Source organism: Xenopus laevis, chromosome 2L, assembly GCF_017654675.1.
Source record: "Xenopus laevis strain J_2021 chromosome 2L, Xenopus_laevis_v10.1, whole genome shotgun sequence".
NCBI lineage: Eukaryota > Metazoa > Chordata > Amphibia > Anura > Pipidae > Xenopus > Xenopus laevis.
This window is the reverse complement of record NC_054373.1, coordinates 164,324,890-164,385,837: the sequence shown is the minus strand read 5'-3', so window position 1 is coordinate 164,385,837 and position 60,948 is coordinate 164,324,890. Positions and strand designations below refer to the sequence as shown.

The 60,948-nt window shown below is 39.5% G+C and overlaps 1 protein-coding gene across 1 annotated transcript; it reads right to left on the bottom strand.

The window, feature by feature from the left end:
• Positions 1-1,261: 1,261 nt before the first annotated feature.
• Positions 1,262-48,248, bottom strand: flt1.L (fms-related tyrosine kinase 1 L homeolog). The gene is given in 13 exon segments (NM_001085721.1): positions 1,262-2,753; positions 7,337-7,445; positions 12,243-12,369; positions 17,988-18,144; positions 18,231-18,403; positions 25,363-25,480; positions 26,424-26,601; positions 27,761-27,897; positions 28,000-28,165; positions 30,212-30,333; positions 34,818-35,032; positions 36,582-36,678; positions 48,000-48,248. Coding segments are annotated over 13 exon segments (2,064 nt in total). The 5' UTR covers positions 48,061-48,248; the 3' UTR covers positions 1,262-2,349.
• Between the last annotated feature and the right edge of the window lie 12,700 nt (positions 48,249-60,948).

Genomic DNA, 60,948 nt, shown 5'->3' with positions numbered 1-60,948 from the left:
AGGGGATAATCCCCGACTGCACTAATCGGTGTGTGTGCGGATCCGTTTCTTTTAAACGTTGGTTGCTAAGGGACCCGGCCGGGTCAACGGAAGGAACGCACCACCAGCTTGCAGGATTGGTGAACTACAGGTGTGCGGTAGGAGAATTACATTGTTTCTTTACACTAGGCCACTGACTGAAACTAAAATTCTGAATTTGTCAGCGTTCAATAAAGTCACTTTACCAATACTCTGTCTGTAATAGTGAAATTGTGTCACCCTAGTGGTGACTGTAGGGTAGCCCTCACTTTTCTCAAGCCACCAGTCTCATACACATTTGTAGCATGCAAAACAAAATGGCTTGTGTTAAGAAAATCAAGATACCTCAATTTTTGTGACGATACTGAGATACTGAGAGCTAGAGAACTTCAGAATGGCTATCCCAGCCCTAAATTATGCCTTTCTTTTTCTCAATTTACTTTTATGTCCACTACTTCAGAGATTCTGCAGATCACCTTGTGATCCAAGAGCTATAATGGAAGATGAAGCTATTGCACTTTGATAAATAGACCCCTCCAACAACACAAACAGTATGATTTGGGCCAGATTCAATTCAGTGAGAAAAGGGTTCATCATGTGAAAACTCATGGACGAGATTCAGTGAGTGTTTGAGTGATAAACCATGAGATAACTTTTTCTCACTCAATTGATTTTCGCCTTTTAGCTGCACAATGAAAGGGGTGGTTCACCTTTAACTTTCATTATGTTAAAGAATGGCCAATTCTAAGCAACTTTTCAATTTCTCCTTATTATTTATTTGTTATAGTTTTGGAATTATTTGCCTACTACTTCTGACTCTTTCCAGTATTCAAATGGGGCTCACTGAACCCATCTAAAAACGAAATGCTCTGCAAGGCTACAGATTTATTGTTGTTACTATTTTTTATTACTCCTCTTTCTATTCAGGCCTTTCCTATTCATATTCCAGTCTATTATTCAAATCAATGCAGGTTTGCTAAGATTGTTGATATTGCAAACTGGAGATCTGCAAAATAAAAAGCTAAATAACGCAAAAGACACAAATAATAAAGAATTAAAACCAATTGCAAATCATCTCAGAATATCCCTTCGCACATCATACTAACATTTCATTCGAAGGTGAACAACCCCTTTAAGAAAGCAAAAGAAATTGAGTGAATCTGAGATATAGGTCTCGACAGAGCTCACCCAGTAAAATGCCTGGCGTCTACAAGAAGTTACAGAATGGAAAAAGAGAGATCAGTGCATCACAATCATTTTAATTCAAATATTATCACAAAATATTCTTATTTAAATTATATATTAATACTGCCTTTACCCTTTGGGTGACAATGAGGACGTGGCTCGACCGCACATCCTAAAGGGCTCAATGTGCTTTTCTATGGGATGGAATGGTTTGGTCAGTTTCAGCACATGGACTGAAGGAAATATATAGCAGCTATACCAGTAAGGTGCATTATAGATACAAAGCAAATGAATGCATGGACACAAAAATGTTAATTGACATGGAAACGGAATGTGATGTCAGATATGTGTAATGTGAATTATATTCATTTTCCTTGACAGATGCTCGGCGTTATACTTAAACATATTTGGACTTTTATGCAGATAAGGAATTTAAGTTATTTCTTTGCAAACCTGAGAGTGACCAAATCAACATATCAAAATATCAACGTATGAGCCTGGCTTAGATTCATTTATGAATGTATTTCTTAAGCCTGCCAATAATACCATGATGGGCATCTTAAATACAAAGATTTTTTAGGACTACCAACAAAGACTTCCAACAGTGATCATTATTCTCTAACGTGGAGATACTGAGCGAGTGACTTATTCACACTGATTCATCTGTGACAATGAATGATATAACCGCTTGCACTCAAGTCGAGTTTATATATAGAATAATAACAGTCGCACCCATGGGCAGTTACTGGAGCACATTTGACTCCCTATCGATGACGTAGGACTACATTGTTTTTATCAATCTCTTACATTTCTCACTGATGTTTATGATGGACAAGGTTCTTTCTCCTTCTTAGAGATGGAAATAATTTATGGGAATACCATATTGTCAGGATTATCTGCAGGTAAATCCTAGTAGAGTTTTCATACAGGATCCTTGCAATAATCCCTGCATTTTGGTTGGTTGCCGTATCTCTGGAGAAAAAATGGTTGCTTGTAATAAATAGGACAAGTCTGCAGTGTGATATATTCTGGCCCATACTCATGGTTCCACATATTCACTGTCAATCTCCAGTGATTCCAGGAGGCATATTAAGTACCTTCAATAATTAATGACAATCATTCAGACCTCTGTAATGTTGGAGTCCTTTAATGGGTCACCAGGCTTTGTGTTGTGGAATTTCTCTTCCTCCTTTTGAGTTTAGAGGTCCGTGAAACAACTGTCTTTTTGCTGTTGTGCCCTCCAGTGATGTTGATCTCTTTTCTCTGCAGATGAAATTTCCCTGTGTAAAGGTTTTTGGCCCGGCAAGCGTAAACACCTGAGTCGGCCATATTGGCATTTCTGATGACAGCAGTTAGAGTAAGAGAGTGCGCTGTCATAGTGGAGTTTCTCTGTTTGCTGATGCTGTGATGAATTGTTCGGTTCCCAACTGTTCGGAATAAAATCCATGTAATGTCTGTGTACATGAACTTGCTCACGGAACATGTTAACATGAAGTTGTCTCCTTCAGCAGGCACTTTGTTTAAGGAGATTTGAAATCCATTTGGTATATCTGCAATGAACCAAAGGGATTCTGATTTCACATCAAATGTAAAAAAGCATTTTTATTTAAAGCACTATAAACTGCACTTCCTAGGTTGTTTTATACCTACGCAAAGAGAGACCATTAAACTAGCCATACAAGGTCACCAAATGAGCAGATTTCGCTCATTGGCGGGGCGTTTGGCAATTGGTCAAGAGAGGACTGTATCAATGCTAGATATTGGTCAAACAGGCCAATTGACAGACACCATACATGGGTCAATAAGCTTCCTACTCGATCTGGATGGGCCAAGTCAGCAGTTTTTATTGTCCCATGTACGACCAACTATAGATTTTCCTCCTGGCACAGGTATTCTCCTGTAGAGTGTTGGATGGGGATGCCGGAGGCCCACTGGAAAACCTTAAAGAGATACTGTCATGGGGAAAAAATTTTTTTTCAAAATGAATCAGTTAATAGTGCTGCTCCAGCAGCATTCTGCACTGAAATCCATTTCTCAAAAGAGCAAACAGATTTTTTTATATTCAAATTTTTAAATCTGACATGTGGCTAGACATATTGTCAATTTCCCAGCTGCCCCTGGTCATGTGACTTGTACTCTGATAAACTTCAATCACTCTTTACTGCTGTACTGCAAGTTAGAGTGATATCACCCCCCTCCCTTTTTCCCTCCAGCAGCCAAAGAAAAGAACAATGGGAAGGTAACCAGATAACAGCTCCCTAACACAAGATAACAGCTGCCTGGTAGATCTAAGAACAGCACTCAATAGTAAAAACCCATGTCTCACTGAGACACATTCAGTTTCATTGAGAAGGAAAAACAGCAGCCTGCCAGAAAGCATTTCTCTCGTAAAGTGCAGGCACAAGTCACATGACCAGGGGCAGCTGGGATATTGACAAAATGTCTAGCCCCATGTCAGATTTCAAAATTGAATATAAAAAAATCTGGATTTCAGTGCAGAATTCTGCTGGAGTAGCACTATTAACTGATAGAGATGTCGCGAACTGTTCGCCGGCGAACTTGTTCGCGCGAACATCGGGTGTTCGCGCTCGCCGGAAGTTCGCGAACGTCGCGCGACGTTCGCCATTTTGGGTTCGCCATTGTTGGCGCTTTTTTTTGCCCTCTCACCCCAGACCAGCAGGTACATGGCAGCCAATCAGGAAGCTCTCCCCTGGACCACTCCCCTTCCCTATAAAAACCGAAGCCCTGCAGCGTTTTTTCACTCTGCCTGTGTGTGCTGAAGAGATAGTGTAGGGAGAGAGCTGCTGCCTGTTAGTGATTTCAGGGACAGTTGAAAGTTTGCTGGCTAGTAATCGTTTTGATACTGCTCTGTTATTGGAGGGACAGAAGTCTGCAGGGGTTTGAGGGACATTTTAGCTTAGGTAGCTTTGCTGGCTAGTAATCTACCTTGTACTGCAGTGCTCTGTATGTAGCTGCAGTGGGCAGCTGTCCTGCTTCTGATCTCATCTGCTGACTGCTGCAATAACAGTAGTCCTTGTAAGGACTGCTTTTATTTATTTTTTTGTTGTTTTACTACTACTGCTACTACTACTACTATAAGAGCCCAGTGCTATTAGTCTAGCAGTGTTGGGGAGTGGGACTGGTGTGCTAATCTGCTGCTCCTAGTAGTTCAGCAGCACCAACTTTAATTTTTTTTTTTAATATTCATTTTTTTTTTATTTTACTTTTTTTTATTTTACTACCGCTGTAGTAGTGTATAAGTTGACCTTTTAGGCATTATTTGCCCTGTAGGCATTATTTGCACACTGTTTTCTTCAACCCGCCATCGAGCTGTGTGACCTTGTTCCCATTCTGTCTAAATATCCATAATATTACCGTCTCCAGAAAAAACACCGGAGTCACTTTTTTTGGCAAAAAATGACTATTTTCAGCATTTATGTGGCATATTTTTTCTGGCAACTGTGCTTCAGTGGCTGCGTCCAAAAAAACTGGGCAAACAATGCCTACAAGGTCAACGTATGGCAGTTGTTTAAAGAGAACAGTAGATTACTAGCCAGCAAAGCTACCTAAGCTAAAATGTCCCTCAAATCCCTGCAGACTTCTGTCCCTCCAATACAGAGCAGTATCAAGCAGATTACTAGCCAGCAAACTTACTATCATCTGTCCCTGAAATCACTAACAGCTCTCCCCCTACACTATCTCTTCCAAGCACACACAGGCAGATTTTTCAGATACATTTTTGCCCTTGATCCCCCTCTGGCATGCCACTGTCCAGGTCGTTGCACCCTTTAAACAACTTTAAAATCATTTTTCTGGCCAGAAATGTCTTTTCTAGATGTTAAAGTTCGCCTTCCCATTGAAGTCTATGGGGTTCGCGAACCGTTCGCGAACCGCTCGCATTTTTGCGCAAGTTCGCGAATATGTTCGCGAACTTTTTTTCCGACGTTCGCTACATCCCTATTAACTGATGAGTTTTGAAAAAAACATGTTTTCTGATGACAGGATCCCTTTAAACCGTAGCCCACTCTTCCACTATTTTTCCTTCTCTCCTCACTTAACCTCATGATGCTCCTAGTCTCTTATCTGTACAAACTATAACATATTCTTTCATCTATTTAGCCTCTTTATTTAGGCCAAATGGTTAAAAGCAGGAGGTCCCACTGACACCTTGTCCCGCTGGGAGTTTTTCTGGTATCCCAGTGTTCCAGTCTGACACTGCTCCTGCAGTAAGCACGTTTCTACAGGGTAATACACGGGTACAGATGACTTTTAAATCATACATTTCACTACCATTTTATATTATAGATTATAATATAGATTATATTTATATAATTACAGCAAAAAAAGATAACTTGCAGTCTAACTAATGACTACAAAAAATACTTCAAAAAAAGAAAATAAACATGGACTGTAATCTTTATGGGGCAGGGACCTCATTCCTGTTGCGTATCTTAACGCATTATATAAAAATATACATAAACACACATACAATTTGGATGTAGATGATAGAGAATCCATATCACATAAAGAGCATTTCTAATTAAAGGAAGGGCCGTGTCATCTTAAGAAAACCCCTGTTGAAGCTGATTAAACATCCCCTGCCAGACACGTATGGTTGACATCATTGTTGATTCATATTTAATTCTAAGGAAAGACAAAAAAAATGTTCTTCTGGACTCCTGTCAAATAAAGTCATTCCAATAGCCGATTACACCTAGCAGCAGTCGTTCGAATTGTTGTGATGCTTAAGCGCACGGCTTCAATTATGTAAAAGAGTTCTATTTACTTAAGTGATTTGAGACTTCCTGTGGAAATAGCTCCAGGTTTCCTGATGGAAGATTCTGTTTATCTTTGCCAAGCACCACCAGGAATCTCAAAATAAAATGAGTTTAGTGACATTGGGAAGCCAAGGAGATAAGGTTACGCTGTTCCTGTTTCACCCTGGGTAATTACAAACACACCCACAGTCATGCTGGGTGCCAGCAAAGGAACAAAAAAGACTTTCACGTACGTTTATTCAGTTTGAGGTAAGAAGGCCACCATTTTTTAGTAATACAGTTGGTATCTAGGAAATTAGGGAATTAGGGAACTGTGCATTATATCTTTCTTGTAAGACTAATAAGGGAAGCAGCCCACAGGACATTGTGATGACGACTACTTTCCGTGGCAGAACAAACTGTGCTCTATACCTTTCCTGTATGGCTAATAAGGGCAAAGGCCCAAAGGCCATTGATCACTGCTACCATTTTTGGAAGAACTGTAACATTCAAAACATCCTCACCTGTAAGATGCCATATCCCAAGCTTCTGAATGGAAAATATGTGGCCTATGGTACAATTAGAAGTTATCTTGACCAAGTGCTGGAGTTGCTCACTCACTGGAACTATAGTGGGTCATAGGAATGAGTTTCCAATGCAGCAGAACATGAAGTAGCCGCTGGGCTACTAAGGAGTTCTGAGCCGATTACTGGCTTCTGATGTTGAGCAGACAAACTACTTTAAAGGGGTTGTTCACCCCTTTGTTTTTCAGTTCAGTTGTTTCCCAGAAATAAAGACTTTTTTCGATTACTTTCCATTATTTATATTTTACCGTTTTTCCAAAATCTAAGTTTAAAGTTTAATGTCCCTGTCTCTGGTGTTGGAGTCTGGCAGCTCAGTAATTCGGGTGCAGATTCTAAACTGTTTAAATTTTGCGACATTTCTCAGTAGCATCTCTGGAATATTAGCTATTGTATCAATTCTAACAGCTGCCTTTAATGAAACTCAGAGATTCTGCTCAGCAGGGACAAACAAAAGAAACGTATCAACTAAATGTTTCAATTTCGATCAGTTTACAGGGTCGGCGACCCCCCGCTCCCACAGCTGCTTTAGAAGGTGAAAAATTACACTTTGCACTTCAATATTAGAAATACGGTGACACATAGAAAATAGAAAGTAATTGAAAAAAGTCATTATTTCTGGTGATCTATCTGAAAACAAATAGTTGTTTGAAGGTGAACAACCCCTTTATAGATGTGTATCTCCCAACATTCTCTTCTAATATGTATAGTGAGGGAGCATGAAGACCCTATTTTTGTGATCACCTATTTATCCTTGATAGTATTGGTGCTCAATTTTTATTTAATAATGCTTACCTGTTACATAGTACATTATTTCTCTTCTTTCACTCCCCAGCTTGTTAGCAGCCATACAAGTGTAGACTCCAGAAGCCTTGGAATTATCTACGATGATTGTCCCTACAGTCTGGAAGCAGACAAAACATAGTTGTGAACAGAGTTAAATTCAAGCCATGGCATGAATGCAAAGCAACACATATTCCCCAAATACCAGACAAATGCTAAATATTATCTAAGGAACAGATTTACTGTCATTTACAATGAGAAGTTTTAAAACAGAATCAGCTGTTTTACAGATTTATTTCTGAAAATGTTTAACACATTGATATATTCACCAAACGGATAAATTTGTCTTGCTTTAAGCTTTCGAACACCATTATGTTGTAAGAAAAGTTGTTACTCCTTAGGTGGCAGCACCCTGGGCATGAGTTTGATTTATAGAGCGAGTTCTAGAATTCTGATTGAAACCCATTGTCACCTGTAATGTAGGTTCTGGAGCGATACACACCCCGAGGACCAAAGTTTTGTGGTGATCCAGACCTTTCACCCTACTATTTTACTGTGAGTTTATTTATAGTATGGGGGGGGATCTAGTAACAGAGTAATCTTTGTTAGACAACTGAGCTAGTGTTTAAGAGATGGGCATCTGTGACAATAGCCTGATCTTGCTCCATCTTGGAGTCAGGAAGGAATTTTTTTGCCTTCGGATGGATCAGCTAGCAGTTAGGCAAGTTATATATAGACATTAAGGGGCAGATTCACTAAGGGTCGAATTTCGAAGTAAAAAATACTTCGAAATTCGACCCTCGAATTGAAATCCTTCGACTTCGAATATCGAAGTCGAAGGATTTAGCGCTAAACGTTCGTTCGATCGATCGAACGATTCGAAGGATTTTAATCCAACGATCGAAGGAAAATCCTTCGATCAAAAAAAGGTTAGCAAACCTATGGGGACCTTCCCCATAGGCTAACATTGACTTCGGTAGGTTTTATCTGCCAAAGTAGGGGGTCAAGTTTTTTTTAAAGGGAAAGTACTTCGACTATCGAATGGTCGAATAGTCGAACGATTTTTCGTTCGAAACGTTCGAATCGAAGTCGAAGGTCGTAGTCGAAGGTCGAAGTAGCCCATTCGATGGTCGAAGTACCCAAAAATACTTCGAAATTCGAAGTATTTTTCATTCGAATCCTTCACTCGAGCTTAGTGAATCGGCCCCCAAAGGTCGAACTTGATGGACGTGTGTCTTTTTCAACCTCACTTACTATATTGTTTAAAGGCACAGGTCAGAACCTAAATTATATACAGTAGTAGAGTAGCAGCAAAATCACTAATAAAGCAAGTCTGAATCAGTGGTTTGGGTGTCTGCTGTTATGTAGACCCAGGGTGCCAAAGGAAGCAATTGGGAAGGTCTCCACTGTTACAAGTCTCAATGGCCCCCAGAAATGTCTCTAAGTTCATTGGGGCTTAATTACTAAGGCATGTGCTGTATTGAACCACTGCAATTACCCATAACAACCCATCGTATCTTTGCTTGCGTGTTTTAACTGATTGGTTGCTACAGGAAACTACATTAGGTTATTCTAGCTCCTCTCAGTTATTCTTTCAGCTCCCTTGCCAAAGTGTATGACAGTTTGTTGAAGGGATAAACAGACTTTGGGACATGTTTACTAACATTGAAGATGAACATTACCAGTGATGTTATCCATAGCACACTGCCAGATATTTGCTTTAGTTTTCAACCTTGCTGTTGCCTGTTATCGCGTTGTTGATTGGTTAATATAGGAAACACCAATGGTGATATTTATCTCCAATATTAGCAAACGCACTCTTTGATGATACTCATGGATCAGCTCCCCAACCACTAACAACTCTTGTTACCCTCTTATTTGTGACTGCAAGTTGCACACCCACTTTGACTGTAAGCTCTACACCTCAGTGTTGCACTTGCTCTTGTATGCACAAAGCTATGTATTCCCATTAAATATATTTATATGAAACCTATTGCAGGGCCACCAGTCTAAATGTCTCCCTCAACAGCAGAGTGACTTCTGTCAGCAGGAATACGAGTCTAAATGGCTCTTTGCACAATGTATAACTTCCTCCTGTATGTGTGACATTTCACTGTATGTTTTTCTGCCGCTCTGTGTGATTGTATATAGAGGGCAGTTACTAAGAGCACGGGTCAAGTTGAACTTGCAGCTGGAGGACTTAAAAAGGGAAACTCAGACAATATACGTTCAGTCACGTATGAAATGTGCACTAAAATTAGCTTTCGCAAAAACTGAGAAGCCTGATACAGAACGTGAGAATGGGCTGTGGGAAATGAATCATTAAAAAAAAGTGGAAGTTGATATATATGTATTAGTCGACTAAGTACGAGCACTTGTGTCATTGGCTGTCACACTCCCGCCTCTCAGAGCTTCTCCTTGCACGTTTTTTAGAGAATAAAGAGGAAGGGTTGCTATAGAACTATAGATGTCTTTCTGGGTTCAATGAGGGTAATAATGGGACGTGTATCCTGTACTGCAAATTTCATCAATTCAACAGCCTCCCTGTTAGAGTGGTTATAAAAGTAAACAACATGAAGGTCACAACTATTGAAAACAAGCACTTATATGTTTATATTTTAAAGCAGGATGTTACACTTAGAAGGAGCTTGAGGTACAGAACAATATCCATGCCAATCCGAGTACATGCAATACAATACAAGCCCCTGATATATCCTCTATTGCTCTATATACTGTAGGTACTATTCATACACTAATGTTTTTTTGACTTAAGTTAAAGGTGTCCATCAAGTTTAACCCTTTCGTTGAACTTGATGTGCCGACTGTGTTCCTCTCTCTCTCTCTGTATACATATATATATATATATAATACACAAGAGCCATGAATATCCTGTAAATGATATCCTTATAAACGGTGCTTAGTGATGTCATCGGTTATAATCGGAGCTTAGTGATGTCATTTCTATGACATGACTCACTGAACCTTGTGTATTATAATAAATAAAGTGCGAGGATATTAGAAGTCACCTCGGAGTTCCATGACCTGTACAAAAACAGCTTTTGGCCTTGTGCTTTTATATGGTCATGGAACTCCTCGGTAACTTATAATATCCTTATATTTTACAAGAGGGGGTACTTTATTCACTTTGCAGGCACATAAATATATACATAGACTTTATATAGATTCACAGACATACACAAAACTAACTGTAGCCTGGATATTTTGCATGTGTTATCAATGCTGAACTAACACCAACGATAGGAACATGGGTCAACACAGACAAAGAAGATGCAAGGCTTATAGCCACATTTATCATAGAAAAGGGAAAGTGCACAACGTTTCTGGTGGTAACCCTTCCTGAGGCTAAAGTGAAATAAAGTGAAACAATGGACACACAGAATTTAAAGGAACAATGGCCAATCATGTTATAGCACCTGTAATAAATGTAACAAACAATATATAGGACAGACCAGACATAGGTTTAAAAAAGAGAATTAGAGAACACATTCTAAATATTACTGAGATAAGTGTAAAACAACAGTTGCAAGACATGTTCTAGAATGTTTAAATACTGTAGGTGCCTGTATAACTGAACACAGGTATAGATAAAGTCAGTCTAGGAGTGAGGGGAGATCTAAACTCTCAACTTATCAAAAACGAGACCAGCTGGATTTTCAACTTAGGTACAAGACAACCTGATGGACTAAATCTTGAATATGATTTCTCATGTTATGTGTGTGATTTAATTGCCAATATGTTTTAGTTTATAAACACTTACTTGATCAGTTTTCTCTTCTTTTCTCTGTACAAAGTTTTTTGAATTGTGTAATTGAAGATAACCAATTGGAAAAGAGTACTATAGCCCTGATTGGTTAATGAGTGTTATAACGTGATTGGCCATTGTTCCTTTAAATTCTATGTGTCCATTGCTTCACCTCAGCCAATGATTAAGTGCCCCCCTGGGAAACGCGTAAGGCATATTTATGTATATACGGAATAAAATAAACTAGAATATTTTTACTCTCAATTGTGCTGCTGTGACTTTACTACTTTTTTTGTGGTCTGGAGAATGCCAGCCCATTTTACTTGTATGTTTACCTGAAGGTCTGGGGCTTGAGGATCTGGACCCAATGTACCAAGCAGTAAGTAAAACACACAACCGGTCTCTTTAATTTGTTTGTGTTATCCATGTGGTTGGAGCAGGAGAGTATTTTGGCACAAGCAACTAAAGGAGAACTAAAGCTTAATTAAAGAAGTAGCTAGAAATGTTGTACATTATGTTTTGGACTTCTGTACCAGCCTAAGGCAGCTACAACCCTTTATCAGTAAAGAGCTGTGCCTCCAAAGATGCCCCAGTAGCTCCCCATCTTCTTTTCTGCTGATTCACTGCACATGCTCTGTGCTGCTGTCACTTACTGAGCTTAGGGACCCACTCACAATATACAGTACACATAGAATAGAAATGTCACAATATACAGGTAAGGCTGATTAGTAATTAATACAGATAATTACTACATGGCAGCACAGAAGCTGAAACTTTAGGCTGGTGCAATGAATTTAGTATATAAAATATGGCATTTTTATCTTAATTTTTAGGGGTTAGTTTTCCTTTAATGAACTGCATCAATACGCGCTCATTATGTTGATTTTGGATCATAATTTACCAGCCGTTGTAATTATAAATTGGAAAATTGATGAGCAATAGAAGCAGTGTAATATTTATATGGTGCAGCCAATTTGTCTCCAGACATATGGCCATATTGGACAAAGATCAGTTTGTTTGTTTGTTTGAAAACCTGACCAATTGGTTTGGATTGAAAATTCACACACCCCAGCACTTTGAATCAGCTGTCAGCCTTGAGTCTAGCACCTCTAATACCCTAATGCAGTCACATCATTTTCTTTTCGGCTCTTTTACCTTAATCTTTCCTTCAATCATTTGTGTGCGCTCTCTGATGCTTTGTATTGTATTTCCAAGGCTGCTGCTATTATGTCCAACCAACAGTGGAACCGAATGTCTGCCGCTGTCAATGTGAAAGTCACATCTGTACAAGAGAAAGGAGATTGTGATTGAAAGGTTATTGGAAAAACATATTTCATTGTTGCATTTTAGTTGGCAGGCTAGTATTATAATCAACAAAATGCACAAGAATTTTTATTCTTCCCTAAATAACCAGATGATTTTAGGTTGAAGATGAAGATATAGCTCTCTCTATACCCTCTCCTCATATTTACATTTATACCCAGGAGTGGGGGCAGATATCCTGTGGGATGAAGGCTGAATGATTGAATTACAATGAGGAGAAATGGGCTCCGACGGGTCGATCGCCTGAAAAATTGAACCTTACTGATCGATTTCGTGGCCAGATATCGATCGGGAGGACCAGTCGGAAGCCCCCCATACACGGGCAGATAAACGGCATATTGGTCTAAAGGACAGATATCGACAGCTTTAACCTGCCCATGTATGGCCACCTTTAGTCAATGCTTTCTTTTGAACCAACGCAATCTATGTAGGACCACTAGGCGGGTCACAAAGTTTGCCCAACTTTGCCCAACTTTGTAAAGAAAACAGATTACAAGGAATCCAGACACACTCCTAATGATTATAGGAATAAGTCTGTATTAGTGATGTCTGCCCGAAGCCTGCCCTCAGTGCCGTAACTACTGGGGGGAGCAGGGGGTGCGATTGGGCCAGGGCCCGCACCTATTCAGGCCCCCCCGGCAGCTTGCGCGCCACTGACTTTGGATTCTGGGCGTACAGAGGGGGGCCTGGTTGCACGTCCCGCATCAGGGCCCGCCGCCCTCTAGTTGCGTTGCTGCCTGCCCTCTCTCCGCACCCGCCTACCGGCTTCCTTTTATAGACCCTCCCCACCGTCGACATCACAAAAGGGGCGGGCAGGCAAGCGCAGCGTCTATCAAAGAAGAACCCGGAAGTTGGAAGCAGTGCCGGGCCAAGTTGGCCAGGCGCCCCAGGCAACCCAGCCGACTACGTCACCTCCCCACTGTTCCTGCCAAGGATGCACTCGTGCGCATGCGCAAAAGACCTGAGGGAAGGTAAATGCGCATGTGCGAAAGAGCCGAGGACCCGTGAGTGCGCATGCGTTGAAGAACGGGATCGCGCATTCGCACACTCACTGTTCAGTACCGCTGCAGATTAAGGAAACAGAAATGCTGCAGGTTAAGGGAACAAGGTCCGAGAAGGGCATGGCTGCTCTTCTGTCTACCCCAGTTCCGGCCCTGGTTGGAAGCCAGCACTGCAACGTGGCGGGTGGGGAGAGCAGGAGAAGAGCTCAACTAGCACCGCCCGCCACCCGAGAAGAGGAGTGCAAGGTCAGCCCGAACCCGCCCTACCCACAGGTCCCACGAGTCTGTATCACTTTAACAAGGCCATTAATCTTTGTGGACACCTAACTATAAGAAAGACACACTAACACGCTTTTGATGGGGAGCTTAGAGAGACATATTTCCTGCCCAAAATGTGACGTAAACAGTAGTTTTAACTTCTGTTTGGGGATTCTTCTGTCTGTATTGTCTGACCTTTTGGTTGCTAAATGTACCAAGTCAGCACAAAGGATCAATGAAATATGTGGAAGTGGAAGCTATGTGGAAATTCCCCAACAATGCCTCCGGGACTCAGGTGGAAGCGCAAGCAATGCACCAGGAAGGGCTTGTCTTGTCTGGATCCACGTATGAATGGAACGAGTGCTTCTTTTCGGCGCATCTCAACATATGAGTCAGCAGGAAGGAACAACAAAACGCGCTGGCTTTCACAAACTGACAAAATCTCCACTTTGTTCCCACTAATGGGGCAGTTTGACATTAAACACGTATTGTTTTAAAATAGTTTGCTATGATTAACGGCTTCTTTCAATACATTTCACAAGTGACACTGGAAATAATGAACACCCTGATGTAAAAATAAAAGGTTATGAAATGCAACAAGGAACAACACCACTGGCGGAAGGCTTTTATACAGTACAGGTCATGGAACTCCAAGGTGGTTTCTAATATCCTTATATTGTGTAACTGGGGTTCAATTATTTCTTATAATACACAGTGAGTCATGGGACACAAATTATATCACTAAATACTGATGACATCACTAAGTGCCGTTTATAAAGAGATAACTATTCATAGCTCTTGTGTTTTATGTATGGTAGTACAGATATAGGACCTGTTATCCAGAATACTCGGGATCTGGGGTTTTCAGGATAAAGGATCTTTCTGTGATTTGGATCTTCATACCTTAAGTCTACTAGAAAATTATGTAAACTTTAAACAAACCCAATAGGCTGGGTTGGACTAATGATATCTTCGTTGGGATCAAGGAAAAAGGTACTGTTTTATGATTACAGAGAAAAAGAAAATTGGATAAAATGGAATCTATGGGAGATGGTTTTCTGTAATTCGTAGCTTTCTGGGAAATGGGTTTCCAGATAACAGATACCATACCTGTGTTATCTACTTAACCTTTGTTGCTCAGCTGATCCTCGCTATTTGACAGTATTAACCTTTACATTGTAGTTTTCCACCGGCATTAAATGTCACTGAAGCTATTCATAACAGCCAGAGCTCCATCCTAGTGCTGCTTAGACTTCAACCAGGTTAAAGGGGAAACTAAAGAAAATAACTTGAGACTGGAAGATACTGTATAAACATTCCTGGCTTCCTAACAGGTTGTCCTTGACTATAGACTTATGTTTTCCTTCTATTAACAAATAGTTGAGGAATAGTCTTTTAACACAAGTCATCATTTCTATTTTAATATTATACACCAAGAAGGAAGGGGGGGGGAGGAAGGCAGCCGTAAATCTGGCAGTGCACGCTGGCAGGAAGCAGGGAGATCCAGCAATTTTATTATTTTCTTAGAGCAGCTCCACTCTTCAGGCGGCCCTTTAAATTCTTTAACCTCTTAATTGCCAGACACGATGAGTTGTGCTTTTGTTTTCCTACGTGAGAACTCCATTGTGTTTTTTTTATTCCTTAAAATAATTGTCAAACTTTACATAATATGCCAATTTCCAGGGTGTAACTATAGAGGAAGCAGACCCTGCAGCTGCAGGAGGCCCATGAGGTATAGGGGCCCCAGGAGACCCTAATTAATGAGCAATTTCAAAATATCTTGGTAAAAAAGTACAACTTCTGGATGTGTTGGGGGCCTTAAAAATTTATTTGCGGTGGGGCCCAGTAACATCTACTTATGCCACTGCCAGTTTCCCTAGCCAAGGTCAGCGGTCCTTCATAAACATCCCATGCCCTGCTGAATGAGTTAAGCTAGTCTTCACTAGAGATAGGACTATAGTCTGGCCCTTAAGAATACATCAAGTTTTTAAGGAAGTAAATTGTGCCATGTTTGAAGATGCAAAGATAACAGTAGTGCTGGGAACGATCTTGTGCAGAGGAGGAAGCCAAACAACAAGAGGAAAACAGCATACGCTTCTGATTTCGCACAGGAAACTGAAAACACCTCCTGCCAAAAGGAGATAAGAAAGCTCCCATGGCCTATTCTGGACAAGGCCACTGTTATCAACCTTTTGCTGTAAGGCCGTCCTCGGGGTACTTTGCTCCATCTACTCCCTAGGTTTTTAGTGGGTTTTTTCTTTTTTCCACCCATACTGCCATTGGCAGCCAGCGTGCCAAACACAATAGAGTGTTATAATTATAACTACTGAATGGAAAAATGTTTCCTGGGCAAGTGTGTTCTACATGACATGTGTATACAGTGCTCGTGCAGGATTATAAATGACACTTGGGACCGAGCTGGGGCACTCTGTAAACATTATAGCCGCAATGAATACAATGAATTGGTTTCCTTCCGACGAGGCACCGTTCTGATTACTTATCTGATGTGAACACCAGCAAGGCCAATAAGTGCTGACATTGTATTATCAGAGTGCATAATTACTATAAGTATTAATGAAGATGCTTTATTAAAAAATCTAATTATTATAATTTACAATGTTATATGATTCATTTTATATTCTTTTTTGTTTTAATCAGAGGCTATAAGTCAACCAGGATTCAAAGAAGAGCATTCTCAGTTTCTATTAGTTGTTGTTGGATGTTGTATAATCTTAGTTGAAGCAGTAGTTGAAGGAGCCCCAACATTGCTGCATCCCTTATGGCTTTGAGTGTGGAAGTCTGTAGACTCACAAATACATTGATGAAAAAAATTCTACTGAAACCTTAGTAACTGAGTGAGGGATCATCTGTCAAGTTATTCCAGCATTGAAAAGATTAGATTTTTGCCTTACTCTAGGACAGATGTGCATTTTAAAAATCACAAGCCTTAGAATAAATCTTAATCCAAAAAAAACCCATAATGATATGGATTTAATTCACCCTAGTGTCCAGTTGATTTTTCTACTTATAGCTTAATCCTATTCCCCTTTGGGTATATGTGTTTGTACAGGTTTGTAATTGAAGTAGGGTTTATACAGAAATGCTGAATAGAGAAGTGGATCCCTTTCAGCACCTTAGACAGCCGCCTGCTCTATCATAATTCACTTTAGTGTGTTAGTGGGAGAGTTTGGTGCATCTGCTGATTCACCGATTTATGAAGCAGTACGGCAGGGTTAATTTTAGGCAAATGTGAAGAGAATATTTACTGGTTAGAAAGGGACTGAGCCAGAAAATATAATTTTCCATCAGACAAAACAGCACTACTTAAATGTTCTTGCAAATACATAAAGGTACAGGGCTGTAGGCTGAGTATGGAGAATTCTCAGTGCCACTTATTATGAGGAATAGTATATCTTTACTCTAAACTGAAATATAGTTTAAGGGTTACATACCATATTAATGTACTGGACAAGGACAAAAGGTTGAATTATCTTGGACATGAATGTGCCATTCATATATCACAAGAGATAATATACATCCTATTCTAAATTATAAGTATACTGGAAGTCCATTCATATATTACAATATATAATATACATCCTACTCTAAGGGGCAGAGATTTCCTACCCTTCGATTTTTAAGATTTATCAAACTCTGGCCCTTAAAGAATTCAAATTCAGCTATTCGCCGCCTAAAACCTGCCAAATTCATGTATAGGTCAATGGGAGAGGTCCAGTGACCAATCTGAAGATTTAGTAGCCTTCCTGACATTTTTTTCGGAGAAAAAACTTGATTGAGTTTGGTCGAATTGTAACTGAATTCGATTTGAGTTTTCAGGCCAATAAAATTTGTCCAAGTTTTAGGTATTCGATGTTTTTAATATATAACCCCCCAATCGAATTTCGAGTTAAATCGAATTTATTAGAATTCGAAATTCGACCCTTGATAAATCTGCCTCTAAATAATAAGGCTACTGTAATTATCTCCATGACTATGTAAAGGCCCATAGACCGTGGAGGAGTGCCTCTACAGGTTATAGAACTCAAAAGTTACAACCATGAAACTTTCAGTACTTATACTGTATATATATCGCACATTAAAAATATTTCAAATTTTGAGAAAATTATTTTATGACCCTCGCAGTTTTAAAAAGAAACCCTGGATTATAGCATTGATTCCGCTCACCAGACTAGTCTGATGACAACTGAGCAATATCAAATCATTTGTTGATTGTGACTTTTCCACAAGTTTCTCTGACTTTGCTTTTAAATATTTCTATAGTTACTTTGACATTTTCTTTAGAAAAAAAAGTATTTACCTTGTCTTTAGTTTCTTGTCTGGACACGGCCGCCAATGCCAAGTTATGGTAGGAGGTGGGATACCAAAAACTGTACACGTTAAAGACTGCTTGCTGCCCAATGGGTACAGGACAGGTTCTTGCATAGACACAGCGTTTTCATAAATTTGTGGCCTCACTGCAAGAAACAAATAAACATCAGTAATGTCTGAACAAATCAGCATGCAGCAATATAAAAGCTAAAAAAGCCCAGTTGCTCCTTACCATTAACAACAAGGGGCAGTGTCAGATTTTTGGTCAGATTCCATTGCTTCAGCTTTAGCACAATTGTATATTTTCCTGCATCTTCTTCAGTGACATCTTTGATAGTCAGGGAATATTTGTCAGAATTTCTGTACCGAGTACACTCTTCTAAAGCTGGAAAGCCATCTTTTAACCTGTTATTCAACAGAAACACAAGGGACATTCATTTTAACATCATTATATTCTATTTAGTTTCTTGCTAATGCAGAGGAAATGACATTGTTGATGAGCAATGCATAGGTCTACTGTATGCACTTTACAAATTCTGCAAGTCTCCCAGCTCTGTCATGTAACTTTTGGCTTGTACTAAATACAATGAGTTAATTGAGTCAATGAGCATTCTAGTTAATCCCAGATCTAGAAGTGGCTGCTTGAGAACAGATAAAAACAGCCCTTGGCAAATTGCTAGGCCAGCTTTGGGTAAGACCAGACGAGGAGATTTTGTCGCCTGGCGACTTATCACCACGTCTTTTGCGCAACTATCTCCCCAAACTGCCTGAGCGTCTTTTCCCCATAGGCTACAGCGCAAAATCGCCTGCGCTAATGCACACGCGGCGATGCGTTGCCTTGGAAACTTTGGGCCTCGGCAACTTTGGGCGACTTTGGGCGACTATTGAAAACGCATCGATTTTGCGCTGTAGCCTATGGGGAAAAAACGATGAGGCAGTTCGGGGAAAAGACGTGGCGATAAGTTGCCAGGCGACAAAATCTCCCCGAATCTCCTCGTCTGGCCTTACCCTTATTAGGGCAGAGACACACGCTTAGATTCAGGGAGATTTAGTTGCCAGCAATAAATCAGCTCTTCCTTGGGGCAACTAATCTCATCGAACTACCTCCCGCCAGCTACAATGTAAATCGCCGGTGGGATGGCCCTGGGAATAGTTTGATTTCCGAAAACGCCTGAAGTTTCCTTGTGAGGCAACTTTAGATGACTTCATAAAACCAAGCACACCATCCCACCGGCGATTTACATTCTAGCTGGCGGGAGGCCGTTCGGGTAGATTAATCGCCCCAAAGAAAAATCGGACCGTGTGTCTCTGCCCTTATCCTATACAAATACACAGTAGCCAATATATAATGGTGAACATAGCTATGGTTTGCTAATTATGGTGATTTTGGTGACTTTTTCTTGCAAGAAGTAACTTAATAAGGGGGTTATCTTTTGAAAACTACTCTGACCAAATACTCACAAATTTTTCCCCCTTATTTATTAATACATTTTTCTGAAAATTTCCAGTGCGGGAAAAAAACAAAAAAAATCGTGAAAAAATCAAATCGTACTAATTTTTCTGATTAAACGTCGAAAAACGAATTGTTTTGCCCGAAAACCACAAAATCTTCAGATTATTGCACGAAACCCAGTGCAGATCAGGATATCTTTGGGACTTTTCCCATTGACTTCTACATGAACTCGGCAGGTCTGAGTTGGAGTACTTTTTTATTCGAACTTTTACCACCCTCTGGTTTTAATAAATTCCCGAAAAATGTGAGGGTTTTTTTCCACAAAAAATTTGGGTTTTATAGTAAAAAAAACTAAAATTGTTTGAGTTTTTGGCATTCGGACTTTAATAAATAACCCCCTTAATGTTGATCATATGTTACAGACAAATGGCAGGATAGCAGAGCATTCACTCTACACAAGCCTATCTACTTGAATTGGTGGGGTACCAATCTTTCTGCTCTTCTTGGCTGCTCCCCAAGCTGCCATAAGGCTGTCAAACTTAGGGGTATCCATGCCCACGCAATAACTAACCCTACCTAAAATTCCTTACATCTTCCACTAAGGACTCCTCTTGCCTCGGGCTCCAGGCAATACACATAGGAAGAATGTTCAGTTCATGCAATGATTTACTCCTTATTACTAAATTAAACAAGGGAAAGATAAACCCTTTAAACATCTATGGGGAGTATACTCTCCCTTAGAAAAATATTCTTCATAGATATCATCATTTTTTCCCCAAAGACATATTTCACTGGAAATACATGTATTCCTAGAATGATTCTTGTTGGACTATTTATAAAGAAGATTCTGATGATTGAACTTATGTACTCCCTGGATATATAAAAATAATGTGGGATATTTTTAGAGGATGGAATTCAGAACATTTGCGGAAACATTTTTTTTTCTTTAACCAAAGATCTTCTTCCTAACCCTTATTAATCTAACCTCCCGTGTACTGCATGGGAAAGTACATGCTGGCTTATTATATGACAATAATAATTCTATTTACTTACATATTCGTGGAAAGTACATTTAACTACTGATAGTGTGGTAAAAAGCTGCAGGGATATAGCTTTGCAGCTGCTACAAAAGGTACATAATCATGGCCACTTGTGATTGACATTTGGTGGATTCTTATTCATTCCACCACCTCAACCCATGTTCAGTTTGTTTCCCACAGGGGAAATTAGAATCACTTAAAGGGGCTGTTCACCATTGCATTAACTTTTTGTGTAATATAGAAAGTGATATTCTGAGACATTTTGCAATCGGTTTTCATGTTTTATTAGTTGTGGATTTTGAGTTATTTAGCTTTTTATTCAGCAGCTCTCTGATTTGCAATATCAGCAATATGGTTGCTAGGGTCCGAATTACCCTAGCAACCATGCATTGATTTGAATAAGATTGGAATTTGAATAGGAGAGGGCCTGAATAGAAAGATGTGTAATAAAAAGTAGCAACAACAATACATTTGTAGCATTTGTTTATTAGATGGGGTTAGTGACCCCTATTTAAAAGTGGTTAAGAGTCAGAAAAAAAGGCTAATAATACAAAAACTATAACTAAGAAAAAAATGAAGGCCAAATGAAAAATTGTTAGAGATATGCTTTTCTATAATGTAGTAAACGTTAACTTAAAGGTGAACCACACCTTTAAGTCTTGTATTGTCCAACAGTGGAATTTTATGAGTTCCCCCCACAAAGCAACATATTAACTTCTACTATGATTACATACCCTTACACTTGACATTAATCATTATGCTATACATTATAATATGTTTTATTAGTCTTTGGGGGGAAAGATATTCAGCATTCGGCCCTCCATCTGTTGCTGAATTACTATTACCAGCATTCCCTGACAGGTATAGCAATCTTCCATCTGTTACACACCATATAAACTTGAAAAATACTAGCTTAGCAAAAGGGTTGGTAGTTACTTTTAGCTTTTCATAAATCAGATTGGTTCATCAGAGCAGCTTCTTTCCGCATAAGTATTTGCACCTTGTCATTAAAGTAAATTGGAGGTAATCCCTACATATAAACAGGGTATAGAGTATTTTTAAGTCTAACATACAACTGGTCAGCTTTCCAGTGGTCGTTGCCATTGAATGCAATACTCAGTGATTGAGAGCATCCCTAGTTATAATGGAAATGTCATGAAAACATTTGACAGAATCGGATTACTTAAACTGATATTGACACAATACTAAAAAAGATAGGAATGCCACTGTGTAACTAGCAGGGAGTAGACCCCATAGATGTGGGAGAAAATAGAGGCACTGGGAGTCGGTATAGAACCCTAATGTCTGTTCTTTCTTATGTTATGATCTCTGTTCTGTTTACCTGTGACTCCTTATGGACCTATCCTCCTACCAGGTCCGGACTGAGAATTAAAATAGGCCCTGTCATTTCAGGTACACTGAGGCCCAATCAGCCCACATAGAGGCCCGAACAGCCCCCACCAGCCCACTAAATACTGACTTTCTATGGGACCTTATAGCAGCCCCTCTGGCATTTGCCAGAACCCACAGATTGCCAGTCTGAGCCTGCCTCCTACATTATGGCACTGTAGGAATGCATCAGTATTACTAGGTAAGAATGCTTAAAAACTTCTTTAGTACAAAAGTGTTTCCAAGCAGCTCTGCGACATTTATATTTATATTCCAGTTTATAGAAGGATTGCACAGACATACAGGAAAAAAAATACCGCTGCAGCACCACAAAAAGTGAAAACTTGAATTTATTAGGTCAAACAACCAGGCAATGTTTTGGGCTTACTCTTACCCCTTTCTCAAGCCTTGCAGCTAGGGTTGCCACCTTTTCTGGAAAAAAATACTGTCCTTCCTATATATTTATCTTTTTTCCCTATTAATAACATTGGGATCAACCTTCATTTTTACCGGCCAGGCCGGTAAAATACCGGCCAGGCCGGTAAAATACCGGCCAGGTGGCAATCCTACTTGCAGCGGTATTTTTTTCTGTATGTCTATGCAAACCCCTAGCGAGGGTTTCCGGACTGCTTTGCACCCAACCTACAAAGTAAATAAGTCAACTCAATATTGTCTATAGAAGGATTGCACAGCCTCTAAGTCAGCGTGATGGCTCCTGAAGTTCTCTGTCCTGGTCATGTCTACAGGTAACTCTGAGCTTAAGGAGGCTTGGCACCTTTTTACCAAATGTAGGTTGTAGCTGCTACAGCAGAATTCTGCACTGAAATCCGTTTCTCAAAAGAGCAAACATTTTTTTATATTTAGATATATACAAGATAACAGCTGCCTGGTAGATCTAAAGGTGGCCATACACAAAGAGATCAACTCGTTTGGCGATGTCACCAAACGAGCGGATCTCTTCCTGATATGCCCACATTGAGGTGGACTATATTGGGCTGATCCCTAGGGCCCAACAATTGGATCAGAATAGAGGCAATACGGTCAGTCGGATCATGGGACCGCACCAATGAACAGATGCGGCCGCGATCCTACAGGATTTTTTACCCTGCCCGATCAACATCTGGCCGCCGTTTGGCCAGATATAGATCGAGGAAGCCCGTCGGATGGCCCCACACACGGGCAAATAAGCTGCTTTTCTGTCGCAAGCTTTTATCGTCCCTTGTATGGGGGCCTTAAGAACAGCACTCAATAGTAAAAATCCAGCTCCCACTAAGATAAATTCTAGTAGGAGAAACAACAGGCTGCCAGAAAGCAGTTCCATATTAGTGCTGACTCTTTCTGAAAGCACATGACCAGGCAAAATTACCTGAAACGGCTCATACACACCAATATTACAACTAAAAAAAATTACACTTGTTGGTTCAGGAATGAAATTGTATATGTTAGAGTGAATTATTTTCAGTGAAAACAGTGTAATTTAGAAATAAAAACTACACCATAAAAATCATGACAGAATCATGGATAGACAGAAAAAAGTCAATACGCTTTTTCTATTATTGACAATATTATTCCAAACTATTGTGAGACAGGTCTGACCTGGGGAACAAAGTTCATTGAAGTCTTCATGAAAAGGGATGTCATTTTTCTCAATAAGTAAGGAGAAATGAGAAAAACAGATGTGTTGGAAATTATTATTTTTTTTTATCTAGCTAAGATTTTTATATATTGTCAGTATTAAGTAGCAAATATTTGAGAATGTGGCCAACTTTGAACTTATTTTCATATTTTATTGATTTATAAATAGGCCCTGATTTGTAAAAGTTATAAGATCCTTTTATGTAACTTCTTATTGGCAACATAACAGAAATAGTGTCCAGCGTACAAAGCTGAGCAATCTAATAGTCTTTCCTTCCGATGTTGGAAAATGAAAGTATAGACCCCTTTAGCTGCCACTATTCTTGTTATCCTAATGGGAGCTAATGTCACGCAAACCTTTGACGTGAATACGTGAATACCAGTTAAGAGATTTTAGATCAGCTCTAGATATCATTGTTTACTAAAGGTGTTCAAAGCCTGAATTTTTAATTTTAGAACGCGTGCATTAGTGCCAAGAATCAATGACAATAGTTCATTTGGATCAACCAGAGAACCAGTTCACAATGCAAATGACGAGGTTCGCTCTAGTCTATAATTAGAACTTTTGTATTTGTTGAACATCTTTCATGTCTATTAAATAAATTACATTTTATAAGGAAAGCTTGGTGGTTTCTAATCAGCATTGAAGCATACAGTTGTGCATCTAAAGGATAAGAGTAGCACATATTCCTTTGTGATTTTAATAACATAAGTGTATAATAAGGGGGCCATTCACTAAGTTCGAGTGAAGGAATAGAAGAAAAAAAACTTTGAATTTCGAAGTGTTTTTTTGGCTACTTCGACCATCGAATGGGCTACTTCGACCTTCGGCTACGACTTCGAATCTAACGATTCGAACTAAAAATCGTTCGACTATTCGACCATTCGATAGTCGAAGTACTGTCTCTTTAAGAAAAAACTTCGACCCCCTAGTTCGCCACCTAAAAGCTACCGAAGTCCATGTTAGCCTATGGGGAAGGTCCCCATAGGCTTTCCAAGTTTTTTCTGATCTAAGGATAATCCTTCGATCGATGGATTAAAATCCTTCGAATCGTTCGATTCAAAAGATTTAATCGTTCGATCGAACGAATTGCTCAAAATCCTTCGACTTCGATATTCGAAGACGAAGGATTTTAATTCGCCAGTCGAATATCGAAGGTTAATTAACCCTCGATATTCGACCCTTAATACATCTGCCCCTAAGTGTTCAGTTCAGACATGTTAAAAAAGTACAAGGAATCTTAGAAAAACATTGATGTCCAGACCTACTACGGTTCCAATGCTGACTCCAAGGGAATGGATGACAGTGGATTAAGTCTCGCCTAAAAGCCATACAAGGCTAATATATAAACAACAAGATCATTTGGTCCTCAAGAATTATGTTTGTGATAACTGAGATGGGTAAGTTCTTTATTGACTTGGCGTATAAGAATTCATGGGGCATAGCTGCTCTTCTGATGGAAAGGGTCACATGGGTAGAGCTGGAGCCTGGTTAAATGATGCTCTGTATAATCAGCACCTAATTAAAGTATATGCCTAGTGTTCAGCTCTGGCAATCCCGATTCCATGAACCGCAGAAAGAGCAACTGATTGCCTGATACCCATAAGAGTTGTCAGTCTAAAAAAGATGAAGGGGCAAAAGTTGCCTATCCATGTCCATATATTGGGCATATACTGTATATACACATATCAATTCAATTTATTATATATCTTAAATCAATTGCAGGTTTTCCCAAAGATATCAATGGTGTTAACTATGAGTTTCTCTTGAATCTCTATTAAACTGAATCTGGGCCTTTATGAACTATGTTAGTTATTGTGAAGAATTTTTTTACGTCAATACTCACCATATAACCTCCGGGTCAGGGAAAGCTCTCACTTTCACTAAAATATGATAAGATTTCTGACCAGCAGAAGCTTCCAAGACACCTTGTGTTCTAGGTTTAACGTTGATAAATGGCTTGGCTGAAGAAGAAAAAAGTATTAATTTAGAAGGCGGTGGTAAATTTAGAAGGTGGTAAACTGTGCAGTGATTGGGCGGCTGATTTGTACTTGTTCATATCTTTAATGTTAATGCAGATGGCAAGAAATGGACTAAGATAAGGCAAACAATATGGCATTTTACACTGATTTGTAATAAGGCAAATCATTAGAGACGGAGTGCTCTGTGCATAGTGATGGGCGAATTTATTCGCCAGGCGCAAATTCCTGCGATTCGCAGCCGGCAAATAAATCTGCTAAACTGCCGCGAAAATTCGGCGGCGTCATATAAAATTGCGAATTTCACTATCTGTGCATTAGAAAAGCTTACCCTCTCATCACAGTGAATATTCAAGAGATGAAACAGCAAACCCCTTTAATTTGAATGTATCAGTATTTATTGGCTCATTAGTTGTTTTGTAAATTATAAGGATATTAAAAGTCACCGAGGAGTTTCATGACCATATAAAAACACGAGGCCGAAGGCCTTTTATACAGCTCATGGAACTTCGAGGTAACTTCTAATATCCTCATATTTCGCAACTGGGGGTACTTTATTTATTATAATACACAAGATTCAGTGAGTCATGTGACAGAAATGACATCAGAACTCACCGTTTATAACTGATGACATCAGAACTCACCGTTTATAAGTATATAATTTTCAAGATATTCATGGCTTTTGTGTATTATAAAGAAATAATGATTAGCTTTTTTTAAAGAAAATGTTCATTATAAGGAAAGAAGGAAGAGTGAAAAGCAGAAACCCAGGTAGACTTGAAGGCACAGAACTTTCCTACTTTTTAAATGGTATGTAGAGTTAACATTGCAAATTAATGAGTAACCTTAAACTGTTGCAGACTGGCCTTAGTTATAAATTCATAGGACTGCATTGTAGTGTTGTGTGTGCCATGTAAAAAGCTCTTACCATGAATATGAACTGTAGTGTTGACTGAGCTTGTAGAAGGACCATTCTTGGCTGTGCATGTATACTCCCCATCGTCAATTTTCCGTACATCATGAATAAACAGTGTGCTGTAGAACATGAGTACTTTGGGGTTTGATGCATCCATTCTCCTCACTGTGGAAGCCATTCTGTAAAATTTCTAGGACAAGAAAATTTTTCCAGTTACATATGTCCTATACCTAAATTTGGCACACCAATGTAATTACAGCTACATAGCTGAGGTTATAAAAGCACATGTCCATCAAGGTTAAGATTCTGCTAGAAAAAGTAGAAGCGCCGGTCTCATTCCGAATATTACTAAAGCGACTGAATATGGTGCCCGTGAACTCCACTGGACATAATCTGGACAGAAGGGTAAGTAAAGAGTTAGGGGCATTCGGGAGGAGGGAGGTGGGTCTATGTAGGGTTGGGGGGTAGGGGTTTTTTTATTAAGGGTTTGTTTCTCCTTTAAAATCTTCTTTCTCCCAGTCCCAAGGGATGTACTCATATCCTCTAGAATAATAGAAAGGAAAACAAAGTACCAGAGAGTTCCTTGTGTAGTCCTTATATATTTAAATATAATTATCTTATAGTCTCTTTTATTCCTTTTCTTTTTTTTAAAGAATCCTATGTTTGCCAGTAGGGATGTGTGGGTCGAGAAAAACTCAACCTGCACTGAAACCAAACCTGACCTGAACCTGCCTGACCGCACTCGGCTTCCCCCCCCCCGCATTTATAGACCTGAAACAACCTGCCGCGCTGTTGATGTCACAAAAGGTTACTTTATCAAAATACATTTTTTTTGCAATAATTATAGCACTTCTGGCTTGCAGTGCTGGAGTCCTGAGTTCAATTCTAGCTAGAGCACCATCTGTAAGAAGTTTGTACAGGTATGGGACCTGTTATCCAGAATGCTCGGGACCTGGGGTTTTCTGGATAATGGATCTTTCTGTAATTTGGATCCTCATACCTAAACTACTAGAAAATCCTCTAAACATTAAATAAACCCAATAAGATAGTTTTGCCTTCAATAAGGATTAATTATATCTTAGTTTGGATCAAGTACAAATTACTGTTTTATTATTACAGAGAAAAGGGAATTCATTTTTAAAGATTTGGATTATTTGATTATAATGGAGTCTTTGGGAGACAGCTTTCCTCAATTGGGAACTTTCTGGATAATGGATTTCCTAATAACAGATCCCACGCCTTTAGATTCTTTCTAAGCTTCTCTGGGTTTCCACTGGCAGAGCTATCACCCTTTCATTGTCCTTTAAATTGAATCGGGTTTATTATGTGAAAAAATATTAGCTACTTACTGTCCGAGGATATTTCCATTCTATTTCTGCTCTTGCATTTAAATCAGTTTTAACAGAACATTGTATCCTGAGCCGTTCTCCACTCAGTAGATGGATAGAATCCTGGGCATCTAGTTTAACACTGTGGATTTTACTGGCTGCAAAAAATAATGTGACAGCAAAAGAATGAATGAACATGACGAGAGACAGAACAACTGCTGAGGGGAAAAACAATATTTGAACAGTAAGGGCTTACTCACATTGTTTATTTGGCAGATAAATTGTTCTGTGCACAATTCCATTCAGGGTGGCTTCACAGATCAAGAGATCGTAAAATTGAAATGTGGGATTGGGAATGATAATTCCTCTTTTATTATTCCAGATAATGTTTTTTTGATCCACAGGGAATGGGAGTTTGCCATAGGGCTAAAATAAAGTGAGACATTGAAATGAACAGGTAGAACAGGTAGAAGGGTACAAAGAAGTATTCTAGTATTTTCTCTTTTACTGTTACCTGCCCCACTGACAAGAGGGGTAATTTACAACGCCCTACGTAGTTGCAAAGTGAAAAAAGAGGCCGCAATCAGCAATTATTTTGCACTCTGCCCACAAGGTACAAGGTATGGAGCAACATGACATGCAGCCCACATTGGGAACCTGTCCTTTTTCTCTTATATTTGTGTATGTGCAAGACATGCATGTTGCTAATGAATGGACCATGAACCTGTTTTGATGGTGTCTACTGCAGGGGTAACTGCATAAATCACTGTGACTGACTGCCTGAACCTTGCAGCTGCACAGATTAACGGATGAGTCATACGTATCCCACATGGGTGAAAAATTATGTTTTTATTAACAAAGTTTTGATTTGTTATTATGGCTGAGAAGAGATGCTCTGCCATTAGGGTTATAAGAAATTGCTCTAAGACCAAACTAATTATGTTCTCAGCTTGATAGATATAACACATTGAGTGCAAGGTCAGCATTGGAATAGGCCTGAGGCAAAATCAGTAAAGAAAAGCCCCTCCTACAAAATTAAACAAAATAATCTTCAATATGCTGTCTGGGTGGTAAATCTGACCAGTATATGGGCTGAACTGAAACACAATCTGACAGCAGGTCCATCTAGCCTAGCTATTATATGTTTATTTTTCTTTGCTAAATTATCCTTCCAACATCTGCAGTTAGATGATTCCATGTATCTATCACCCTTCTTTAAATAAGAGTGATAGATACGCCCATTCAGCATTCTTTCCTCCAGCTTCATGTTGTGTCCTTGTGCCAAAAAATGCCTCTCTTCTGAACTTTGTTGGTTCCCTAGAAATATTTGAATGTTTCTATTATATATCTTTTCCAAACTGTAGACCATAAACAAAATGAGTTTCCCTTTTCTGGACAGTTTCTGTTTTAAAGTGATATTGGTTGGTTTGTCAATGTGTCAGTATCACAAGCTCCCGGGCACTAACTCAATCTGTTACTAATGACTTGCCACCTCCCAGTTCCTTGTTAGTCCCAACATCTAATCATCCATACCTACTGCAGATATGTCTTTGGGTTTAGGGATTGGGTTATTTGATCTTTGCCCAACACTCAAGACCAACATCATTGCCTTAGCAGTTATCATTAAAAATGTCTCCTGACCTCAAGGTGGCCATACTATATTCCTGTATGGCAAGAGATAAGCCAACCGATATCGGCAAAAGTCTTGGATATTGGTCAGCTCGACAATTAGCCAAGATGGAGAGTTTTATGGTTCCACACCATCTGCCAGGGTTTACTGCTGGGTCATCAGATCCAGAATTACGTATATTGTTTCTACCACTATATCTGATATGCTTCTGCGGTACTTCTGTGCTTTTTTGTATCCACACCTATACATTGGATTTACAGATTGACTGCTTTGGATGGAAGCAAGGTGTTGGGATACGAGAATTTGAGCCTCAAGGGTATAAGGTACCATTGTATATTGACTGTATCCACTATATCTGATAATTCAGCTCTTGAACTTTGCAATAAAAGCTAACGATCTGATTGCAATTGTGAAGTGTATGGCCACCTTAAGTTTTAACACACATTAGTTTAGTGCTAGAAATATCTGTCTGTGGACAATATTCAAGGTGAGGTCTCACTAGTGACTAATAAAAGTGACTAGTGGCTCTTTAACCTCCCTGTGTTTGCTACAGCAGCTCTTTCTATAAAGCCGAGGCTGCTACATTTTTTCTTTTTAGGTGACAGCCTCCAGCTGTTAATAGGATACCAGGAGTTGCAGTACAGAAATGGCTGGAGCGCTCCAGGTGGTTGATATGCCCCTTGTACTCTTATTTATGTTTTAACCCCAAGCCCCTCTGATATTGTGTGAGTCCAGGCCAAATCCAATCTCTCTAACCTACCATAATACCAGCTTTGCTACATTGTACTAGAGTTGTATGTGGTAGTTACAGTCCTATAAAATACAGTTGATTTTTCACTTACCTTAAAAGTGACGGTTATGTTAGGGGATGTCACACGGCAAGGAATGAGAAGTTCTTCTCCATCAGTCACATGAACTACCTCGGGGATTTCAGTGTGCGTCTCCACAAAAGGAATGTTGGCATCTGTTACAGAAAAGAAAAAATAATGCATACCATATGGCCAAAAATATGTGGACACCAGCTTATCTAACATCTCATTCCAAACCATCATACTGATATGAAGTTGGTCCTATTTTTGGTGTTAAAACAGCCTCTACATTTATAGGGAGCCTTTCAGCTAATTCTAACATTGTTGATGGGATTTGCTATCATTCATATGTAAGTTAGGGATCAGGTCTAGTTTGCAGGGGGGTTTCATTTGGGTTGAGGTTAGGCTGCTATGCAGGCCAGACAGGTTCTTTCACTACCGTCTCTACCACCCTGCTGAAACAGATTATAGTATCCCCCAAACTGTTGCCACAAAGAAGGAAGTATGGAATTGTCATGTGCATAGCTGAACCCATACATGCACTGCAGACTTCTATGGAGAAATTGTCTAAGAATTTCTGGTTCATTCTGTAATGGGCTCTTTATCACTGTCAGAGTAGCTAAACAGTGGAATTATCTTCTTGGTGAGTTTATGAATTATAATTACATGCGATGGTTTAGAACTTTTTCGGTCCAACAACAATGACCTCCTTAAAACATGACACAATTACTGTTTGTTCCATTATATAGAAATAAAGTATTCACTGTATATGCCACACTAATTGGCCATCAGCCTGGGCCCCCCATTCACTGCTTTGCCCATACCTCCCAACTGTCCCTTTTTCGGAGGGACAGTCCCTCTTTTGACAGCTCAACCTGCAGTCCCTCATTTGTACTGGAAAGTCCCTATTTTCTCTGCACCGAACAGCCAGAAAAAGAAACAAAGTTTCTCACTTAATTGGCTTTTAGCAGAGAGCACAGAACAGGTAACAGGTGTAAATAAGTTACTTTATAACAATTTTAAGACACAAAAAAAAGTTTAGATAAGGAGAAATATTTTCAAACTTTCTTAACCTGCCAAATTTTGCAAAATGAACATGGTAATTAGGGGGTGTGGCCACAGAAAACATTTTTTGTCCCTCTTTTTACTTCCAAAATGTTGGGAGGAATGCTTTGCCTTTCACCCAAGGGTGTGAGATGTATTTTTCCTCCTCAAGGCAAAGTATCCAAGGGACACAAGCAGCGTTTTTGCCTTCCTCTTTGCTAAAGTGATTCTGGGAATAGTTGAAATTCATGGACATCTAATGTACCATGTACAAAGCCAAATTATGTCAACTGCTTTCACACCCTAGTTTATTTTAAGAGAATAAAATGTTAATAAGCTTTAGAGAGGAACAAGTGTGTTGTTTTGCAGGTCTGTTCGATGCACGAAAAGGTCATTAGTTCTTCACCTCTAATCATCTGTGAAACTGATTGCTTGGGATCCCTAAGGGCACATCCTTTCATGTCACAAACTTTTTAAAAAAAATCCATTTCCAAAAGGAGCAAGTGCTGTAGAGTAATTTCCTGTACTTGGCCCTGGCTATCACTACAGTGTTTTGGAAGACATAGCGTGAGGGGTGTTTTTTCATAGCAGACAACTTGTCACCACTCACTGCTAAATTATGAGGGTAGACTGTCAAGGTTGGGGTTGTTTTCTCTGGAAAAAAGGCGCTTGCGAGGGGACATGATTACACTTTACAAGTACATTAGAGGACATTATAGACAAATAGCAGGGGACCTTTTTACCCATAAAGTGGATCACCGTACCAGAGGCCACCCCTTTAGACTAGAAGAAAAGAACTTTCATTTGAAGCAACGTAGGGGCTTCTTCACAGTCAGGACAGTGAGGTTGTGGAATGCACTGCCGGGTGATGTTGTGATGGCTGATTCAGTTAATGCCTTTAAGAATGGCTTGGATGATTTTTTGGACAGACATAATATTAAAGGCTATTGTGATACTAAACTCTATAGTTAATATAGGTATGGGTATATAGAATTTTAATTAAAAGTAGGGAGGGGTGTGTGTATGGATGCTGGGTTTTCATTTGGAGGGGTTGAACTTGATGGACTTTGTCTTTTTTCAACCCAATTTAACTATGTAACTATATGTAACTGCTGTCAGTTGTTCCAAAGACTGTTCTGAATTCAGTATTATTTGTTTCATGTTTGGATTTTTAGGGTTGGTAAAGGGGTTTCTTTCCTGTCAAAGGCTTATTAAATGCAGAAGTTATTAAATGCAGAAGTTAGTGTTCAATAGAACACTGAAAAATATTCTGTATTCTCATTTATGAACACAGGACAGATTTTGGACTTAAATTTAAAAGTTGTCACAGCATTCCCCCATAACTTGCATGTGATGTACCAATCTGGGCAAATATTTTCATCCATTTTGATAAATCGCATTCTATATGCCCATATGTTGTATTGTCCAATTCCCTTGGCTCATATCACTTGTGACACACTTTTGATACATTTTGGCAGAGATAACTTAATAAAATGTTGTTTTTGTAGATAAGATGGGCAGTGTCATTCTGGGCAACTAAAGCAAATAAAGTTCTGTTTTGCATAAAAAAGGGCATTAATTCAAGGAATTAAAACATAATTTTGCCTCTTTATAGGTCCCTGGTGAGGCCTCACCTGGAGTATGCAGTGCAGTTTTGGACTCCAGTCCTTAAGAGGGATATAAATGAGCTGCAGAGAGTGCAGAGACTTAAGCTGGCCATAGACGCAAAGATCCAATCGTACGAATCAACGTACGATCAGACTTTCCCATCTCCCGAACCGCCACTAACCATTCAGATCAAAGTCTTACCATTCTGATCAAATAAAGTAGTAAAAGAACAGATCAGCCAATGTACTACCTCTGACAGCAATCGTATGAAAGTTATGTCTGACAAAGCTAGTGACAGTCTCCCACTGAAAATCATACGATCGGCAATACACGCAGAGATATTATCGGCAGGCAACAGAAATTTTCTAACCTGTCTAATCGACCAAACGACTGATCTCCGCCGGACGAAAAATGTCGGGACTCTCCACACACGGTCTGAAAATCATACGAATCCACGATTCGTACGATCGGATCGTTGTGTCTATGGCCAGCTTAAGTGCAACTAAACTGGTTAGAGGGATGGAACATTTAAACTATGATGGTAGATTGTTGAGGGTTCAGTTGTTTTCTACTTAGAAAAGACGCTTACATTAGAAAGCATTATAGACTGCTAGCGGGAGATCTATTTTTCCATAAAATGGATCATTGGACCAGAGGCCACCCCTTTAGACTAGAAGAAAAGAACTTTCATTTGAAGCAACGTAGGGGGTTCTTCACAGTCAGGACAGTGAGGTTGTGGAATGCACTGCCGGGTGATGCTGTGATGCTGATTCAGTTAATGCCTTTAAGAATGGCTTGGATGATTTCTTGGACAGACATAATATCCAAGGCTATAGTGATACTAAAATCTACAATTAATATAGATATTGGTGTATAAATATAGTTTCAGTGGGTGGGTGTAGGTATGTGCACAGGGATCCATTTGGAGGGGTTGAAGTTGATGGGTTTTGGTATTTTTTTTTTAACCTAACTTAACTATATGTGTAATTACAACCTATCTATAAAGAAAATGTGTTTTTATGTATTTCAATTTAAACATGTTTTACTCAATATACACACACTAAAGATACTAAAGAATTTACTGCACTTTCCAGCTCAGATCCAGCAAGAAAAATTGAAATAATGACTATAAACACAGCCTGAAGTTCTTGAAATAAATAATTGGTGCAGGAACAGTTGGCGCCATTAAGCATGAAGATCTGAACAAGCTGCATCCTTCCATGAAATCTGCCAAACTGTCAATAACGGTTTCCAGCAATAGATTTTAATTAGGGTTTTAGCTCAGCACCATCACAGCTCCCATTAATAAAGCCTGTTGGGTTACACTTCACACACTTAGGATCCTCCATCCTCAAACCTTGACTTCCTCATCCATAGAGACTAGCAGCAGGGTTGTCTGGCTCAGAGGAAGTGGAGAGTGCCAAAGGATCACACAGGGGGACAAAAGTTCAGCCAAGGACTACAATTTAGCCACCAATTCAGCAGGCAAACAAGGAAACAATAACTCGGAAATTGGAAACACCCTTTTTTGTATCAAATTGTAAACAGTACACAAGAGCTGGGCAACTTGCAGCCCTCCAGATCATATTTAACTAAAATTCCCAGCACCCCCTTTTGGCTGCCGGGGATTTGAAATAAAATACAGTAACATTTATTAACCATAATATGTATTACCTGTACATAGTACCTGTAACATCATAGTAATGTTTTTTGGGAGTTCTGCAAATTTTCTAGTATGATAACCTTTTTCAGGTGGGATTCAACTAAAATGCCCACAATTGCAATGATTGATTGGCCTGGATACCGGACCTGGTGCAGACTTTGAGACTTTTATTACATTACTCCCAATTACTTGTTATACTTATTACTAATAATACTACAGTCACACATAACTTGTAACATAACAGTAACATTTATTACATATAAGACTTTTCTGTAACAGTCTAGTAATACTAATTATCTCTGACGGTACATTAACGCTCATTACCTGCAACAAATATGTAGACAGAAATGGACGTGTTTCCATTTTTCATGGCAACTGTGCAGTTGTAAAATCCAGTATCACTTGGCTGAGCTTTGAGCACGGTCAATGAGCTACACCTGGTTCGTAGATGGCCCTCACAAGCATTGTTTGTAATATTTGTTCTGTTGCTTTCCTTGTTTAGGTTGTCAGGAAAAGTCCAAAAATGGCTTCTGTGGCTGCTGTAGAAAAAGAAGAACCAGAAGCATGTTAAACAGTCTGCAGAAAGTATTGGAATTTACCAAACTGCTCACTTTTTTCTGTAAATTAGCACCCCCTTTTATGCAGATGCCATTCATGCTTGTTACTACAGATATGGAGTGGTATTGGGTGGGTTTGGCATTACATACTGTATGTATATCTATATTGTGCAAGACTAGCCTAAAGCTAATAGCACCAAGCCAGTATTTAAATCAGCTGTGGAGTAGGGGGGAGGGGACATGTGCAGACTCTCCTCTGTATTTGCTGACTGGCACGATAAGGTGGTGGACTGAGGTCCAGTTCTTAGAATATAGCCCTTCACACTGTACAATATAATCCAAAATAAATCATTTGTCATCCAGTACTTATAGGAAACCATGAGTGTGGTCCAAGTCAGCCTGAGCACCTCACTGAAAGACCAATTGAGGAGCCATCAGTCATGTTGTCAATACATCATTTAGAAGAATTATTAGTCAGTACATCCTTATTGAGAGCATGAATGAGACAATGTAATACAAGTTGCAAAAATATAAAGTTTGAACTGCTTTAAAGCAGTCAATGGAACACTGGAAAGTTTGCTGTGCAATGTTATACTTTCATACAGAATCCATCTTTTTTTGCCCATGTCTGGCCTTTAGGGGACATCCTTGCTTTGAGGAAGCTTCACCTCTACTCGTCCAGCATAATTGTCTATAATACTTCTGCACATTCTATTACTAATGCTATCCCTGTCACATAAAGATGACATTAATGATTTCAAACAGGGATCACTGCCCAGGCTTGTACTACATGTAGGATGAAGTGATAGGGAACTGTAGGTATAGTTGGTCAAAATGGCAATAGTAGGACAAGATTACAACAATAGCACTTAGGGGCCCATTTACTAAGGGTCTAAGTGAATTTTCAAATTCAAAAAACTTCGAATTTCGAAGTAATTTTGGGTACTTCGACCAACGGATAGGCCAAAATTAGATTTGAATTGAAAATACTTCACAAATTCGACCCTTCGAATTTAAAAAACTTAGTCTTCAACACTTCGCCACCTTAAACCTGCTGAATTGCTGTTTAGCCTATGGGGGAACCTCCTATAATCTATACGAGCCGTTGGCTAAGTTTTGAGAAGTCAAAGGTTTTTTTTGTAAAATCGTACGATTAAATCGTGCAAATCAAACGATTCGAAGGATTTCATCGTGCGATCGAACGATTTTAATTTTAAGGAAAAAACCTTCGACTTCGACTATCGTACTACACCTATTCGATGGTCGAATTTCGAAGCTTTTTCACTTCGTAATTCGCCCCTTGATAAATCTGCCCCTTAGTATCTCTGTTGCAGAATTTATAGAAACTCACAGCAACCAATCAGATTATAAACAAATAGTTTGATACATACTGACAGGATTCCTGACCTGGAACAACATTTGCTTCTGTTAGTTCATTATTCCCTGAAACTTAGTGATTACTACATGCTACATTCAAATAGGCACAAAATAACTGTTCAATTTAAAACTGGGATTGCAAACAGTTGCTTACCTGCATGTGAGATGTATCGGTTGGCCTGCTTCTATGACTAACTCTTTTTCCTTTATATTCAGCTTGGGTGATTTTAATTTGGAACAATCACTGTGACCTAGGAAAATAAACGTAAATGCTGAACTTCTGTCATTTATCTATTGAATAATTGATGCATCTAGACTGCCAATAACCCCATGAAAACGCAACATGAGTGTATTTTCTAAAATAGCAAAGAGTGATGCTTAGTGATGGGTGAATACATTTTCCAGACACAAATGCGTTGTGAATTTCTCTGTTTCGCCGCAAGCAAATTAATTTGTGAAACTGAGGCAACAGATCGCCCATGAAAAATCAACTGCGTCAAAAAAATTGACGCACGTTAAATTATTCAGACGCCCATTGATTTGAATGCATTTTGACCAAATATTTGCGTGTATAAAAATTGACGTTCGTCAAAATTCTTTTGATGCCCACTGACTTCAATGCGTTTCACAAATTTTTCGCCGGTTTGCGGATTTCGCACAGATTCACCCATCACTAGTGATGCTCAATGACTTTCCAACTATTACTATCATAAACATTATTTATATAGCACTGCCATTTTCACTTGGCAGAGATTACACATTGTTCACATCAGTTCCTGCTCCAGCAGATTTTACAATCTAAGGTATTATGATGTGTAAAAAGTATAGTGAAGCGTTACCGGTGATGTTGCAAGTTCTAAATTCCACGATATTTATTTATTTAAATCCTAATATGTGACCTAGCAAAGAATCTTATTGTATTGGTATTTTTTCCTTTGAGATGCCATTTTGTGATGGTCTGTTTACTCCCTCAGAGATCACCTGACAGGAAATAATGCAGGTTGTAACTGTAACAGGAAGAAGTGTAGGAATAAATGACACAGCTCTGTCCAATCAATGGTTGATGTAACCTAGCATGTATGTGCGCCATGGTTTGTGTGTGAGCACAGTGCCGCATTTGAGACATGAAGACAGACTTTAGAACTTAATATGGAAGTGTCTATGTATGGGATCATCCAGTGGCACAAACTGTTAGAATAGCTTGTAGTATAACTTGTGCATCTGAATGGCACACAAGTTAGGGGGTGTGGGGAACCTATGTGCTCCCCCCCCCCCGCTTGCCTCTCATAAAGTCTAATAATAAGAAATATTTCACGTGTCTGACCACGAGGCCCAGAACATACATTTTAAAGTAACCCTGAATATGCAAAAAAAATCTTTATTTCTGCTGTTCCCTGTTCTTCTAAAACTTCTCAAAATTTGGAGAAGCTCACTGAGTGGATTCCAGGAAAGAGACAAATCTCTGTATCTGGTACCTGAGACGCAGAATGGAAGCTTTCACATTTCTTTGTTCATGAAAAGAAATGACTTGTGACCCAGAAGTGATGGTAAGCCCCCATAGTGCGTCATTGCCTGGTCATTGCCTGGTCAGGGTGGGACATTCCGACTTCCCATAGTTTCTCATTCTCATCAATGCACTGAACCTGAACCAGCTAAAATACTTCTCCTGTATATATATATATATATATATATATATATATATATATATATATATATATATATATATATATATAAAGCAACAACAAAGTCCGTTTATTTCAACGTTTCGGCTCTTAAATGCAAGCTTAAAACTCAGGACAGCTCGCGTTTAAGAGCCGAACATTGAAATAAACACATTTTTCTTCTTCATCAGAAGACCTATGAGTGCGGACTTTGTTGTTGCTTAATACTAATTTTGTTTGTACCAGCACCTAGGCAGTTACAGGTGATCAGTGTGCACCAGGCCAGTGGTTTTGTATATATATATGTACATATATATATATATATATATATATATATATATATATATATATATACACATATATATATATATATATATATATATATATATATATATACATATATATATATATATATATTTTTTTATGTATAAGCTGGTGCACATGAAAGCAAACCTCAGCAACCTCAACCTATCTCAATACGATAGGTACAAAAACTGCACTCACAGGACTTTCTGCAAAAAACAACAAACTGTGGTTTATTTCAACGTTTCGGCTACAATACTAGAGCTGTCTTCAGGAACTGAAACGTTGAAAAAAAAAACAGTTTGTTTTTTTTTGCAAAAAGTCCTGTGAGTTCAGTTTTTGCACCTATCGTGTGTGTATATATATACAGGTATAGGATCCCTTATCCGGAAACCCGATATCCAGAAAGCTCTGAATTACGGAATGGCTGTCTCCCATAGACTCCATTTTATCCAAATAATTCAAATTTTTTTAAATGATTTCCTTTTTCTCTGTAATAATCAAACAGTAGCTTGTACTTGATCCCAACTAAGATATAATTAATCCTTATTGGAAGCAAAATGAGCCTATTGGCTTTATTTAATGTTTAAATGAATTTCTAGTAGACTTAAGGCATGAAGACCCAAATTACGGAAAGATCCGTAATCCGGAAAACCCCCAGATCCCGAGCATTCTGGATAACAGGTCCCATACCTGTATGTGTGTATATATATATATATATATATATATATATATATATATATATATATATATATATATATATATATATATATATATATATATATATATATATATATATATAAGACAGAAGTTGGGATATCGGCTCTCAAAAGTCTACATCAAATATATAACTCAAAGAATCCACACAACTCAGGGCTTATAAAAAATTTACGTATACTTTATTGGACACTAACTGACGTTTCGACTGCTACTGCAGTCTTTTTCAAAGTTCTTTTTTGAAAAAGACTGCAGCAGCAGTCGAAACGTCAGTTAGTGTCCCATAAAGTATATGTACATTTTTATAAGACTTGAGTTGTGCGGATTCTTTGAGTTTTTATATATATATATATACTGTATATATACTGTACTTTATGGGGCAGATGTATGAAGGGTCGAATATCGAGGGTTAATTAACCCTCGATATTCGACTAGGAACTAAAATCGTTCGACTTCGAATATCGAAGTCGAACAATTTAGCGCAAATCCTGTGATCGAACGATCGAAGGATTATTCGTTCGATCGAACTATTAAATCCTTCGAATCGAACGATTTGAAGGATTTTAATACAACGATCGAAGGAATATCCTTCGATCAAAAAATCTCAGGCAAGCCTATGGGGACCTTCCCCATAGGCTAACATTGACTTCGGTAGCTTTTAGCTGCCGAAGTAGGGGGTCGAAGTTTTTCTTAAAGAGACAGTACTTCGACTATCGAATGGTCGAATAGTCGAACGATTTTTAGTTCGAATCCTTCGATTCGTAGTCATAGTCGTAGTCGAAGGTCGAAGTAGCCCATTCGATGGTCGAAGTAGCCCAAAAAACACTTCGAAATTCGAAGTTTTTTTAATTCGAATCCTTCACTCGAGCTTCATGAATCGGCCCCTATATGTCAAAAACTGAACTTACAATGAAAAAGGTAGCTTATTATAAAAACTATTTTTAACCCAAATTGTGTTGGATGTCACCCCAAATCATGAAAACAAAATGTGTTTTTGCATCATAAAAGAAAGCATAGATCTAAGAAATGAGTTTTAATGTAAGATGTAGCAGTCTGTATCTTAATATCCTCTCTCCACTGCTTGGCCTGACTGCTGATAACACTGAAGCATGTTATTGGTTGTCCGCTCTCCTCTGGCCAAGACTCCAGTTCCCACAGTTGAGTTGAGTTAACTTTTAATATGATGCAGAGATGGATCAACTGAGACAATTTGCAATTGGTTTTCATGTTTTATTATTTGTGGTTTTTGAGTTATTTAGCTTTTTTATTCAGCAGCTTGCCCGTTTGCAATATCTGCAATCCGGTTTCTAAGGTCCAATTTACCCTAGCAACCATGCATTGCTTTGAATAGGAGACTGGAATATGAATAGGAGAGGCCTGAATAGAAAGACAATGAATAAAAAGTAGCAATAACAATAAATGTGTAGCCTTACAGAGCATTTGTTTTTTAGATGGAGTCAGTGACTCCCATTTGAAAGCTTGAAAGAGTCAGATGAAGAAGGCAAATAATGCAAAAACGATAAAAAATAAATAATGAAGACCAATTGAAAAGTTGCAAAAAAAATCACAGATCGAGGGAATTTGAGGCTTGGCAGAAAGGCAGATAAATTCTGCTGCATTGTTTCTAAAGTCTTTTTCCTTTTGTTTACAAAGCAGCATTTCTGTCATGCTTTATGGCTGAGGTCTGAGCCACAGTTATAACAGATCAGTTAGACCACAGTGGTCCCACACCCAATCTGTAATTTAGCAGAAGGCAAAGGAAACTACTTCACAGAAGTTTCAATTTATATAAAATATATACTGGTTACAGAAACCTTGCTCAACACTAAATAAAAGTACATGACAAATGATATAGAAATATTTTAATTAAAAAAAACTTTTGACAATAAATTATGTTTTAATAATTAGCTATATTATCTTTGAAGGTATATACACTCCAGATGATTCCTGAAAGCAATATGACAATAGTTTATTTTAATAGCCCACTATGGTAGAGGACTAGAGTATCCCATTAGTTCTAATATGTTTGCATAGAAGGGCACCAAACAGGAACTGTGATACTGAATCTCTGACCCGTAAGAGTATGCAAGGCTTTCACATGGAAAGGTGATTGGTCTCTTGGATAAAAACAATTTAGCCTGTTGCTTGGGGTCTCAGTCTGGGAGTTTAGCTAATTTAACATGGCACTAATCCAATAAATCACTATATGCTATGATGTCTAAGGTAAGCTTTTTATAGTAGTTTGTCTTCACTTGGGCCAGCTTCAATATAAGGCTGCTGTTACAAGACAGATCCTACAATACACACACTCACTAGTGCTTGCTATGTTGACTTGAGGTCTGTACTGTAAGATACTTTGTTATGGTCTCTGGCTGAAGAGTCAATGATTCTGTAGCACATCAGTATGTCTATGGCTGGAGCAAGGGAGACCAGACCCCCAGAATTTCTGGACCTGGTCCCAAAAGGTTAGTGTTGGTGGGGGGGCAGGAATGCAACAAACGTTCCATGTAGTGCTTCAGAAGGTAGCAAGCTGCCATTTACCAGGGGCAGAATTTTGGTTCTTCTAGTGCAGAGAGCACTCTTGCACTCTCGGTACATGTAATGCAGCCCCCATGGGACCCACTCCAAAACTAAAGAGGTAAGCATGGAACGGGTAAGTGGGGGACATCGGAGCTATTGCCCCAAAAATGCTGCTGAGCCTGTGGGAAGTTAACTCCAAGGCCCATAGAAAGTATCTTGGGTCTGTGGTCAACAGGTTCTGTGGCCTGATCTCATGGTTTATCTCATAAAAAAATCAGTAGAAGTCTATGTGGAAATCTGGAATTGAATTAGGAGACTGGCACTGTATCTCAGCATTTGCCCCTAGGGTTTGAGGCATGCTGCAATAGTGCTGTTAGAAATATGCCCTTTAACATAACTATGTGGCTGCCTGCTGACAATATGCCACATACTAGGGCTCATTTATTATCAACGGGCAAATTTGCACTTGGGCAGTAACCCATAGCAACCCATGAACATTAAAATCAATCATCTGATTGGTTGCTATGGGTTACTGCCCAGGTGTAAATTTGCCCAGTGTTTATAAATGAGCCCCACTGAGACTTCACCAGAACATTTAATATTGGCATGCTGGGAGCTGCATTAGGATTGGATAAGTGATGCATATTGAGTTTTGATTTTGATTATGTGGCAGCAGTCAAAATTCACTACTCAGAGCAAAAATCTAGGGCAAAAACTGGCATTCCTCAGCTTTAATGTGAGACACAGAGCCACTGTCTCCAACTTAATCACATTTTTCTTATTTCTTCTTCCAGCCTATGGAATGCATCCTCTCTTTTCTACAATGTTGCATGCGGAGACTAGTGTAAGATGGAATAAGGGCTTTGAACTGACAGTGTCCTTTCTTCAGCTCAATCATTTGTGCAAAGCAACAACTGATTTTATCCTCATTTTGTATTTTAGAAACACCTTGAAGATTGACTGATGAATGTTGGTTAAAATATTGGCTCCCTGCAATGTACACTATTTATATATACACTATATGGAAATTAATTTATATTTATTTACTTATTTTAGGAGAAAACGGACATGTTAACTCTCTCAAATTTTGGGGAGTCACATGGATATAACCCCTTTCCTGATCACCTGCATCTCCCTCTTCCTGTGGCTTGCACGTTGTGCTCAAATTCTCTTTACATCAGTAATTTAAAATCTTATAAACCCAACAAGGAGGAATGAATCCACCAACTGGTTCTGTCCCTGATGCAAAGTTCTGATTTCAATTTCCATTTGAGCACCACTCTGGGAAATGTGTGTACGCTATTAGGAATTCATGATAATTGTACCTGCAGAGCAAGAGGTGAATTTCATTGCCCGCCATAATGGCACCAATATTAAACAATATGTGGAAACTAATAAAACAATTGAGGAGGTCCCAACTGGAACAGAATCTTATTGGACCATATCCATAAGCAATTACATAAGGGAAATGATCGTGAGAATGGGAAGTCAGGACAACAATATTTCCATAGAGCCTCAAAAAAAATGCACTGATGATACATTCATGACGTTTACTGAAACACATTGGTCAATTCTTTAATCATGAAAGTATTCACCAATACAGGTAATAATCATTATTTAATAAAAATGGAAAGGATGAGCCTGCGGCGATAATGAGACAACTAGTGAGATTGTATGAACCAACCTCCAGTCAAGGCAACCCAACTGAAACCCTGACTAGTCAACTTCTATGTTAAGAACCCCTGATCTAAATTTCCTTCATACAATATTCATACATATATTCATTTGTACATTATTTATTTATTTCAGATGTGACTTTCCATCCTCTATGTTTTCCTCTTGCAAAACACAGGAGGAGAAGGACAAAATCCACCAACCATTGGTCTCCAATATATGTCAAAGGAATGACATGAAAAGGTAAAATATTTCTGCGTTTTTTTCCATTAATTGTTCTGCCCTGCCATATAACAATCACAAAATAATCACTAGCCTCTTTAGCTGCAGACAAGAAGCAATGGACTTTGATTGATGCACTGCTGTGCCCCATGGGGCAGACTCTTGGCTGGAGTCTATTGTATTGGTGCCTTTATAACTGTTGGACTCATACAAAGGCACAGAAGTCACCAGGGCTTATTTTGTTACTCTTTCTAACTCTCTCTGTCTGTATTTCTCAAAGGATCTCTAATAAAACACCATCTCTGCTTCCAGCATTGTGCAGTAACTAATCACAAATGCAATCGGGGAAAAATGTATGTGGCCAGCCATGTGCCCATCCCAACCTAAAAAAAACATGTGTGCCAAAAAAGTTATTGTTACCTTTTTCCGAGAGGTCCAACACCCTTTGAAAGTGCAAATTGTCCTCATATTAACCCTGGCCCTGTAACACTCCCATTCATCTGGAATATGTTTTCTCCCTGTCATTTACTGCAATGCTTGTTACAGACCTAAGGCAGGCTGTGCCCCATTCTGGTGACAGCTCTCACAATGTCCAAACTTCTTGATGAAGATGCTGAAAACTACATTTCAAATGAGATGATTTGTATAGTAAGGTATGATGGTGCCAGGGGAAGCACCAATAACTGTATGATAGATAGTAAGGCAAGATGGTATAGGCAGAAGGGTCTACTAATTTGGAATATCGTATATAGTAAGGCAAGGTGGTATTAAGAGATAACACTACACTGAGGTATTGAGAGTTCCCTTTCCTTTAGGTCCTATAATAAGAACTAAGGCATGTAAACTAGCATATACAGTATATACATCTATATTTGTGCACCCTGTTGTGTTAAACAGCATGACTGTTTGCAGGCCCTGGTAAATGGTGTATTATATCTTTAGTGATCAATGGAAGCAAGGTTATAGATAAGGAGGAAATTAAATGAGAATGGAGAGATAACAGAGGTTGATTGAGTAATCTAATGGGCATTATAGGTCACGGAAAGACAAGGCTGTTTATAGGACAAGCTCAGGTAACAGGAAATAGATGTCTATTTTAGGGTTAAGATCTGGAAAGAACTGGAAGTTGAGGTATGGGAAAGACATTTCCTTTAGTGTCCGGAAAAAGCCTATTTATGGTAACTGGAAGAACCAGGGATGTATCATTGGTGGGAAAGGGGACATTATCCCCACTTGTGGGACACCATTTAATCAGGGCACAGTCCCCCAATCAGCTGGTAACCAGTGGACAAAATAATAAATCATAATATATAGAAAAGCAACCTTAAATAACTATTTGGGCTTTATATCCATGCCCATTCTGAAACAAGAAGCTTTAGGGCAGGTAAAAATTCTCCAAACATTCCATTTGCAGAGCTGGTAACCACTACAGAGCACAGAATTCCTGTAACACAGAACTGTAAGACCATTGGCTGTGGACCTTAACAGAGTACATCCATCAATCAGATCAAATTATCAGCACTGTCTGCTTAGTATCTGATCTGAAAGCATTCAGCATAGACACCTTTATCAGAGTGTGCCACGAATATATGAGCTAAAACACAAGTTCTATCTATACTTTGGAAACAGTATTTTGTTCCTTTGGCTGTTGGAGGATTCTGAGAAACATAGTTCAGCAGCAGATGAAGCTACAGGCCGCATGGCCTCATTTAGATAAAATTGCACTGGATACAAAAACATAATATTCACTCCTTTCTGCATATAAATGATATTCTTTGGGGCCCTAGAAAGAATGGGCATCTGGTAGAAAAAGACAACTTTCTAAAAACAGAGATATTTGAATTAAATCCAAGCCCGTGTTGCTTCCCATTCTCTATCTGAGCTTCTCAATGGATCTGATAGCAGTGAATCAAACTCACACACTGTTTGCTTTGGAAAGTCTGTAATGTCTTGCAAAACAGTATTAATTGATAGCATGAAATAGTATCCAAAGAACAGGAGGAATTACAAATTCTTTTAGTCCCTGGGGATGGCTTGTATCCAACACACTGTACAAGGATGGAAAATGTGGGCACAGAGCAAGATTTGCAAGGAATACCTACACTGGAATGAAAACAATATCGTCTGTACTTAATCATGAGATTTGTGCTGTGGTTTTATTTAGCGTTAGACATAAAGACAGCGTTTCAATAAAGACAGAATTCCAGATATTACAGGGTTGATTTGATAATTAGGATAGAAAAAGAACTGTTGTCCTGATTCCCAGATGCAGGCAGAGTTGACTTTAGGGACCCTTGACTCTGTATGTTGTAGGTCTGAATAGTGTAGGAATGATTACAGAATGTGCAATAAGTATACTCTGTTAATCAGGCAGAATATTAAATGCAATAGCCTTTGGGAAGGGAGTGTGACTGTGGGATAGCAGGTATAGTAGGGAGAGATGGTGCCTATAGTAACAGTGGGATAATAGTCTCTGGGAAGGGAGTGTGACTGTGGGATAGCAGGTATAGTAGGGAGAGATGGTGCCTATAGTAACAGTGGGATAATAGTCTCTGGGAAGGGAGTGTGACTGTGGGATAGCAGGTATAGTAGGCAGAGATGTGCCTATAGTAACAGTGGGATAATAGTCTCTGGGAAGAGAGTGTGACTGTGGGATAGCAGGTATAGTAGGGAGAGATGGTGCCTATAGTAGCAGTGGGATAATAGTCTCTGGGAAGGGAGTGTGACTGTGGGATAGCAGGTATAGTAGGGAGAGATGGTGCCTATAGTAACAGTGGGATAATAGTCTCTGGGAAGGGAGTGTGACTGTGGGATAGCAGGTATAGTAGGGAGAGATGGTGTCTATAGTAACAGTGGATAATAGTCTCTGGGAAGGGAGTGTGACTGTGGGATAGCAGGTATAGTAGGGAGAGATGGTGCCTATAGTAACAGTGGGATAATAGTCTCTGGGAAGGGAGTGTGACTGTGGGATAGCAGGTATAGTAGGGAGAGATGGTGTATATGGTAACAGTGGGATAATAGTCTCTGGGAAGGGACTATGACTATGGGATAGCAGGTAGAAATGGTGCTGCTAGCAGGACTAGCAATGCCCTCTTAAAGTAATCATTCCAATTCTGTGCTACAGACTATCTTTTCCCAATGCTGGTAGTTGACGTTCCCATAATTAGCAAGGAATGATGTAGAATGATCTGCCTGTGCATCATAAGCTTCAACAACATTTTCTTTTCTTACAAATAAAGTATAGGAGGTCCACAAGTTATTCCCATGCTATTGAGATCTATGTTCTTTCATTTAATTTACTGACTGGTATACTGGAAAGTGGGACGTAGATGAAGCAAATACTGTCCACAAATATTAAGAAGCACCAAGTATCTCTATGTTGCCAGACTGATTGCAGTTACTCAGCAGAATGCTGAGGATTATAAAGATTTCCCAGATGTTAATTCCATTCTTGCACACTCACTGAACTTTTTTTTAAGAAATCAAGTGCCTGACCCAACCAGCAAGAGGATTCCACGCACACCCCCATGCTAGCATCAAGCACAGTGATTCATCCTTGCAGTAAAGTCATTGATGCTACTCATGTGCTGTCAGTGCACCTGCATTGCTGCCAGTGACTAGTTCGGTCCAGTTATTACACTTGATTATACCTAAATTATGGCTGATTGTTACCTGCCTACTGGATACTGTACACCACCCAGATGCACGCTGGGTACAGAGGAAACTGGGTTCTCTTCCCTTATTAAATGTGAATACTCATTATATGTTAGTAATTTTTTCACCATTGTAAAAATAATGTATCAGCTTGACAGTTAAAGCGAACCATGGGATATGCCCCTTCCTCCGAAACACATTTCAAGTGCTGAACAATCTGGAGCTAGAACAGCTATGTGCAAATCCTTACTCAGGTCCAGTGTGGGGGGGGGGATATATATCGGAGCACAATCTGAATATCCTTATGCAAACAGATCTCATTCCTGCCTTGAGATTTATCTGGGTGTTGTAAATGAGACTCTAGGTAATTGACTGAGCTCTAGGGGGTCAGTTTGTTCAGTAAAATACCACCGAAGCAATAATGCTTTGACCAAGTGCTGCACAGCCGCTAAGTAAGGGTTTCAGAGACATTGTGCATAATGGGTTTGAGAACTGATGTTGTGAATAGCAAGGGACACCAGGTACAATATGCCCCTGGGCTTGAGGCAGGGGAGTTGTGCGCTGACCTGTTACCAGCAGTCGTCCTAAAATCAGTCAGCGGAGTGGCTGTGTGACTACCTATTAGCAGCAAGCATTCTATAATCAGGCAATGTAGTGCGTGTGCGCCTACCTGTTAGCAGTAGGCATCCTAAAATCAGTCAACAAAGTGGTTGTGCGCCTACCTGTTAGCAGCAGGCAACCTAAAATCAGGCAACTGAGCGACTGTGCACGTATCTGTTAGCAGCAGGCAAAATCAGGCAATGGAGTAGTTGTGCACCTACCTGTTAGCAGCAGGAATCCAAGGAGCAAGCAGAGCATGACCACAGTCGCACAGCTTAACATGGTGATCACAGCAGCCCAGACTGGCCAAAATCCCACAAATCAGAGTCTGCTCCCAGAATAAACCAGAGGTAATTGCTCCAAATGTGTATGGATCCTGCAATGTATGGTCCCCCAGGTTGTGAGCAATAAATGTATCCAGTGATTTCCAGCAGCCTGGAGTCCTGATGCTTCCTCTCCCCTCCGCAGTCTCCTACTGAATGACCTGCCCTCAGCCAAGGGATCTGACTGTGAGAAGGAATATCCTGGATGACAGGGACGAAGTGGCCGGAACCCTCTGATATTTCCATGCATTATACTCAGCCAAACTCTCCCATTCCTCATGTGTTTTATTGTATCCAACCCCCCCGCCCCCTCCCTGACCTCACAGAGCCCCCATCCTCACACCTACTCCATGCACCAATTGGTCACTGCCTTCATCCCTCCTGATGGGAAAAGCTAGTGCTATGACTCTTCCTATGTGATATTAATGACAAAAGTCACACAAATCTGGAGCAAAATAACTTCTCTATCCCCAGGGATCAGAATATACAAACTGTGCCGAGAATTATGGAAGCAGAATCCATTCTCTACCTACCAGGGTCTCCCCCCATAATGCAACCCACAACATTCAGCCTGCTGGGAATATATACAAGAAGAACTGGAGGGGGGGGGGATAAAACAGACTACATAGAACCCCCTATTTTGTGTTTTTTTAGGGGTCAGCACATTTTTAAAAAAAAATAAATAAACATTTTATAGACAGTGCTGCAGCTCAGTAGAAGCAACTCACACTAGTAGTACTTATAGTATAGTTTTAAAAAGGAAACTAAAAGGAAAAGAAACTATGCTTATAAATAGACTTAAAAACCACAGAGCCCTTACAATATCTCTAAAGGGTGGGGGAGTATAATCATCTGATGAATACTCTGCATCTTGGGTGCATGATTATGCATTATACATGAGTGTGTGTATAACGCAATAATACACAAACACATAAATTAGTATGTTGTATAGACTCACATAATAGTAATCGCTACACTCCTAGATCACCAATAAAATGGGGCCTAAATGTCAGGCCTAAATGTCAGACACCCAAGGCTGGGATGGCAGTTTGTGTTCGCTGACACTCTGACTTTCAAACAGAGCTGTTATGCAATACAACATATACATTTGTGTGTTTGTGTATTATTGTGTTGTACACGCCTATATGCAGTGCACAGTTATTCACCCAAGATACAGATCACTCATCAAATGATTATACGGTCAACCCCACCCCCAGGGGTTTTGTAACAAGATCTCAGCTGCCATACTGCTTGCCTCTATTGAGCTGCAGCACAAACTCACATGAAGCTTCTACTCATGGGAAATATAGTAATTATTTATAATAATGCTATTGAAAATAAAACCCTTTTATATATATATATATATATATATATATATATATATATATATATATAAGACACATTTTCCCTTTAATAAAATGTTATGTAAGAGACACAGCCGATTCCCATTGCATTGCTTCACCACCATCAGAACTTGTGTGCCTTAATATGACAATAGCTAATAAATGTTCATATATAGCTCCTAGCCCCACCTATACATCTATATTTTTAGAGCTTGCTAATTGCTCCCTTATTTGTTACTGTCCCACAGGGCTTCATGCAATAGTCACTTCTAAAGCTCTTTAAAATCCCGGTGTCCCCGGTGCGGTTAAGTAATAAAAATGGGAAAAGGCACAATCCAAGTTAATTTCCAGCCCCTGAAGGAAATGCTGTTTCCTGAATTGTAGAAATCTGGTGCCAACAAGACGGACACAGGACTCTATTGTCCTCCTAACAATTACATGGTGGGGAAATATCCCTGAGAAAAAGGCACCTTCCTCCTGCAAAGGGCTTTTGATGTGCACAGAAATGGTGACAAGGAGTCCTCCTGTTTGCCAGGCCTGAGATATGCAGGGTGAGAATTTATCACTCTCAGTCTCTGCGCTGAACTACGACTCCCATCATTGTCCAACATGCAGGGGATGTGATCTTGCCTTATCCGGAAGGGGGTTAAAGTTTACAGGGAAAGTGCACTACCCAACTACATTGATCACCAGAGTCTGGCAGTGGCAACAAGAGTGCACCCAGGGATTTCATTTGTGCCACAGCTCTGTGCTATAACCACAAAAACTCAGAGCACTGAAAGGAAAGATATCATTTACACTTGGTCCCCAGCTTAAAAAATGGACGCTAACCCCCAAGGCATAGCCGCATAGCATGCCCATGATCTTTTTGCCTGGGTCATGGATTACGTTGATCTCTCTCCAATTAATGCATCATATATTGGTCTTATTTTAGCATTTGGCACACATAGTGCATGGCCAGGAGTGTTGGGACTTACATAGAGTATATGTGAATGGATGAGAATCAAGGACAATGATTCATTTGCCAACATGAACCAGTACAGTCAACAAAACTGGAATAAACAACTGATATGGACCCTAAAGCTTTTGAGCCCCTGTGCTACTAAATTTCCTTAGGGCAGAGGCACACGCTGCTATTTTGGGAGATTAGATTCTTCAGGCGACTAATCTCCCCGAACTGCCTTCCCGCCGTCTAGAATGTAAATTGCCGGCGGGATGGCACTCAGATCACTTCAGCTTTCCTCTTGAGGCAACTTCGGGCGACTTCAAGAAACAAAACGTTCCGAGTGCCATTGCGCCAGCAATTTACATTGTAGCTGGTGGGAAGGCAGTTCGTGGGGATTAGTGACTAATCTCCCGAAATAGCAGTGTGTGTCTCTGCCCTTACTGTCAGTACTGCTCTTGTATTACATTAAGTATCCATTGTTAGACATTATATCCGGGAGATGTCCAACCAGTGCAGCTCCATTTCTCAACTCTAACACCTTTCAGAACTAACACTTTCCAGCACTAACACCTCTCAGCACTAACAATTCTCAGCACTCATGGCTCTCAGCACTAACAACTCTCAGCACTAACAACTCTAAGCACTAACAACTCCCACTATTGTGCTGCACAACCCCTTTAAGTGGAACATGTGGCAGTTTGCATTGTAGGATACTAGCCAGTCACCAATGTGGGCAGTCAGCACCACTATTCTGCTTTTTGGGAGACCTGATGGGGAACTACAGTAACTGCAAAGCTGTCATTGACTTTAGGTATGCTGTAGAAAGTGATATTCTGAAACAATTTGCAATTGGTTTTCATTTTTTATTATTTGCGGTTTTTGAGTTACTTCGATTTTAATTCAGCAGCTCTCCAGTTTGCAATTTCAGCAATCTGATTCTAGGGTCCAAATTCCCCTAGCAACCATGCACTGATTTGGGACTGGAATATGAATAGGAGAGGCCTGAATAGTAAAGAGAGTAATTAAAAGTAGCAATAACAATACATTTGTAGCCTTACATATCATTTGTTTTATGTGGAGTCAGCAACTTCCATTTGGAACGATGAAAAAAAATTGTTTCTTTTTAACGAAAAAAAAAACACCAACACAGATTAAACTTTTAATTCGCAAAGCTTTGATTAAGAAATTACTTACCGATTCTCTGCATGCGCTCCTCTTCTGAAACGGCTACAGGGCGACGATTCATCGTGCAGCGCTCGATTTCTCCTCCCTGCCTTCTATAGGAGATAGCCAGGGAGGAAAAATCGAGCGCCGCACGATGGATCGTCACCCTGTCGACGTTTCAGAAGAGGAGCGCATGCAGAGAATCGGTAAGTAATTTCCTTATAAAAGCTTTGCAAATTAAAAGTTTAAACTGTGTTGGTGAGTTTTTTTTTGTTAAAAAGAAACAATTTTTTAAAAAAAAAAAATTACGGTTACTGGTCCTTTAAGAGTAAAAGGCAAATAATTCTAAAACTATAAAAAAAAAGTAATCAAAACCAAAAGTTTCTTAAAATTGGCCATTCTATAACATACTAAAAGTTAACTTAAACGTAAACCACCCCTTTAATGTCCCAGGAAAGCAGGCAGTTGTAGTCAGATGGATGAATGGAGATAGCAAAATTCTGGGATAAATTTTGCAGGGCATAGTGTAACTTTTATAGGAACGTTCCTTCTATATTACAGTGATGGCAAATACTTGAATCAAAAATCAAGTGAAATTCCTATAATGGATCAAGTGTTGCGAGTATTTTACATTTTAGCTGAAAAAAATGATTTATATCACCTTTAAAGTCAAATAACTGTACATGGTGGAAACGGATGTTAAAGGGATCCTGTCATCTGTAAACATGTTTTTTTCAAAATGCATCAGTTAATAATGCTACTCCAGCAGAATTCTGCACTGGAATCCATTTCTCAAAAGAGAAAAAAGATTTTTTTATATTCAATTTTGAAATCTGACATGGGGCTAGACATTTCGTCAATTTCCCAGCTGCCCCTGGTCATGTGACTTGTGCCGACACTTTAGGAGAGAAATGCTTTCTGGCAGGCTGCTGTTTTTCCTTTTCAATGTAACTGAATGTGTCTCAGTGGGACATGGGTTTTTACTATTGAGTGTTGTTCTTAGATCTACCAGGCAGCTGTTATCTTGTGTTAGGGAGCTGCTATCTGGTTACCTTCCCATTGTTCTTTTGTTTGGCTGCTGGGGGGAAAGGGAGGGGGGTGATATCACTCCAATTTGCAGTACAGTAGTAAAGAGTGATTGAAGTTTATCAGAGCACAAGTCACATGATTTGGGGCAGCTGGGAAATTGACAATATGTCCAGCCCCATGTCATATTTCAAAATTAAATATAAAAAAATCTGTTTGCTCTTTTGAGAAATGGATTTCAGTGAAGAATTCTGCTGGAGCAGCACTATTAACTGATTCATTTTGAAAAAACTTTTATTTCCCATGACAGTATCCCTTTAATGTTGATGATTTTGCTCCTTCTGTTTGTTGGTCAGGAATGACAAGATTAGATGCATTGGCCAATGAGGCAGATGTGTCTAGAAGAGGCAATTTCATGACTGTTTGCTTTGGGTTAAATACATTAGAAAGGAAGCGAAAAGCTACAATTTGGACTAATTGTGTAAGTGCTAAATTGCTTTAATTGCCGTTGAAGGGATTATAGGTTGCGCTAGGATCAAAGTGTCATTCTAAGATCTTTTCACATAAACACTTAGCTGGTCTCCTTGTCTGTTTGTTAGTTAATTGTACTTGGTTTGCGTGCTTATTTAACCCTGCCATCTCCCTTTTCCAACTAGATGCAGAATACAAGACCAATAAAACCAAAAAATGGAAAGTACTCGCCGTTTGTTTCAATCCTGTATGTATGGATCTTTTATTATTTGAAGCATATTTTTACCGATTGTTTTAACCCTTTTCCCAGCAAATAACATGTGTTAGAATTTTGGCTTCTTAACCCTTTAGCCAACAATGTATATTATTTGCCAAAATGCTCCAGAGCAACATAGCAGAGAAAAGGTTACAGTTCTCTTTTTTTCAATTAAAAAAATAAAATAAATATAGGATGTGTTATCCAGAAAGCTCAGAATTACTGGAAGGCCATCTACCATACACCTACTTTAATCAAATAATTAAAATTTACAAAAACTATTTCCTTTTTCTCTGTAATAATAAAACATTACCTTTTACTTGACCCTAAATAAGATATAATGAATCCTTATTGGAGGCACAACAATCCTATTGGGTTTATTTAATGTTTACATGATTTTCTAGTAGACTTAACGGGGACCAGTCACCCAAAAAAAAATATTCCAAATCCTATTTTATCATGTTAGTCAAGCAAAATGAACTTTAATTACACTATATAAATTATTTGAATCTTGTTTCCTTCAGTCTGGGAACTCATAATTATAACAAGCAGGGAGGAGCCATTTTGTGGACACTGTTATTAAGACAAGCCTTGTATCATCTCAGAATCTTGTTTGTGCACCAGAATGGGGGACCTGATGTCCATCCCCATGCACTGGCTACACAATTAAATGGTGAAGAGAACTGGAGAATGTGGGGAGAGCAGTGATGTCTAGTAAGTGCTGAATGGAAAATAAAAGTAATTGCCTGCCCCGCCTCTATGCCTAAGGCATAGAATCGGGGCAGGCAATATTTGATTGACAGCTGAGATTTTTTAATGAGTTTATAACAGCTATGAATGCTTAAATAAAAAAATAATTTGATTTTCATGTTTGATTTGAAAACGAAATTAATTATATAGCTTTTTATGTCTGGGTGACAGGTCCACTTTAAGTTATGGAGATCCAAATTACATAAAGATCTTCAGGTCCCGAGCATTCTGGATAACAGGCCCCATACCTGTAGCAGCATTATGTTGCTCATGTTGAACAAATCAACATATTGGCATATATTGATTGTTTAAGTGTGTACTGTGTTTAAATGTAATTAGAGCATTTTAATTTTCTGCTGTTACTGACACTTTAATATTCATACAGCTTCACCAACCGAGATGCTGCATGTTTTTTCCCCATAGTCATCTGCCTAGCGTCATGTTCTTTGCATCTTTTCTCATCATTGCTGAGGTTAAACTAGGTTATCTTTCTTGCCAAAAAACAATTTGCCCTCCTAATGGGCACATGGCTCAGAATTAAAGTCAAATGCAAATCATTAGGGTTCAGAGTGACTTTTACTGATGGTATAATTTAAAAGCATTAGTCAGTAGCGCAGCTCTCAGCTGAAGTGACAGAGAGCAAGTGGCAGTGATTAGCCTAGTATGGTGTAAAAAGCATGCACACTCTTGAAAGGCAGGCACTGTTTATTCATAATTAGTACAGGTGCCTGAACTCTAGGGAAGACAGAAATGAAGAAACAACTACAATAAATGGTAGCGAGCAGGTGGCAGTTAGTCAGTGGCACAGCTCTCAGCTGTAATGACAGGCAGATAGCAGGTGGCAGTGAGTAGCCTGCCATGGTTTATAAAAAGCATGCATAGTCTTGAAAGGCAGACCCTGTATATTCATGAATGCCTGAACTCTATAGGGAAGACAGAAAGGAAGAAACAACTACAATAAATGGTTATTTGAAATGTTTAAATACTAATTACAAATTAGTTAAAATGACATACTTCCTTTTAAGCGCTGGGGGATGTTTTTAAAGGTAGTAGTTTCACATGATTGTGGGATAGACATAGAGTAAGATTATGTTGTGGTGTTTGTGATGGTTGCCAATCTTAGCAAGTTTCATGAAATACCCCTTTATCATAGGACTGGGTGGTCCTGCACAGATCTGCCCAATAATATGAAATATAGCTGTTGTGTGCTTGCAAAGACTTAAAAACAGCAGATGAATGTATTGGGATACCCAGAGTAGGGATGTAGCGAACCGCCGAGTATGTGTTCGCGAACGCCGTTCGCGAACACCGGCAAAAAATGCGAACAGTTCGCGAACTGTTCGCGAACTTCGAACATCCGAAAATCATTCGATTCGAACGATCGTAGGATTTTTAATCGTTCGATCGAACGATTTTCGTTCAAATCGAACGAAAATCGTTCGATTTTAGCGATCGAATGGTCGAATGGTCGAACGATTTTGACGCGAACGCCTATTGGCGAACGTCGCGCGACGTTCGCGAACTTGCGGCGGACGCGAACAGCCGATGTTCGCGCGAACAAGTTCGCCGCAGAACAGTTCGCTACATCCCTAACCCAGAGACTGGGAGCAGCAGTACTAAGCCATGTATGAGCCAGAGGGCCCTGAGAAGGCTACTTATACATCTATATCAGTGATCCCCAACCAGTAGCTTGTGAGCAACATGTTGCTCTCCAACCCCAAAATGTTGCTCCCAGTGGCCTCAAAGCAGGTGCTTTTTTTGAATTCCAGGCTTGGAGGCAAGTTTTGGTTTCATAAAAAACAGGTGCACTGCCAAACAGAGACTCAATGTAGGTTGACAATCCACATAGTGGCTTCAAATGGCCAATCACAGCCCTTATTTGGGACCCAAGAACATTTTTCATGCTTGTGTTGCTCCCCATCTCCTTTTACTTCTGAGTGTTGCTCACGGCTTCAAAAGGTTGGGAATCCCTGATCTACATTCATCTACATTCTGGTCTTTTTCACAACATGGTGTCCTAATCTTTTCTAAACTCTGAGCTACCCTAATGATCCTCCAAATAATGGCCCTTCCCCTGCTCAAAGATACAATTGTAATCTAACCAGTGGAACTGCAGTCTCGCCTGTGGATGGAGCCCTGGTGGGGCATTATTCCCCACCCTGCTGAAATTCACAGACCTATGTGCCTCAGTAGCAAAAGAGGGACAATTTACTACATGGAGTACCCTCCTCATATTGACCTTACCCCAAGTACCCCAAGAGTAACTAGTTAAAAGTGTTTCTTCCCATAGAAACATTTCCTCTCAGTCCTATTCTACTGTAGACAGAAGATGGTTAAATATGAAGCCCTCTACTCAATCCCCAGCTGAGAACAAAAGGCTTGTTCTTATAGGGACAACTTATAACTTAATAACCCTAGTGGGTACCACAAGTACCTCAAATGTACGTAAAACATGGAATCTAAAGAACTCTTTCTGATCTCATAATCCAGATGCAACCAATCGAAAATTTGCTTAGAATTGCCATTCTATAACATACTAAAAGTTAACTTAAAGGTGAACCACCCCTTTAATGAAATTGCACTATAAAGTTGCAGTGTCTGCTGATGATTTATTTTCGCCCACTTAATAAACTATTTTATATAGGAACTGCAAACATATTTAACAGGTCTTGAGTGAATTTTTGACACATCAGAGACCGTAGAAAACATAGTAAATATTACTTCCCTTTTCAGGACAAACAGCCATGTCTTTTCATAGTTCAGTAGAATCAATAAAGTCAAGATTAATGCCCTTTGAATGTTCTTACATTTAACATTCCATTTCTTATTTTATCACTTTATCACTCAACCTTCCTTTGTTCATGGAAACATTTGGGACAACCTAATATTCATGCACAATCTGCAGACTATATATTTGTGTCTAATTCCAAATGTAGATTTCCCACTGTATGTAGAGATTGAGTAGACACTTCTAGGAACCAATCTTCAGGCAGACTTTTCAGTTAAAAAGTATTTATTTTATTGAAGAGCACTAGGACACAAGCTTAGATTTCCCACTGGGTATGCAAGCAATTAACTGGCCTACACCAAATTCACAGCATAACCTCCACATGACGTCAGAAAGAAATCTAAAGGCATTGTCAGAGGCAGACCTTCACAGGGTCAGATTTACACAGATTAACTCTAAAAGATCTACTGGAACCAGTACACAAACAATGGGGAATATACAGCTGTTCTAAAATAAATCCAATCCAGCCAGCCCCCTTCTCATCAATGGCAACATCTGAGGGTTGCGTATGATACAGAATAGAACGCCCCAGTCTCATATTTAGAATTCAACCCACTTTTGCAGTGGGATGACCACAGGCATGTCTTCATTTCTAGTTCCTTCATTTGTTCTTTTTATCAGACTTATTATTGAATGAATCATTTTCTGACATTTATTGATATAGACTGTCTACTTGCCTACAACTATCAAATGTCTGTTTTACGTTATTTCTGTTTGTATGGTAAGAAATCGTATGTCTGAGCCACCCTCTATGTTCCACCCATGGTTTCTACTTCTCTCTTTTATCATTTTCTCTTTCCACTCACACCTTCAGTACTCAGCACCCATCTCTGAAATGTACTTCCTTGGAACCAATAATCCGATTATCTTTAATTGCTTTTATACATTCCTTCAGGATCCACTATTTCTGCCCTACTCTGTACTCTGCTTATAGGTTGATTTCACTTCTGAATTAGTTTAACACGGTGTTTCTGACATGTGACCCTATCCTATTGTACAACACTGCCATAAACTCAACCTTATGCATCACTTGTGCCTTCTGACCCCTAGACTGACTTCATGTATTGGTCTGTTTCCATTGTTTGTAATTGGTTTGAGTTTGCTATTGAGTTTTACACTGCTTTTATGGAGTTATCACAGGTAATGTAAATGTTTCTGTTCTCAAACTTTCACTCTTAAATCTGAGGGTAAACTACATTTCTGAGCACTCCTTCTTGATAGGCTGCCTTGATTGCTGCCTCATTCACATGTCTGATCATTGTGTTGCTGGCTGCTACAAAGCCTTATAACTTGTCAAAGCAAATATGATGGAAGGAGAATGGCCCAGCAGGTACCATGGACCTTACTTAAGGTGGATTCAGACCTCCCAAAGGAAATAACTAATTTGTGCTGCTTAACATGCAACTGGGTGAGGTGGGGGTGGAGGGAAGTGAAGTGTTCATTAAAGGATTAGGACTGTTGAGACAGAAACACTGCATGCCATTAATTTAATTCAGAAGCCAGACACCCGCTACCATCCCTACCACACACAAAAGCACACGCACATACAGTATAATGAAGCAACACACTGCAAATCTGAGGCCGGACACTCCCAGTTATGAGACATGTTCCCTCAGCAGTGAGAACGTTTCCAATTAATTATAATAACCTGACCCATGGGTGTGCCTTGCTCGTTCTGTTGATTATCATTAAAATGCACAGAGATCTAATTCAGAGCATTCTGCTGCCCAGCACCATGAGGTGCCCAGTCCGTCTTTGGCCTTAAAGCAACAGTTCAGTGTAAAAATAAAAACTGGGCAAATAGATAACAATTTCTGATATAGTTCGTTAGCCAAAAATGTAATCTATAAAGACTGGAGTGACTGGTCCCACGTGGGACATAACTGTTCAGTGAGTTTGCAATTGATCCTCAGCATTCAGCTAGGACTCAAAAGCAACAGCTATGACCCATGTGCCCCCCCCCTCAAGTCTCTGATTGGTTACTGCCTGGTAACTAAACAGTGGAAACCAAGAGAGCTGCGAAACAGGAAGTAGTCTTCTGGCTATTATGTTAGACATCCAGTCACTCCAGCCTTATATATTAAATTTCTAGGCTAACTAACTATATTAGAAACATTTTTTATTTTGCACTGTCTATTTATTTACCCAGTTTTTATTTTTATACTGAACAATTTATTCAAAGGAGAAGTGCAGTGTAAAATTTAAACTGTGTAAATAGATAGGCTGTGCCAAGAAAAATGTTAGTTAGCCAAAAATGTAATGTATAAGGGTAAGGCCACACTAAGCGATAGCGCGGCGATTTGACTCGCGGCGACTTTTCGCCGCGACTTTTAATCCGCAATCGCTGGCGAAACTTTGGCGCTGGCGTCTATGGGGAATCCCGCAAAATCACCAGCGTAAAAACACACGCGGCGATCTTTTTTCTATTGTCGCTTGAAATCGCCTAGCGAGGCGATTTCGAGCGACAATAGAAAAAAGATCGCCGCGTGTGTTTTTACGCAGCGATTCCCCATAGACGCCAGCGCCAAAGTTTCGCCAGCGATTGCCGTTTAAAAGTCGCAGCGAAAAGTCGCCGCGAGTCAAATCGCCGCGCTATCGCTTAGTGTGGCCTTACCCTAAAGGCTGGAGTGACTGGATGTCTAACATAATAGCCAGATCACTACTTCCTGCTTTTCAGCTCTCTTGCTTTCCACTGATTGGTTACCAGGCAGTAACCAATCAGTGACTTGAAGGGGGGCCATGTGAAACATAGCTGTTCAGTTTTCTTTTGAGCTCGCAGGTCAGATACAACAGCAAATGGTTATGACTCATATGGCCTCCTCTAAAGTCACTGATTCATTACTGACTGGTAACCAATGAGAGAGCTGCAAAGAAGGAAGGTGTGTTCTGTTATGTTAGATATCTGGTCACTCCAGCCTTTATTTCCATTATTTTTGGCTAACTAACTTTATTGAAAACATTTTTATTTTGCACAGTCTATCTATTTACCCAGTTTCATATTTACACTGAACAGTTCCTTGAATTGCGTCTCAGTGCTCATTGCTCATTGCTAGATGGCACCATGACACTTGGAGGAATTAACCCTATTACAATGGGCATTCAAAGGGTCACCTAACTGGCATGCACACCCCTCGTCAGTGCTACCTATATATTGATGTGGCCCAGACCTTAGATGAAATACAGAATGATCATCTACCAGGTCACAAACATTTACTTGATTTGAAAGGTACGATATTAAGGTTGTTTTATATCCACTCCCTGATATAGGAATGGGCTTCCTATGGTTTTCCATCTTTGCATCCTCACTCAGCGGTACAATTCCTTCTCTCTGGGATGTGTATAACAGCTGTCACTTTTATTCACAGGAAAGGACCAGCTTTGTGGTTTGAACGGAGCATTCTTAAATTTTTGTTTTGCAAGTTTTCGTTTTTCGCAAAATGTCCAGTTTTGTTTTTCTACATAAGGGACAGACACAGGGATGTCCCAAACTGTAGCATTAGCTGATACTGAACTACCACATTGCCTGACAGAGGGTTCCATTTTAATTATAATTTATTCATTGATGTACTTGTGATATCAACACCTAGAATATAATGCTCTTTACAACATTATAGGGGCCATTTACTTACAGAACCACAGCAGGCAGTTTCAAGCACAATTGTCTTGTGTTTTCCCACAATGCAGTGTTTTTCACATTGTCATTGTAATTGTGGTTGCCAGTTGTGGATGATGTATTCAAATTGATGCAATTCCGCTTCCATTTTATGGAACGATTGGGCACTGAAAGCAGGGTCAGACTGGAGGGCCCAGGGCCCACCAGGACTAATGTCCAGGGCCCCCTCCGACCTCCAGCCGTCCCCTTGCCCCCCTATATGAGGCGCCGAGTGCGCATGGATGAAAGCACCGCAGCACTCCTAAATCAACAGGTGCTGAGCACATGACAGCTCCCCCTGAATCTGATTGGGAGAGGGGACTGGCCCAGTGGGGGCCCATTAAGGATTGGGCCCACCGAGTTTTTTCTCTGTGTCCCGCCGGGCCAGTCCGACACTGACTGAAAGTCTGGTTGGAATTTAGCATGATTATGGGTCTGATTTTTTATGCTC